Below are 72,089 nucleotides of genomic sequence, written 5' to 3' on the forward strand. Positions count from 1 at the left end.
GCCATCCAGAAAGCTTCACATCGAGGTGTTTCTTTATTTTCTCTTGCCAGCTGTAACAATGAATGTTAGGGTCAAATATAAAACTGCTATGGCGAGGTTTAGGGAGGGGGTCTGACATAACTTGGTTCAAGCTCCAGTGGTGTAGTGGGGTGTCAGTACACCTAATTGATCAATGTTTGCTTGTTAGAACATCTACTAGACAATACAACAGGGAGAAACAGTCTATCAAGTCACATTAAAATGAAAGCATGACACAGATTTGTTTGGTGGTTATTTACTGTGCTCCTCCAAACACAAAGCCACCTGTGAAAACTCTCAGACTCTGAGATGTGACAAAAAAAAGTCTGAACTTATACAATATATAGAATTATTCAATAATAAATGTTAAAATAAGTTTTCAAATGATTATACTAGGAAAGGTCCTGGTCCCGTGCCACACCTGTGTAGTGTGCATGCTTCTATTCTGGACCAGCAGGTGTTTCCACTGGACATATGAGGTAGCCATTAAGGGCATGGGAGAGCGCCACTTATACCAGTTTGCAGTTTTCCGACGAGACATTTCATCTGGCAAGCTCGCGCCTTCTCATCTTTAGGTTCACCAGGCCACAGACATGTTGGCAGCATCTTTCAGGATAAGTAGTAAATGAACTCATTGTAACTCAATGATTGTCTTGCCATCTCTTATCTCCAGCTACAGTTCTGCCATTTCTGTCATTTTTCCTATAATAATTGATTTTTTTTAAAGTGCTCCACTGATTTAACATTTTCTCACAATGAACAATTTGAAAAGAAAAGTGACAAAATCGTTGCGGCAGAACCAGAAATATTGTCTTTTTTTATTCCATTCTTCTTCCTTGTCAAAACCTGGCACCTACATTACCCACAATGTAACTCAACCGCCGACAGCTTGGTTGGAGATCCAGGTATGTTTCGGTGAGGACATGAGGAGGTCTGGGAAACTCACTTGTCTTACTTCACACACTCAGATTTATTTTATTTCAGACTTGTAGTCTCCAATGAGCGACGTAAATTCAAGTGACAATACTCGACGCGTTTTATTTATTCATCCCATGGAGCCACAAAATAACTTTATTTTCTACATATGCTTTGTAGCGTAATGTATAAAATCAGGAAATTGTTTAATGGAAGGTGACAGCTCTGGGGAAAAGCTGCCCCTTAAACTAAAAACTACAGCTGGATTCTAGTGGGACATGTGGCCGGAAGTTTCTGCAGTAGAGAACTAATGTGAAGTTTAACAGGAAAGTAACTATGGATGCAAATAGTTTTAAAAGTGAAATGTCCTTTCTACAACCCTGACACAATTACTAGATACATATATTACTCTTGTAAGCCTTTATAACGTGTGAAACCTCTGTGAAAGATAATTCAGTTATTAAAGTGTATTTTCAATTGATTTTCCAACAGATAGCTATTTTACCTTGAGGAACAATTGATGTCCCTGACTTTTCAGTTTACTCTTCAGTAATATGTCACATGCCTTTCACCTTGAAATGATTTATCTCCAAATGCTATACAATGTATCCATTTTGACAAAAGCAAAAATGGATAATTAAATGTATTGGTGTGATATTTTTAATAAATAGACTTAGTCCTTGAACATGTAAGAAATAGGTACAATATATAATAATATATTCATTAATATTACATTAAATTAACAGTCAACATCTGTAGCATTGCTCACAGAAAACAAAGGACAGAACATAACCTGTTTTGAATAAAGTGATGAGGGAAATGAAAAATAAGTTTTCCTTTCAAACTTAAAATGTATTCAGAGCTGGAAACATAAGTGATTTCCAGAGTCCACGTTCCTTTATATCTTAATCCTCATCCTTAATGCATTAAATGACATGACCTTTAATAACTGAGGACTCATATCTGCTGGACAGACTGCTGGGCCAAACAGAGCTTCAGTGCTAAGGGATAACAGTTTCATTTAGTCAGGTCAAAGTACTTACATCAAACAATCTTCCTTAAAGAATCAAATACAAAATCAACAACATGTTTTTTAAATGACAAGCAGAACATCTTTCCTGATATGTTTCAACGATTATTGGAAGGATTGTCATGGAATTGTGTGAAGCCGGGTGAACCGCTGACCTTTCATTTAGCGCCATCAACGGTTTGTCGATTTTCACACACCCATTGAAATATCTCAATATCTACATTGGCAGAATGTGTACTGACGTCATTTGGAGCAGACGTTTGTGTTCCACGTGATGAATTGTAATAACTTGATGACACTGAATGATCCATTAGCTTTTCATCTAGCCCCATTGTCAACATTTGTTTTTGTGTCAGACTTTGGTTTATGATCATGCAAAGGTGATGCAATTCTTATCAGGTCTCAGCTGTGTTTTGTTTTAGTGCTAAACGTTAAATGTTAGCATGCTTACAAGCTAGAAAATGCTTTACATTTGGGGAACAGCGCATAGTGACTTGTTTAGTTAAAGTTTATGACTTGATTTGCTTGTGACTTGCAAAACACTGACTTGGCTCCATCTCTGTTAATGAGTAAAGCTGAATAATCTGTAAGGAGTAACTAATAACTTGTTTCGAGTAACTTTCCCAACACTGGAATTTAGTGTATGAATACAAAAAAGCAATTGAAGGAAACGTCATATTTGAACACAATGTGTGACGGACACGTTGCAGCTGCAGAGCCTTGTGATTTTCTCCTTTACACTGAGGGACCTGAGGCTGAAATCGTTAAATCCAGCAGATCCACAAGCTGCCTTGCCTAATGCTGACTTCCCTTCATGCTAATTCCACAGTGATGATGAAGACTCTGCATCACCATATTTTTTTAAAGGCGGAAAATCCATGTCGTCCATTCTAACATGATGCATATGACTACTGTAGAGTAATGAGTGAATTCATTGATGGATTAAAGGATGAATATTCGTTTTATATGTCACATTACTAGAGGTCATCTGATGTAGGGGTCTTTGATATAGAGCTCTATCAATCTCCTACACATTAACTCACCTGCCAATATGCTGCTACATTGCAGATGGAGAGCTTCAAGGCATTTCGTGAGAAAATATCCAAATTGAAGAGAGAGTGTAATTATTCAAACCTCAGGATGCATATACTTCTCTACTGAGACACACTTGCACGTCCAATCAAATTAAAACCATTTAGAATATTTCACATTTATAATTTAAAGTATGTTGAACCGGTCCTACGTAAAAGCAGATTAATTGCGATGAATGACGCCGTGATGATTGTTTTCACAATTAATTCTATGACTCACTTCTTTCAATATATGAATAAACAAAACACTGTTTTAAACAATCATAGAAGCAGTACATATATAACATGTAACATTTAACATGTCCGTGATGTTCACAGAACTGTGAATAGTTTGTCTATCACTGGATCTAGACTATTTTATTCCTACTGAATACCTAAGGAAAAAGACGTGTTTGCCCATGGACTTTTTAAATTTTTTTGAGGGGCATTATCCCCACACAGTACTTCAGAACAATATCAAAGCAGGGGCTAATGAATAGGCCTACTGCTTGACCTTCCTTCGCAGAGTATGGAGCTTTTGAAAAGAGAACTAACAAACTGAATGCCATACATTACTGTGTTTCAATGTTTGCATACAAAAAGCTATACTTATTTCTCCGTGCCAGACTGACTGTGTGGCAGACCAAACACATTTCCCTTGCGTCTGCATTTAGAAGGTGGTACAAAAGATGTTTCAAAAACCATAACCAGGAAATCTAAGCATCAGATGAATAGATTTTTTTTCATATATAATATATCAATGTCAATCTTTTTGGAAAAGTGCAGAAATTAAAAGCTAAATTTCAGTATTTTAACAGGGGCAGAGATATAGTAACTTTCCTTCATAGTCATTTAATTGTGGCAAAAGCACAGATGTAACTAATGAATAAACTAATACCTTATATTACCAGTCCAGGTTGAATAGGGCTTACATGTCTTATATTATAAGTCTATCTATCTGGACTTAAATATTTCTTGTATTGACTGATACTCACCACAACCTTATGCAATGCATTATTTGTGTATTGTGTATTTAATAGTACAGTATATATACTCTATCATTCTTCTTTGTTTTAGTGCAAATACTGTTTTGATTGTACAAATTCTCTTTCAAGCTGTCCATATACTACCCTTGTTGATAAATCAACTTTTACTCTAAATATAGAGCTGTGCTGATTGTCACACCGGTTACATGAACAATGTAATGATTACTTGTCAATCAATTGCTAAATGACATACTCCCATCTCAAAGCAAAAGCTCAGATCTGTTCATTTCTGCTCTCATGGTACAATGCTGTCACTTATCAAAGGAAATAGGCCAGCCTCAGTCTGGGAACATCATGTATTGTGTAACAAATATTGATAGCACTAGTGTTTTGATGCCGAGGGAACCAAATTCATAGGGCTAATTGTCAAAATACCTCTTTCACCTCGAGCGCTGCAAGGCTTGAGGGCACTTGTTTGCCTCTTCTGCTCTGATGATTCAATAACTCAAAACAAGTTTGCAGCCTCAGGAGTGAAGACTTGTACTTTCTGTTATCACTGCAAGAGACAAGGAGATGTGTAAAGCTCTCAGTGATACTACCGTGATCTAATAGTGCGGCCAAACACAATGATCTCAACTTTGTGTCCGTGTTTGTCCTATGAAAGGCCAGGCAGCACATGTCATGTTAGGCTTCAGCCTCACACCTGTTTCATGGATGTGCCTCGTGACTAAAGGCACATATGGTTATGTTCTACCCACAATGCTTAGCAGAGCCACAGTTCACCTGTTTGCGTGACTGGCGAATAAGGGCTTTGAAAGCTCAACAGTAAATAAATGGTGGCAGGCAGTCAGAGGTCTGTTGATTCAAGTTGAGCATTAGCATTTCTACTCCATGCTAATGGCTGACCCTGTATTCCCCCAGTGTGGACTAGTGAGCCTGCCGGCTCCCAGATAACAGCCTGTGTTAATGACAGGGGGTCCAACCAATCCCCCTGCTGTGTCTTGAGCTAATCTGCTTTGATCACCTTTGCTAACATCTCTATTATTAACAGATTTCAGTCATCAACAAGGAATTACATTAATGCCCCTTCCTGTGACCCAGCTGCACGGAGCAGGGACGTGTGTGTGTGCGTATGTTTGTTAACATGTGTATTCCCTTGGGAGAAAGGGAGAATGAAAGAGGTCGCGAGGGTGAAGATGTGTAAATGCAATAATATTGACTAGCCTGACATTATGCATTGTCTTCATTTCAGAGGCTCGTACACGGAGCAGAAGCAAGTCACTCACCCGGATATCACCAGGTTCCCGCAAGGGTAGGAATATAAGACACCGCAACAACTCTCTCAGATCATTTAGTATTATTTGTGCATTCGGGGAAAGATGCAGAGCAGCAAATCTGTGGATGTGTGGCAGGCGGGCACAGACACGTCTCTAGTGGCTGTGGGAGAGCGTACCATGAATAAATTTAGAGCTGTCCCCAGGAGATTGCCTTCAATCACGAAGCATAAGGTGTCAATGCTGCGCCCTGTGTGCATGGAGCACCAAATTACCTTCCACCAGATTGCTGAGCTGGGTCTAATAGGAATTGGGGAACGGACTGTTGAGGACGGACTGCTAATTAATCTGGCCAAAGTCAGAGCCCACGTCCTGGGCCCGCTGACAACTGGTCAAGTTGAGGCCAGGGATACATGTTCTGTCAAAGCAGTTTGTGCTTCAAAGATTGGGTAGACAGAAAAAAAGTAACGCTTGGGAGAACATACTAATGAATAAAATGATGTACACTTTTGTGTTTGCATTTATAAAAACAATCCAGGAAAAGATAATTACGTGTATTTATTTGGTTGTGAATGTTATATATGTACTAATACTGAATTCTGAATGGTATAAATATGGTGCATTATCGGTCTGTCTTAAAACAAATATTTGACAATTTATTAGACATAATCAAATATGTATAACCATTGTTATTCTGTGCAAAATCTCTGAAGCTACAGTAATGTGGCTCAATAATCATTAAAGCATTTTATGTCGCTTAACAGCATCAAATGTTCCCAGAGAACCCTATGGTGTATGAACCATAACATTAAAGGCCATATCCAGTATTCAGCACAAGATGAAATATTATCATCTCAATTTACATACAAATTTCCATGCATCTAAAAGCAAAACACTCTTTACCAAGCCATTTTCATATTTTGAATAATAGGTGGTTTTCTGAGATCCAGTTGATTGACTAAACAAAGACATGACTAGTGCATTAAAGCAATTGTTTATTGCCACTGAATCATGGTGTATGTATAATTTTGCTGTAAATGGTTATTAACTGATGCAGAAACCATGGATTTGTATAATAGCTGGTAATCATTCTACCTCAGGATGTTTTTTCACCGTCGTACACAGGGTTAAAGAATTAGAGTGTAGTCAATTACATTTAGCAGGTCACAGAAATTGATTTACTGCCTAAGGAATGTTTTTTTTTTCCTGCTGGGCTCCGGCTCTGTGGTGGCATTCTGCTCACATAATCAAGGATGAGCGTTGCCTGTCTACCCAATCTACTACTTGGTCCCACAGGGAAAGATGACTTGCAACAGGAAAACCTGCATGAATACTAATTTACCTACTTGGCTTTAACAGCTTTTGCAAGCCAATCTCATAGGAATTTGTAGAATATGATGCCTTTCCATCTTTCCATATTAATTACCCCAACTGAAAATAGGGACCGCAAGAGATGGGGACGGAGGAAGATAGTGTGAGGGAGAGAAAGACAGAGACAGAGAGAGAGAGAATCATGGGAATAGCTCTAAGCAGGGACTCTCTGCTCTCCATCCTAAATGCGGTTAATTATAATGTGATTTGAAGCATCTCGAGCAGGAATCTGGCAATCTAGATTGGGCGCTCTCTGACCACAGCTCCAGTTGGGGTCTCTTCATTATGGCTCAGCATAGCCGGTCCTTCTCGTCCCCTCAGCCTAAGGATCACGGAAATGGACTTCAGTCGGGAGTAAAACTGGGGCACATTGGTTGTGTTTACTCCAGGCATGTTTGGAGCAGATTATCCTGACTCCTGAACTCTTACTCCTTTAGCTCCTTTCAATCATGCAGGGAGGAACCATGCCGTTAACCTGAGTTAATGCACCAATACCTGGGGATGTTTCCAGACCCAGTGCTCTAATTAGTAAATGGATACTACCTCCATGACTGCCTATATACATGCGCACACAGACACAATGATGTAATTGCAGTCCAACATGGCATTTGTTTTGCCACATGCGGAGCTTTTAACAATGTGACCAGCCAACTGACGAGTGCTGTTCTAGAAGTCGTCAGTTGGCTGAGTTACGTTCTCTTTGGAAGACCTGAGGGACGAACCACAGTGTAAGGATTAAATGCACGTAATGCCATGGCTGAAATATTTAGTCTCAATTTGTCGACAATTTGACTACACTCCCTTAGATGTTCTCAGCAAGAGAGTTGAGCCAATGATTGAATGTGGCCGAACTTTCTCCAGATGAATGCAGACAAACATTTAGATAACAGTCTTTGGCACAAAAGCAGAAACACTGAAAGTTTGCATTCAGCCCGACTCTCTCTTAGTTAAACTTTAACAGCCATGTCAAATCAGTTACAAAGTCTTCATTCTACCACTTTAGAAACTAAGAATCAGGATTATTTATCCAGGCCCAAATAAGAGAAACTAATCCATGCTAATATTTCCAGTAGGTTCGATCACTGTAGTGGTCTTTTCTCAGGTATCCCCAAAAAAACTCTCAAACAGCTTTATCTCATTCATCATACTGCTGTTACTCCTAAAAAAGACCATGAAAAGGGACAGCATCTCACCAGTTCACACATCTTTTCACTGGCTTTCAGTGTGTCATAGAATACAGTTTAAAGTCTTGCTTCACGTCTCTACATCTCTGTTGCCTTCCTATCCTTTATTTACGCATCTGCTCTTAAGATTCACAGGTAACATTTTCCTGATGTCCCCCAGTGTCACGATAGGTAAGGAAAGAAGGACTTATACAATTCAGCAAATCCCAACATGTGTATTAGCTTTTATGATTAGAGTTAAACACATGCTTAATGGCACTGGGAAGAGGCAACAACAGGTATAAGATCTGCACATCTTCTTTGTCAAAATTGCATGTGACTGGTTTGAACTTCGAAAACAACATGTTTGTTGTGGTTGTGTTATATATGACCGCTCAGAATGATGATGCTCATGATTATCCATTCCATTTCTGTGTGTATATGGGCAATTTATTTAATGATAGCATACATATGTTCCGCATGTATGTAATTGAACAGTGTCAACCAAAATATGCCGACATAAATACCATAACCATATATAATATAAGAATACTATCGTATTTTGAATTCTAGTGGATTCATTTTTGGGTGACAACTCAATTATTTTTGATAAATTACAATTGAAAGGACATATGATAAATATTGTGTCTATTGTGTATAATATTAGTACAGAACTGTAAAATTGGAACCACACAGAGATGGAGACTGTGGTATTGTAGAATATATGTATAGCAAAAATATAGTCCTGTAATGAAAGGATCAAAGCCAGGTGGACATGTAACAGCAATCCATAAAGACGGGGTATCCAGCTGTAGACGGGTGCAACTCAGTGCTTTATATACGTCCACTGAAACCCTCCATAAAGCATCACCATAATAAGGGTTTCAGGCGTCCATACTGAACAGATTTTCACTTGGCCCTTTGTGTCGGAGAATCTCACCTGGTCTTTGGAGTGGGGGCAGAGGGGAGAAAACCTTCCTGCCCCGACTATGGAGAGACAGCCTTCCTCTGTAACCCACTCTCATTCACAGACATCATTCATGTGCAAATCATCCTTGGACCTATTGTTCACCCACTGCGCTTTCAGATACTTGCTGAATCAAGTGATAAATGTAACGGCAGGGCTGGAGATATGTTCCATATAGTGAAAAGCTATAATAAGACTTCAAAATAATAAGCACTCACAACTAGCTAGAACAATAGACAACTTAATTTTGATGTGCAATACCGCCAACATTTCTTTCTTTGACATATCACGCTTTCTCATACATGCTTGCCGACAGGATAAAATAGGTGCTATTTCTTAGAGACTACATTGAATTGAATTGTGACACATTAAAATGGTTCTAAGTCCGTCATGATGGCTGGTTGGCCTCCATTTTGGATCATGTGAATTATGTCTGGCTATTTGTGAATATTAATATTACAGTAAATAACTAACTCAGTACAGAAGATGACTGACAACATCATTTAGTAACTTCAAGGGCAATTATTTGATTAAAATCTTGAAAAGTCTAAAAAGTGTAGTATTTATGCAGCATTGAAATAATTAATTAATACATGGGATTACGATGCATTAGTATACTATGACTTCTACATTATAAATCATACACATTACAAGGTTGAAGCTCTTTGTGAATGAAACAAAACATTGTTGATAACATTCACACCAATAAAATACATTAAAACATTAGATGTTTACTTGTAGATAAACATAATGTAATGTTGTTACAACTCCAGGTTGAAAGGATGTGGCCTATAACCGTGTCAATAAGCAACCAAATGGGTCGTAGCTGATTGCTGAATTTCATAATGTAGCCGTACAGCATGACACATGAAACAAAAGCCTTGGAGACACAGCTCGATTAAGCTTTGCAAACTGAATTATTTTTGTCAAGTCAAGGACAAATTCACGTATCCTCGCCAAAGTAAACATTTTACCAACAACTCTGCTGATCAGTTGAAAAGATTGTTTAACTCTATATAATGGTGCCTGATCTCTTTGAAAAAAGCCCGAGCTTGTGTAATCAAAAGCACAGCCTTTTGTCTCTCTAACACACATACCAAAGAAGCTGCCGAGGAGGCCACATCAGAATGAATGAATATTTAATTGAGGCCTATTGAGGCAGAAGATCAAAATGACCTTGCTCTTAATGATTATTCAGTGATAAAAATAAAAGTAGGGTAGAGGAGAATGGAAGGCGCACACTCGAGAGCCTCGGTTTGTCCAGCAGGCGGGAATATATTACACAAACATATGAGAGCAAAACCATAGCATTGTGGATGAATGTGTTTAACTTTCATCTATGTGTCCCCGCACTTACAGACAACATTAAATTCTTATTCGAACAGAAATCCAAAATGCGTAATAGCCATTTTAAAAGCGCAGAAACCATTGTTCCTAATTTATTATGATTATTTAAATGCATAAAATCTATCATGGCGGAATAAATCCACTATTTCTGTTACTAGTGAGTAAGTAAGTGTCTTGGGTGAACAATTTGGACGCATGCGGGAGACTCAAAAGCAAGACACCAATGAAAGAACAGTGACCCCTTCTTATTGGAAGTTGTCTGGACAAAAAGCAGGTCAATCTGGCTTGTGAGGGAGCAAGACCCTCCTCTCAACTTTCCAGATACTCATGGCAGCAATTGGTGAGGAGAAAAAGGCTGAATTGATGTGGGCCGAACATGAATGGCTTTAAGCTCAGTACTTGATAGTGTGCCAGACTGAAAGGAACAGGCTTCCATACTCAGAAAACAGTAATTGTACAAAAACATATTTGTGTTATTATGTGTATCCAGTAACCTCAGCTGGTCTTAAATCTTTGTTCCATGATGTGTGGGATCACTGCACTTTTTATGCACAACACAAAAATGACATTCCAGGCCATATTTCTGAATAACTGGTTATACTTGGATGACACATCATGTCTACATAACACTGTACAGTATGTGCTGCAGATACAATGAGCTTGGACTGCAAAGAAATGCGTAAGCGATCTAAGATATCACTATAAACATCAAATGTGGCTGCAACAAGCCATTATTTGGGTTATTGATTCATCTAACGATCATTTTCTGAGTGAACTGATTCATTGTTTTGATCTTATACAATGTCAGCGAGTTTCCCCCCGAGATGGTGATGAGATCTTCAAATATCTTGCTTTGTCCCAACAGCAGTGCAAACCCAAAAGACAACAAAACCCCAAAACCTGTCAATTGATTAATTTCTTTCAGCTGTATTGGGATTTATTTGACACTGGTGGACCTTATTGCCACCACAAGATGTTTGTATAATGAACTCGCATTCACAAGAGCGCTACAATGCTGTAAACAATATTCTCTCTGTGCAGTTCACTAGTCGATGTGATATTCAGAATACATTGGAAGCCAAATGCTATTAGTCATAATATTTTCTGTTGTTGGTTTGTAATGTATTTCCCTTTATTAAACGCTGCATAGGGTCAGATCTTGACCTGTGTTACATACATGTGGAGCTTTAGGGGCACATAAAGAACCAGTCATAGCGTTTAGCGGAAACATGAGATGTTTTCATACATTGCCAGGAGACGGGGTTGTCGTGCATGCTATTGTTATGCAACCCATTTAGCTAGAAATGCATTTTTTAAAATACTACTGAAGACTAAACGACAGAACATCAATGTTAAACACTGCGTTCAAAGCCCGACATTTTGATTCAGAAACGAGCTCACTGATCCCAACAAACCCTCTAAATTGTTAATGATTCAATTGTGAAGCCGACGATGAAGAAAAGGTTTTCTCTTCAAGCCCACGTAGTTGCTAATTTGCAGTCAATTTGACAGAGAATAAAAAAAGGAGCATCTCAAAGAAAGAGAATCTGAACTGAAACATTTTATTAAGTCTGACATTAAACATATGTTTAGGTTGCTTTAATAATCCAGCTTTTTATTATCATCTGAAAAGGAAACACGCCGACAGTCAAGCAGTCTCTCTGGCCTTTGGCTTTATATTGACCCAGTGGGAATAATTTCAATGTCACACTTACATTTTAAATTTGTAATGCCGTCACATCTGATAAAAGAGACAAAACGTTGAGCTTCCAATTGTATAGTCGCAACCTTTACTATCAAAAGAGCAAAAAGATTTGTCTGGAGCCGCAAAACATATTTGATAACACAGCTTATAAGTTTTATATATAGTTATACTATATTTGTTGCATTGAATGAAATTATAGAATGACAATAAAGGAAACTGTTGCTATTTCTACCTGTTTTAACAAAGGAAAACACCAAACTCTTTTGAAGAGAAGGACAAATGACACTGGCATGTTTAGTCCTACACACAGAACTATGCAGGTCTGTTTGAGTCCTCCTCATATGTGTTGAATCAAATAAAAATGAAATGAATATAATATAAAAATACACAAAGCAATCAAAAATACAATATACAAATGAAATGTATAACAAAAACATATAGCTGCAGCCTGATAGCTTAAAAAGGGTGAACATAAATAGGCCAGTTTGTATTTAATTATTAATTGCTTTGACTTTTAAACAATTCCCGTGTCAGTGTCACAATATCACCTCGAACTCCAAGATGAGAGGTGTTCCCTTTGAAAGATTGTCCACTGTGCAACAAAAAATACATAGAAATAAATATTTAGTTCCATGTTTTTGTTTTGTGAAAGCTATAGGGAGCCACTACAGAGGGGTTAAAGAGCCGCATGTGGCTCCTGAGCCGCAGGTTACAGACCCCCTGGTATAGAGACACACGAGGAAATGTTAAGAGTCTATACCCTCCTATTCATTTTATAATCCATTCCAATGTCATGCATGTTGACTTTTACGAAAGTGTCAGTTTCTGCTGCAGTCATACTTTAAAAGCATTAATAAAGGACATGTTTGAATAGGTAACGTAATGAATAGGATAAGATAGTGAGTTTGTGGAGTATGTTTCCTTGACATTTATCTTAAGCAAAAATGTTTTGACATTGTCAACAGTGTCAATATAAAAAAATCATATAGCCGCACAAAGGTGAGCAATTTTGAAATATTATTTCAAGATGTTTTACAGCTGAATTATACAAGCCATTAACTTTGTTCAATCATTTCTGAACATTTCAGTGTCACCAGTATCAGCGTAACATTACATCTTCAGGGTTGTGACTCTTATTGGTCCTGCGAATTGACTGAATCATTCAAATAGAGTTGCAACGCGTGGTCAAATAATAGCTTAGTCAATCAACAGGAAAATAATTAACAAGTATTTCTATAATCTATAAATCTTTCATGCAAAAATGTCAGAGAATGTTGTTTTCAGTCTCTCAAATATGGAGATGTCCCGCTTTTCTCTGTTTTATATCATATTAAAGTAAATATCTTTGGGTTTTAGACAAAACAAGACATTTAAAGACTTCCCCTTGGACTGAGGAACTGGGATATTTTCTGACATTCTTTTCAATCTCTCAACTCTTTTCAATAATCTGCAGAATAATCGATAATGAAAATAATTGTTAGTTGCCCTACATCCAAAAAGGTGCAGGTAGAGCACATTCTAAAAAGGTTAAAGGTTTAAGAGGTTTCTCTCAGATTCCCATGTTCTCTGAAGCTGAAAAAAACGTTTCCTATTATTAAGAAGAATTCGGTTCATTGGAAATATTTAAGAGCAAAATTAAAATGAGATGTTTTGCAATCACAAGTGGTATTGTAGCACATGGTATACATCTTTTTTCCATCCTCCCTCACTCTTGAAGCGATCTGTATCTGGAGACACTATCTATCCAGTCAAAATAAACATGGATCACCTTCACAACACCACATCTGTAAGAACTGAGCTCTGTCTAATGTCAACCTGAAACACAATAGATAAAGTAACATTGCAAACCCGATACTGTAATTGAGTCAGTCACTGTACGTATAACGCCCCTTAACTGCAAGATAAAAACCTCCCATGACACACCGGCTCTGAAAAGAACGAGCCGAATATCATCCTCATCGTCTCTCTGGCATGGAATCAGAAAAGTTATTTTTTAAAATATTAGTGTTAGTACACATTAGTACGATATAACTCCGCTTCTACCGTGAGCTATCTGTCGCACACAAGTATCTGTTGACATGCTCCTTAACATGGATATTATGTTAGGGAGCCTTTTAGCAAACTCCAAATTATTCTGCCACGGTCCCATTTCTGTGGTGGGTCAGGGCTGTCTGAAGCCATTATTGGTAATGAATGTGGAGTCCTACTTTAAAAGGTTCAGGCATGTAAAGTCACCTAAAGCTGTCTAATGGAATCCTGCTGACACTGAATGCCAGGGGGCTTTTACCACATCCCAGAATGGCAGTTTTGGAAATTTACACTACAGACATAATGAACTATAAATGTAAACTTGGGAATGTAGCTTCCCACACAGGAGTTATTTATAGATACAGAACATTCAATGTGCTGCAAAATGATAAATGGCAGAAGACTATTGTGTGGTTTCAGCAACAATCCTGCTACTCGTGACTCATTTGCACAATAATACAGACAAATTCGTCTTTGTGTTTTCTGTAGCATGATTGTTAAAGAAGCAGCTGTGAAAATATGTGCAGAGCGTTTGTTGGAGGTTCTAAATATTCGGAGGTTGTTAGCGCTTGCAACACTTTGTGCCCTGGGAGATGGGCCTCTTCAGCAGGTTCACAGGTCGCGCAGCAGCGTGCAGAGTGGCCATTGTGCTTTGTCATTTCACAGGTGACTCACATCACTACACTCGAGCATGCTGGAGGTAGAGCACTCGGAGATGCTTGCGGCATTCAAAATGCATGATTTTCAGCCTAGTGCAAACAAATCGCTTTAAAAGATCAGTTTAATCTATTTCGAGCTGTTATTATGAGCTGGGAGAGTTGTTCAGATAAAGAGACTGAAGCAGGGTTAACATCAGAGTGTTGGACAACTCTTAACATACTTTACCCAGCGTGAGAGCTGTCAACTTTATTATTTGTTTTTACGATACAGTGTGCATATGATTTACAATGCAGACCACTAAAAGAATGGTCAGGGGGTGAATTACTCTGAGCCAAACGGCCTGAAATTTTGCAGCGATATAATGTAGTGCATTTAAAAAATATCTGGGGGGAAATATCAGTCACTGAAGTCATCAATGTCACCGTTGTTTGTGTTGAAAGGTTGAGGACGTAAGGCTGCTTCAATCTCTGAGTTGCTGTCATCCGATTCCCCCCAGAAAGCTAAACAAAAAAGGAAAAGGAGAAAGAAACACAAGCTCACGTTATGAGAGCAGAATTTTTACTCGTCCATGCTTGAAACGAGGTTTAACCTTTACCATCGTCTACATCATTTCTTTATCCAGTCAGTTCTACACTCTCTCTATAAGCATTCCTGGATTTGAAAGCACTGCAGCTAAAGTTTACCTTGAATTTGATTGCATTCTACCTTTTATACAGCATGATGTCTTGTTCACTCACGGCAATAAAACACATCACGGGTGATCTGATCACGGCGATAAAAATCTAAATACAGACGTGAATGTAGCACCCAAAAGTACATACATTTGGATCCAACTGCTCGAGCCACATTCAGAGGTCCGTATTGTTTAACTGTTGAGCAGCTCAGGTCTAAAGGATGAAGGATGTCTATTTAATCTATATCAGTGAAGTGGAAGTTGCTACTGAAAAATAATTCATTATATTATATATAATAATTAATAAATTAGAGCGTCTTTAGCTACCTTACTGTAAAACTGAATACGTATAGATACAAGAGGGATTTAAATCAAATCCTTCGCATTTGATTGGACGGCTAAAAGTGGGCGGGCTTAGAATGTAGCAGATATGGAGCTCCAGAGGAGCAATACACACCTCTAAAGGTTGCAGATAGATTGATGGATGGATGTCATGATATTATTGGTTGTAATTGGTTGATACTAGCTTGCGTTAGCACAGGTCATTTTTAGTTTTAAAGGAGAAGAAAGAAATACAAATCTTTTTTAGCATATATTGTTAAATAAGTGCACACAGGTGGCTCTAAAAAGGGTTAAAAAGGCATTTGTCATTTGTCTCCACCTAAAGAAGAAAGGATATGTCATTTGACACAACTACTGCGAGACACTACTAGACACTATTTGGATATATTTTTTACATAAATGTCATCTGCAATAAACTTGTCAGGCCCCCATTAGAATCAACAAAGATCTTTCAGTAGTTGAAGGTTCGATCAGTGATGTAAGCTAGGACTGTTTAGGTTATTTATTAGATCATTTAGGTAGTGTTTGCTAACAACAAAAATCGAAGCTTTCAGTAATCTAGATTTGTCGTCAAGCTCTTCTTTTTTGTTTACAAATCCTAAAAATTCCACTTTTTCTGAGAAAATTGAATCAAACAGTTTTCTTCTGAGGCTCAACATGTTTGTAAATGTCGTGCCTGTGAACGTGTGAACCTTTAATTAACCTTTTTCTGACACATGCAATCGAAATGACTTTGTTTAAACTCACCTTTGGACTGTAGAGTAGAATGAGCCTTTGAGTTAGACTTCTCTTTCCTGGAAACACAAAGACAGGTATTAGCCTTGTAAAGTTACTAACTTAGGCTTAGAGCCGCTGCTATTTTACACCAAAAAATAGCTTTAAAAAAAAAAGAAGGGAAAAAGGCAGGCAGACCGTGCAGCTGAGGGAACTTCCTTGACTCCTGTTCTAATTGTGCCAAAGGATTTCCACAAGGCCCTCTTTATTCACAAATAGTCCAGAGACAGGGTTGCCAGGTTCCCATAGCTCTGGTGATATCGCTATGTAAATGTGTGACCTCCAAAAAGGCTTTGATCTACCTCAATGCATATGCAATAAGACCCCCCCCCCCGTTCCACTTTTAAAGGCCTCCTCTTTAATTTACATCATCACAGAGGCTATTCAAAGCCCCACAATATAGCCTCATCATCTCCCAGGTTAGCATACATATCCATATGGCTTATTTGTTTGGACCCTCTGTATCGGAGCCGTGTTGACACCTTTGTTGGAAAAAAAGACGCAGAGTTTTAAGCAGATGAGCTCTGGAAAAAATAACTGTCGTGTGGCGTGTTCCTCCATCTGCATCAATTCAAACCCATGACCTCATTGATTGTCATCCTCTAAATCACCCTCATCTCCTCATCTCTCCCTCTGCTAAATCTTGGCACATGTGACTGTACATCGAGTATGAGGACCAAATTACTCTGGCTGCGTTCCAATTGCCATCTTCTAAACTATATATTGCTGCTTTGCACCACTCAAGGCAGAATGCAATGCAACTCCCATTCCTAACTGTGAACAGATTGCTACCATACAGCCCCTATAACCATTAGAAAATAACCTTTATATTCATATGCTGATAGGACTTCCTACAGGACATTTGGAGGATTCTTGCATCTGCTCAGACAGCATATTGAACCTCAGGCACTTAAAATGCTAGCAAATCAAAGCAGAGGCTGAGTAAGAAAAGCAGTGCCAAAAAAAAAAAGAGAGAAGAAAGCAAAGACACAATGACAGATAATCCGCTCGCAGACTGAAGGTGCACTGCATTTGACGGTGTTGTGTTTTGTTGAAAAAGAGGATTTAGTGTATTTTAGTAAAAGTATAATCAAATCGTGCAACATAGACATGTTTTGCAGACGGTAAATATGTTTCTGCGTCGCCTATTTTGAGTCCAAAATGATGGTCTGTTTTTGGTATGTTATGTTTAGGAACAGCAAATGTCCTACGGATCATACTAGACTGACAAACGGCTGTGTACACATTCATTTTGATGAAAGAAAATAATAACAGTCATGATCTAGTTTTTGTACCACTAGAGGTAAAACGGGACGTTAGAATCGTGAACTGTTTCAATATACACTCAACGTGCAAGTTTTAGGAAGGTGACCATACAATTCTAAATCTTTTGTCAAAACTATATCACGGAAGTCGTGATATGTTGACAGATTTTGGAACATGCTAAGGGTGGATAGTAAGGTGGGGAATATATATGTATTTACATCCACCTGCTATCAACATTCCACTTTTTACACTGAATAAGAGATAAAGTACAGATGCTGAAGCACAACTAAAGCACAAGGACTACTGCATCCATTTACAACTGTTAGGCAACAGATCTCCAGCACACCCTGCAGCAGCAAAAATATAGCAATAATCTGTACGATTACTTCCTCTCCTTTGCCACAATAATAGCTGTTACGGAGAGTAAATTGGGCTTTTCTTTTCTTGAACTCCCTTCCGGGGATGGGAATGGTCTATCAGCTGTTCCACTTCAGTGAGGGACAGGACTGATTTCAAGACAGGGCTATTACCATAGAGAGCCCAGACTGGATCTGACCCCACCAATCTAATATTCCGTTTCCATAAACATTTATGCCAGTTCATCTTCTGCTGAGTTTCCCTTAATTGAGGCAAATGATCTGAATATGTAAGACTGGGCTGGCCAGTGTTTCACAAGCTCTGGTAGATAGAGGTGAATGTAATGTGTAAAATGATGCAAATTACAGCTATTGTAATGTCCTCTTTTTTCCCTCAATGCCTCGCTCATTCTCTTTCTCTGGCCTTTACAATTCATATTGTTGTTTGTCTTGTGTTTTAACAGTTTTTGTGTCTGCTATGTATAGCCGAGTCCACAACGACCTTTAAAATTGTATGAGTATTAAACACGTTACACAATTGGGAGTTTGCCGTCAGTGTTTTTCCTTAATCAAACCTCTGTCTTGTTTTGTCAATTTACAGCACGCTGGTTTTCTACGAGCCGAGTTAAAGATCCTGAATGTACATATTTAGAAATGTTCAAAAGAGGTTGTAAAAAGACAAGTTAATGCAGTAATATACATTAATTACATTCATTAAAAACTCAGGCAAATTGTATGCACAAAAGGATGGAATCGGTACCATTGGTCAGGAATAGTGAAACAGTGATGTTTCTTTAAGAATAACACAACGATTACGACTCCAAGGCGCTCTAATGTAAGTTTAAGGTCCTTTTGAGACTATTCTCTACATGTTTAGAGCTGGAGTAGCACACTCAATTGTTCTCCTTTGTGACATTTTGCAAGCAGAGAGCAGCATCCTAATTCTGCTTTACCAAATATTTTGTGATATCTTTAGGTATCTCTGTTATGGAACAAATAAACAAAGACTACTACAACACATTTCTGACAAATACAAGTGAGTTTACTGCTGAACAACAAGCTGTATTAAACAGTTGAAGCAGCAGAGACATTTAGACATAGAAAAGACAAATGGCCATTTTATAAGCATATGAAGTACAGCCAGTGTTGTAGTTATATACTGACAAATACAAAACATCGACATTGACATCTTCATGTAGGACATAATGTTCTTTCAAAATGCAGTCTAAAGTAATTGCCAAGCAAGACTAGGATGCGTTTCTTGGCATCCCTGAAGACAGATTTGACTTGTAATCCTAAACAGTCACATTAGGGAATGTGAGGACTGACAGAGGAAATAATGCTTACCAAGCATTTAATACTGCCTCGCACACAGAAAGCGAGAAAACTGCTTTTATTTACCCTGGCTCTTTTTTTTTAAGCTCCTGCCACCCACACACAAATGCTAATAGCACAATAGCACTTTTGCGCAGCGGTGCTTGTCTAAAGGTAAAGGGAGACCCATCACCTCATCATTCCCATCAACTCCTACTCCCATCCCAGCTATGACCCCACAGAAACATTGTTTAGGCTCCGTTTAGATGTACTCTCACAGGCCTGAATGATTGCAGGATATAGCGCTCAGTGGGGGCAAACAGTGAGAGGCAAAGTGTGAGTGCACTGAGAGTGGGCACTCTCTAACATGTGAGTGCTCTCTGCTGGCGATGAGTAAGTACTGCAACTCACAGGAAGCGCTACTAGGGCCAATGATTTTAACCCAGCGCTCTCCTCCTGACTGGTGGCAGTCTAGTGGAGACGGCCAGTGAAAGGGCTGGATGAAGGACAGATCATTCATCTCATGTTTAGCCCACTCTTAGTAGATTTGTTGACTAATCGGGCATTTTTGGCCTTAGTCAATCTCTTTAGTTGATTAGTCATATTTTTAAAGCTAATTTTCATGCTGAATGACTCATTTCAGAGCACATCTCTGGTAAACACAAGATTTAATGTGGTGCTTTTGCATGATTCTTTGTAGAGAAACTCAGCTTTACAATTAAATCAACTGATTGATTTATTACGACAAAATCGTATGAGTGTTCAGTCGACTAAGAATTACTTTGGACGACGACCTTCTCATGTTAAATGTAGTTTATGCACCATATCTAGGGAGACTAACATTTACTGGCTTGTCTATCTATCCACATAAATTGGAGAACATAATTAGAGCAAGTTACAACATAAAGCGATTCCACAAAATGCCATTAGAAATGACCACAGATTTCAAAACTGAACATTATGTCCATTATTTTACTCTTTTTTTTGTGCCTCTATCAGGCTTAAGAGTACATACATAATTAAAAACAATAAATTATACCAACAATATTAAAATAAACAAATCAAGCAGAGGAAGGGTTTGAAAGCCAACTTATTATCTTATAGGGGCCATCGGGCGTTCGTTACTGGTTTGAGGTAGCTTATGTAGGACAGTGACCTCCTCTGGCTGGAGTCCCTAAATGCCGTCTTCCTCTATAGCCACTGTTGTTTTGCCCTGTAATCTTATTATTTGGTCTAAACTGAAGGATTTTAACAAATATATTGTCAAATATTAAATAAAAAAGAAAACATGCACAGACTCAATGCTGCCACAAGCAGCTTCTGCTCTTATGATAATGTCTGTTTAAATTGTTAATACGCGTTTCCCCTTCATTTAGAAGAGTATTACATCTTCCACTACCTCTTTGTCCGTTACTGTCTCTCTGTCTCCCTCTATCTCCTGCTCTCTCTTTCTACGTCTCCTCCCCCCCAAGTCCTTTCTCTCTCTCAGCTCATGTTCCTCTCACCCCTCCATCCCTCCTCCCAGTGAGCTTTCAGAGATCCACACACATCACCTCCCCATATGAGAGAGAGAGAGAGAGAGAGAGAGAGAGAGAGAGAGAGAGAGAGAGAGAGAGACGTCGAGAGAGAGACAGAGAGAGATGAGAGGAGAGAGAGAGAGAAGTGAGAGAGAGGAGAGAGAGAGAGGAGAAGGAGAAGAGAGAGAGAGAAAAGACAGAGAGCAAGGAGCAAGGATGCGCAATGAGAGGAGAGAATGGAGAGAGAGAAAAGGACAGAGAGCAAGAGCAAGAGAGCAGAGAGAGCGAGAAGGAGGGAGAGGAAGAGAGAGGAAGAGAAAGAGAGAAGAGAGAAGAGAAAGAGGAGAGAGCAAGAAGAGTGTGAGAGAGAGAGAGCGAGAGCGGGAGAGAGAGAGAAAGAGAGAGAGAAAGAGAGAGAGAGAGAAAGAGAGAGAGAGAGCAAGAGAGAGCGGGAGAGAAAAGAGAGCGAAAGAAAGACAGAGAGCAGGAGAGAGAGAGAGAGAGAGAGAGAGAGAGAGAGAGAGAGAGAGAGAGCTTCTGGTTTTGACATTCTGAGTGATTTGAGGTCGAATGCTTGAACACATCCTGTTGTCCAAGGCAAAGCTGTAAACCACTAATTGTTGAGTCAAGGTTTTTGTCAAGCAGGCACTAGGCACAACAATCATCACACTGGCTGATGGCTGGAGGATTTTGTTGTGTGTGTGTGTGTGTGTGTGTGTGTGTGTAAGCATTTTTTAGGATCTAAAACGGAGGGGGAGGATAGAAAGGTATTAAAAACCCCAAAATAAAAACAAGAAAGGAGTGGCATCTGAAATGCCTACAGTAGAAAGGAGCACAATGATTCTTTGCATGAGAGGAAGCAGTGGCATGCACTCGCATACAAAAGGGGAACAAGTGGTCTTTACATGGAGTGCAGCTGCTTATTAAGACTCACTCCTTCGTGCATTATTCCTTTCATCCCCACTCAACCACAAAGTGATTTTACTTTGCCATTCACAAAGACAGCAAAAGATTTCTAATGGACAAATCAGTCGCTTCCCCACGAGTTATAATACAATAAACAGCACATTCTATAAAAGTATCTAACTGAAAAACACTGTGTGGGAGAGAGCAAGGAAGAGAGGGAGAGAGAAAAGAATATGAAAGACCTCAATTCTCTCCAACGCCATAATAGTGAAATGAGCACATATAAATGTGTTAAGAGTATCTCTTTGCATCTTGTATAGACTGCATGTATTTAATCTGTAAAGCTTATTAAGGCCCTAGTCATTGCTATGCAAAGCAGCACCCAGTGCTTTTCTCTCGCTTTTCAGCCGAGTGCAGTGTTTGGCCAATAGGACTGGCCCCCCGCCTCTCATTCTGCATTCATAACATGCAACATTTGCACAATGTATCTCTCAAAGGCCCTGAATAGAAGGCCTTAATACTCATGTAAACAACTGCAAACCAATTACTTAATGAATCGGGCCCACACATAATGAGGAGCCTCACAAAGGGCTATAAATGCATTTTTTGCACCAAAGCCTCTGCTTTAAACTACAATCCCTCTGCTGTAGTCCAGGCTTAACTGGCAAATCATAATTATTGTCTAAGACAACAGAGAGGAAGCCATTTTTGTATTTTGAGTCCAGCTCCATCCTCCTTTTGATGTCACTCATCAGCTCGCTGACAAAATAAAGCAAATAATTAACAAGTGGGATGGAGACGAGGAGGGAGAGGAAAATACAGGAAGACAGAGAGGTAGAAGGGGCAAATAGATGCAGAAAGGGCAAGAGAGCGAGAGACACAGAGAGAAAAGAGAGAAGCAGGGCAAGAGCATGCTGCAGTGTTATGCTTCCGCTTAAGTGCAGGGCTTGCAGACCACTTGTGGAAGCAATAAAGCGCAAGAAGTGACTGTTGTAAGTGGAATGCTTAAATCTAAGCGTGCAGGAGAAGCGTTGTATGACCAACGAAAGGATTATGGTCATGGTAGCTCATGTCCTTCGTAACCCAGGTGAGATTACAGTGTCAGGCATGCATTACTACCCATTTGTCCAATTTTGCTTATGTACACGACTTCCGTCTCATCACTGCTCACGTCATTCTGTGTTTCTGTCTAATGTTTTGTTCTGCAAATTTTGTTTAATCACAAATATTGCGGGCTTCCCATGCTCATGACAGGAGGGCAGCCACCATCTGAGAGGGTCTGGGCCCCGAAATTGGCTCATGTTTATTAAAGAGTGTGGTCACTGGGGCTGGCAGTGGCAGACATCAGCAGCTATGAGGACCACAATAGAGCCATCCCATTAGGCCCTTCCCTGGGCTAATAGGCAGACGGGGGCAGCCTGCTTGCCAGGCCAGGGAGATACAGACTTCAGCCCTTGTGTCAGCGTGGTGCCCAGTAATCACATGAAATCAGAGAAGATTATTCCTCATAACGTTTACCCAGCCATTACTAAAGCCCAAATGGGTTTGCAGTGAAGAGGTGCTCTGAGGATCCGACATGCAATTGCAGATTTGATGAAGTCGTGTTGATATTCAAATGTAACCGCGATGGTGTTAGCTGCCTTCCACCAAGCCATTTATCATTAGATCTTCTCTTCGAACCCACTTAGGGCTCTGATTTGAGCAGCCTAAATGCCTTTCAAGGGTGAAAAATGAAAGGACATTTGTCCTTGTCAACACTTAAGTCTCCTTCTTCCCAAACAGTTGTCCCTGATTCTCTTCTTGACATGATCTGTATGCTTTCTGACAACACGCCTGAAGACGGCGAGATTATGACTCCCAATTCATTTTTTTTGTGGTTGCGGTTTTTTTTTGTTTTTGATTTCTCAAACCTGGCTGAACCCAGCAAACAGTGAGTGAGAGGGGCTTTAGAGGCCTTTTGTCTTTGTAGGCGAGTTAATGGGTGGCGCCCCCTTGATCTTATGGAAATGAACAGGGAATTATGAGAGCGGCCATGCAAATGTACATCAACCACTTTGGTGTCTGGTGGCCCATTTCCTGTGGCCCGTTGAATAATAACAATGTTCTTACCGAGGGTAAGGGTCTTGATGTGAGGAGCGTTTGGCCCTCCCCAGGTCCTCTTCATGGCCATGATTTATTCCTTAAAAGAGCAAACAGGGCCAGATAAAACCATTTGATTTGGACATCTCATCACAAGCTAATCTACAATGCATATTAATATAGAAACTTATGGTGATGCTTATGAGGGGCTAAGGATGGGCTAACTCAACTTTGGTGTTGATCTCTTGATATGTGCACACTGTTATATGAGAATATTGATGTTATATGTTGATGTCTTTGATTGCTAAATGAGACTAAATTAGGTTGAGGAAACCTAGACTTCACATGGACGTTCTGTTGTGAGAACATATGGTCAGTGTTGACCAATGATTAGGCTCCTGTTGCTCGCTACTTGCCTGGTAGAGTGGGCTGCATCTCTTACCTGAGAGGCCATCGTCCTCCTCCTCCTCCTCTTCAGAACTCTGCAGCCTTTCCTGCATGGCTGATTGTTTAAGTAACTGATATGCTTTTGTTTCTGTTCAGAGACACACACACACATACACACACACACACACACACACACACAAAGTCACTGTCAAATATTTGCTTAAAACCCAGGTTTCCAACTTTCAGAGGTTTCAGTGTTTGATGAGACAACACGCTTCAGTAGCTGAGTCTTTTGGTCTCACTGCTGAGCAGAGTGGGTGAAAACACCGTGCTCAATCAGCTAAGCTGTTGATTCTAGCCTACGGTGTGTAGCAACAGTTTCCATGAGACAGCAATCAGCGTCTCACATTATCTCAACACCCCCTACCAGGAAGGGCAATGATTGATTTTCTGTTTTAAAAACACTCGTAATTACTTTCCGGCACTAAAGTAGGTATCATATTTGAGAGGAGCTGGCAAAAAAAAAATCTAACAGAGCAGAAGTACATAATAAATGATGGGCTGTTGTCTCAATGATGTGGTTGACAAAAACACACTTATCAAATCAAAGAGAGCAAAAATTGTGATCTTGTATGACTAGTGCTGACATTATTTCTCGGCTATATAATAAAAGTAGCACTTTTAATGATGTTCTAAAAACCATATGATATTTTGTTATTATTCCACCCACAGCACTTATACAGGCATTGCCTTTACATGTAGTCTCACAAAACAACCATTAGCTATACAGACACGCATGTCTAGGCAATTACTATCAGTTCCAAGGTCATGGTTTTTGATTGTGACATTGATGTCATTCACCACAGCAAACCCCTTTCCTTTCAAAATCTTTAGTCATGTTTTCTTTTTTCTTTTTACTGGTGATGGCTCCTTTGATTAAGTGTAGCGATTGGAAACTGGACTCATTTTTCTGGCTGTGCACCTTAGGGATGCAGACACATGAAACACCCCGTGGGATATCTGATAGCCAAAGGTAATATAGGATTGCTTTACATTTCAGAGGTGCAGCTTGGGGATGGGCACAACTGCTTCCAGGATGCCTTCACATCTAGTATTTTTTTCAAGTCTAGCCTTTTCAGGACATTTTTTAGAAGATAATGAGAACCGATGACAGATCTCTTGCGCTTCCCACCCTGGCGGCCTGACAATTAAAGCAGCTGCATTATGCCGGGCCAGCGAATTATCAATTTTGCCAGAATGCCTCAGACCAGGCTGAAAACATGGCTAGTGTTTTCTCGGAGATAATTAGAGATAACTAGCACAGCTCTTCAGGTGGGACTTTGACCCTGAATTCACCTTGATCATCCTGCCTCAACCATTGGGTAAAAGAGCCCATTATTCACTGCAGTGGGAGGAAAACAAACCACAACATAAGGACAGTGTGAATGCTGGGGCACCGGCGATGCCTTTTTACCTCTAATAGGAACACTTTCCACAGGGCTTTCGTCCTGGCTCTCCTCTTCAGTACTTTGTAGTTCTGTAAGAAAGAGAAGCGCATAGTGAGAAGCAGTGGCAGGGAGGAAGGGAGTCTCGGGGTAGAAATGGGAATGGGGGGTCTTTCTTTAGCTCTGAATAGAAGCCTGGAGGAAAACTGAGCTGTGAGGGATTAATAAAAAAAGCTCTATGGTGAAATTGATTTCTTTCATAAAAGTTTTAGTTCTCTGCAGAGGTGGTTTGCACAAAAATAGCAGCAGTCTACATCTGTTCCTGTTAATGGTCTTGTTTTATATTGCAGGGCAAAGACAGATGTATCTCAGTGTGGAAGGTTTTGGACATTTGTGGGGATCTACTGGCTGTAACTGTGACAAAACACTTACAGAAGGGAGACTTCTTGATTGTTATAAAAGCCATTCCTCCATAACAAGTAAATATAGTTCAGCATTCAAATATCATAGTTTAATATGGTAATACTAATACGTTTCAGTAACCTTGGATCGGTTGCTTCTGTACCGGCCTGGCGGGCTTCTCCTCACCGTCGGCCAGGGGAGAAGGACGACCACACGAAGAAGACAAGTCACTCTCGTCCTCCGCTGAGGGGCACTCCTCACTGGACCGGGACACAAGTGTCCTCAGCAGCACTTTGGCCTGTGAGCAGCACAAATTAAAACCACACTCTTAATTGTTCCCATTTTGTGAAGGAAGTGTCAAATTGAACTCTCGCCGATTAGCCAAGTCATTTACTTTGGCCATGGCTGCTCGCACAGAGGTGCAGCTGTAGCGCATGTTCAAACGCCAAGAGAGAAAATAACTTCAAATTCTCTCACTCGTTTAACTAAAAAAAGATTATTTCGCACACTTTCGCTCCCGCTCTTCTTCTCAATCACACTCCCCCCCCCCCCCCCCCCCCCCTCTCTCTCCCTCTCTTCTCATCCATGAGATTAGAGAAGCGCCTAAAGAATGCAATCACCCTGGCGTTAATGTGCAACACGTTCCAGATATCTCCCCTCTTGGCTAAGAGAATTGAGACAAACTGCTCTCTTCCTCCCTCTCCAGCTCATTTTTTTTTTTTTATCTGTGGGGAGATGAGGATACACAATTAAGAGGAGCTGTTCCGAGAGATGAGGAGCATGGAGATGCCACACACCGATTTCCTTTCTCTCCTTTTTCCCTCCCCCATATCAAATCCTGCCATCATCATCTCTCTTTTGTGATCAAAGACTGCCTCTCAGCCTCAGATGGCCATTTGCAACTTTTAATGAGCACTAATAGGAAGGGGATGATCAGGAGGATTTTGACAGTGACAAACTTTAAGTGCATTGTAAGTTGTTATCAGTAGGTCGCAGTGAAGATTGACAATGTACATGCTTTCATTTTTTTTTTCGAGGGGAAGAGAGGCAAACACATGCCAATCTGAGCTTGCCACTTGGTATTTGATGTTTCTGCACAATAAAAACTGTCTTGATCCTTGTCCCCGATATCCGTCTTTGTTCATTTTTTAGATTTAGTCAAATGTACCGTGGGTTGAGGGCTCTCGCAGACCCACTGCATTTTAAATATCAATGAATGCAACTGTTAGCACTTGAATATTCAAAGGGCCTCTTTGAGTGTGTGCATGCGAGCTGCATGCTCCCATTTGTCGGAGTAGCCAGGCTGTGTGGCATTACGTGAATGGAAATTTCTGTTTGCTCTTGTGTGAGGAGAATAAGCTGTTGTATGTGAGGACAGAAAGAGAGCAGAGAGAGAGAGAGAAATAAAGGGAGAGAAGGAGAAATCGAGGGAGGGAGAGAGAAATAGATAGAGTAGATGGAGTGAGAGAGATAAAGGGGGAGAAAGATTTTCACTCGGGCTTTTCCTGATGCACTTGGACACAATGATGTAGATGGCAGTGCCTCTCTTCCTTTTGTCAGTTCATATTTTTCAAGAGGCTCTATAGTCTCCCTCTTTCCCTCTCTTATTGCGTCGGGGATACTGGAGCAAGATCTCCGAGTCACAAGGACCCCGACAAGATGAGTCTGCAAAAATATTACATAAAAAACCTGCAAGAATACATGACAATTCCTGCAGATAGAATGGTTCATTTTCAGATCTCTTGACATTATCTTTGGGTTCTAAGTGTGAATATTAATTGTAATTTATTTCTTTGTTTAGTTGAGCATGATCTGCACAAGGTCAATGAGTGGGACATTTTAAATAATCTTGTCAGTTGTGGAGAAGGTTCCAAATGGCTCCTTCATTCAAATCGGACACAGCTGATGGCTATACTTTTGGCTAATGCCAAATTAAAAGCAAGTGTTTCTCAGATGAATACGCCACATGAGATGAAAGAAGCCAAGCAGAGGCTGTAATTTGCGATTAGTGCATGGGTCAGGGTTCCCCTTCTGTCTAGGTCAACGTGTGGAGCAATCTGATGAGTCGGCAGCCAGGGCTTGGTTTCAAACGCCAGACACAAAGAGGGCACTCAGTACCAACTGCAGCGCTCTTCTAAAAAAATACAAACTTGCAAAGAAACAAAAACACAAGCCTTTTGGGAAAGAAGAGAAAAAAGGATGCATTTTACTCCTGTAGTCATACGTGCGTGTGTTAGTCCTGCTTGCTTTTTGGAGTGTGTGCAAGTGCATTGAAGTGTATGACCTTCTATTTGTGTGTAGTAGTGGCAGTGTATGCGCCTCCAACGCTACCTGGTGGCTGTAGGTGGCATGGCGCTCCAGCAGCAGCGGCGTGAACAGCTGGACCAAGCGCTCAGTGCTGAGGACACGGTGCTCCTTCAGTAGAAGGGCGTGCTTGAACCAGCGATCCCACAGCCGAGCGGCATCAGGAGGGAGGCTGGTGCTGTGGTGAGGGTGGGGGTGGTGGGAGAGAAAAGAGAGGCTTTCTTATTGAATACACATTGGGGCATCTGTAAATAAGATACAATTAAACCTCCTCACAGTGAAAGATTATTCAAATATCAAGACAAATTCAGTTCGCTTACAAGTTTGGACCGTTATGTGAAGAAATCAGGATACATTTTTCACACTATTTTTTTTCATCAAGCATTCACAAAAGGCTGCTTGCTAATCCATTTGAACACTTTAGCAGAGATACAGTTAACACTGAATAGACAGCAACATAGCACCTGGTTGAAAGCTCGATGAAAAGGTCAAAGAGCCAATAGGCATCTCCAGAGGAAAGAGAGGGACACTGCTAGATGTGTTTCTTTGGATTGAGTGCATAGCAGGGGAGGTCTCAGTGAAATCAATAGAGTAGTGAAGCAGAACATGGATTTGGCTCAGAGTATAACTACTCATTATCCAAAGGACTGGAAGTCACAGATAGGGCATTTTAATTTACTCATGACATTCACCCGTGCGGTGTTACCGCACGAGGTGCCACCGAAGATGACCTTTATATTTGTGGACAAGGGAGACTGTATCGAATGGGAGCGTGTGATATCTCAGCGGCTGTTGTTAAGTGTGTACCCTCTCCCCCATTGTCAGGTCCAAAGAAATAATAATAAATGCACAGGCAGCTTTCCACTCTTTGTCTGAAAAGTAGAATTCACTTCTACTGTAAGTCTGTTCTCCGTCTCTATGAACTGAATTACTATTACAGCACCTCGTATTAGGGGAGTAGAAATGCAAACACAAAGCAGGGTTTCTGCAGGTTCCAACAAACTAAATGTAAGTTAAGACCTTCTTTTAAAGCCATTATGAATCCAATGTTAGACCTAAGACCTTTACATCCATTCTGGCAAAAGAAAATATGAAGCAAAATCCATGAATTACTTGCAAAGTAAATAAATGAGTGATGTCAGAACAGCTCACCTTTGTCTTCAGGGCATTTATATGACTGATATTTGTTTGTTTTTTTGATGAGAGGAGACGCCACGTTGGCCCACATACCACATGGCGACACACTAGCTGAGTGTGCTAATACTCTGACCGGGCTGCACAGTTGGCATCAGCGGCTTTTGGTTCCATGTTGTTTTCTTTTTGTACTTTTGTTACAGAGGGATCAATACAAATGTTTCCCAAAGAGACTGAAGTTAATGCAACTTTATAAAAACAATGTCAGAGTAAGTAATCCTATCAAACTAAACACATTTCAGATTATTGGATTTAAGATTTTTTAAGGACCCGCAGAATCCCTGCTTTTGCACACTATATTAGTTTATTCATTTTTTGTGTGTTTTTTCCTGGCATCTAAGAAGTTGCAGTTTGTTACAAATGTAACTTAACGCAAAGTTGTGAGAAGTGGAAATACAACACTACCCGAGCAGTACAACTTTACAAAAATGATCAAACTTCACTAATCTTTTTACAACTCCACAATTACGAGTTTCATTAAGCTGCTGAAGAAGAAGAAAAAAGGAACAAATAAACACAACTACAGAGTAAATAAAACAAAAACACTGGCATCAGTCTTTGGTGTTGGATTCCCAGAGAAACCAGGAGGCCTTACCTTATTTCATTTGGCTCAGTGCTGGACTGGTGAGCACTCACTATATCCTGTGGTAGCAGGCAGCCCTTTGCTGTGCTCCATGACAACCTCTGAAGCTCATGAAGGATGACTGCTCCACATGCTTTAAGGTCCTCGTCATTCACGCTCGCGCCGCCGTTACAAAGGCTGTCCAATATATAGAGAGCAGTAAGCTATTGCCATGGAGCTCTGGGCTCGGGTCAGGAGCACACAGAGTACATCCAACAGCTGCTCACACTTCACACACAGTAAGCAAGTATGATCATACACATCAATGCACATGCAAACTCACATAATATCACATGAAGACTAGACACTGTGGGTCATAACACAAGATGGCCACTCTCTTTTACTATTGAAGATGCTGTTGACATCATTTACAACACTCGTGTTTGCACTGATGGGGATAAACTGGGTTTAAAAAGAGTGAGAAAGCTTTCATTTGCCAGACATTTATCCGTACTTTGCAACAAGAACTCCAATTATGGTAAATTAATCACGCTATGAAATATAAAAGGCTTATGAAAAATAAGCCCGGTCTAATGAAACACGTTCGCCATCCTCCATCTCCCTGACTCCCACTAACAATTCAACAGGGTGGTTACTATAACAATCCCATGTGTTTGAAAACCCCTCAGAAATAAAGACGTGTGCATGTTAGTGATGACACTTCATCTAAAGTGAGAGCCCTCGGCAGAAGGATAATATGTTTTCCTCATCTGCACAAACTGCTCCATGGCCGTTAAATAAATAAACACAGCATTTAATTTAGACGGGGAGCTATAAGATTGTAAAGTCTGTGGAAAGACAGGAAGGGTATACCGGATAATTCTGTTGAGTTGTCTTCCATCAATCGAAGCATCGACGTACACACGTGTCTGTTCACCAAGGAGTCGTCCTTCGATGTTGTGTAGCAGATTGAAGAGTCCTTCCTGGGAGAGACTAAATACATGTGACCCATTAATGTAGTAAAAGGAAATAAAGATGGAGGAGGCCATGTGATCGATAGGCTTGCTATTTGCTAAAAAGAAAAAGAAAAAGAAAGATGCAATTTGATAAAGAAATCTGAGATGCGTCTTTCAGGGCAATTTCCTTGAGGTACTCAAGGACTGCTGGAGGAATCAGATCATTAGAATGGTACATAACAGGACTTCAACTATTCAAAGGTTGTCTGTGCGCACATGTAAGGACAGGCTGTATATGAAACCTGGCATTCACAGCTCGAGCTTGTAGAATTAGCTGCTTCCTGTTGAAGTAAAACTTTAGAATCAACTTTAAACGGTTAAATGGCAAAATAATACATAAGTAATGATTATCAAAAGGAACTAAAGAAAATATTAACAACTCTGTAACAATACTACTACCACCATCTCACATTTAAAAAAAAGAAATGCAAGGAAAAAGGTTCCCAAAGAAGGGGGGGGGCCTCGAGATGATTTCTTTTGGTGAGAGATTTACACTTTAATCTGGGCCTGTGTGCGTCTGCAAAATGAGAAATGGATGCGTAATGCATGTGGATATTGGGAATCCATCTCTTTCTTGAGCATTAAGCTCTGGGTGGCCCTCATTGAATTGTGCCATGAAACCCCAAGCCGAGAGATCCTGAGCCCCCCTAACATAAAAGGGGCCAAAAAGAATTTATGACAATCTGTAATGGGCACCTGGGTTAGGGGTCAGCAAACAATTGCTCCCTCTTTTTTGCAGGTTGTTTCCTGGTAACATCCTGATTAAGCTGGCAGCTTGAATTATATCCATGACATTCTGTAGTGTGCAATCCGTCTGTGCTAAGTCCTCTTCAGTGTGACTGAAGTAGCATAGGCAAAAGCTATCTTTTTTTTTTCTCTCCCTTATCGTCAGCGTGGGCCTTGAAATAGTCATCTTTCTCTTTCCACTTTATTTGTCAACGCTCTTCAAAAAGAGACCTTTAGAGAGGGAGAAAGTGAATTAGTTGTGTTTTTCTGCAAACCTCTCTCTCTCTCATTGTATTGTGCCAGCTTTCATGTCAAGGTCTCCGACCTCGCTTTAGATGCTGCTGTTGTCCGCATGTCGACATCATCAGGAGCGCGTATTGTTAGCTAGGAGGAAGAGGTCAGCCTCTCTGCAGCGATATTGCTCTACAGTGTACAGTATTGGCTCCGGTGTGATTTACCACACGGAATGGTCTCATTGTTGAATGATTGGTGTCAGAGGAATCTCACCGTGCTGGCAGACAGCAAATACAACAGACAAAGGAATGGGAAAATATACCACGTATAATAACAACACATTGAGCGTTGGGTTGCCACACTAAATTTGGTGAGCACAGAGTCTACAAAGTACACTGGGGCTCCATATAACCAGAGAAGACAACTGAGAAATGTATGCACAAACAAAGCGTAATGCTCTAATGATATTGCAAAACTTTTAAATCATTTTTAAGCCTATACATTTTACATTCTACCTCTAGACTTGTATTGGATTTTGAAGAACTCATCTTAAATTGTATGCCGTGCCGTGTCACCAATGAGGCAGTACCATCGTGCAGTTCATGGACAACGTATTTGAGAGCAGGACACAGGGAGGCCATTATGAGGAGTCTGGGAGAAAAAACCTGGAGGATATTTCAGTCGTGTACCCTCACTCACCCCAGCCATGCTGGAGGAGAAATATAATGGGATAATCTAATGAATTGCACAGTCTTGTTTTTCCTGACTGTGAGCTGAATGGAGGGAGCCATATAAACTCTAACCTTAAGAAATAGAGAGAGAGAGACAGGTAAGAGGGAGACAGAGAGACAGAGAGAGAGAGAGAGAGAGAGAGAGATACACACAGAGAGAGAGAGAGAGAGAGAGAGAGAGAGAGAGAGAGAGAGAGAGAGAGAGAGAGACAGGTAAGAGGGAGACAGAGAGACAGAGAGAGAGAGAGATACACAGAGAGAGATGAGAGAGAGAGAGAGAGAGAGAGAGAGAGAGAGGATAAGAGAGAGAGAGAGAGAGAGAGAGAGAGAGAGAGAGAGAGAGAGAGAGAGAGAGAGAGAGATAGAGAGAGTATACAGACAAGGAAGAGAGTAGAATAGCGAGAGAGATATAGAGAGAAGGCTTACTTAGAGATAGACACAGAGATAGAGATGAGAGTATAGATTTAAAGATTCGAGGGTACAGTAACAGAGAGCAGTAGATAGAAGACACACACAGAAGTAAGATGAGAGACGGTAGAGGGAGAACAGAGACAGACAGACAGACAAGTAAGAGAGAGAGGTAGAGGGAGATACAGAGACACAGAGAGAGAGAGAAAGAGAGAGAGAGAGAGAGAGAGAGAGAGAGAGAGAGAGAGAGAGAGAGAGAGATACACACAGAGAGGTAAGAGAGAGACGGAGAGGGAGATACAGAGACAGAGACAGACAGACAGACAGACAGACAAGTAAGAGAGAGAGGTAGAGGGAGATACAGAGACACAGAGAGAGAGAGAAAGAGAGAGAGAGAGAGAGAGAGAGAGAGAGAGAGAGAGAGAGAGAGAGACAGACAGACAGACAGACAGACAGACAGAGAGAGAGACTGGCTGCTCTCTGAGCTTTACACCAAAGCCTCTGGTTTTCTCCTCAAACACAGAAGCCCTCCGTGTTAACAATGAAAGCTGCGGCCCCCACCATCATCTCCCCGGCGCAGGCTAACTGCAGTTCCTCTTGAGGTCACACTATAAACAGTATTAGTAGACCACACAGAGACACAGTCATGCACAAACAAACATGCTATACTTTCACAGAGAAAATGACATCCTTCAACCTTTGATACATTTTTGGACAATTTTATAAAATACACCAGATAATGCTCAGAAATAATGTTTTGAACAACATCATTGTGAGCATATGGGACATAATATATGTAACAACACCAACAGACAGATACAGAGACTGTCCCTGAAAATACGGTAAAGAAAGAAATTACACACCAAATAAAGTTTTCTAATTCTTCAAGATCATAAGAGGTCCTGTCCATAAATGACTGTATATTGTAGGGGGAATGCAGAGGCTCTGGGAGCAAACATTCACATGGGATTTTCTGTGGCTCTAACCCCATCCAAAATGATCCTTCAACTCAGAGGCCATCATCACGCTAAGGATTTGTGGCTGTAAGTGCTGTCCACATGCCCACCCTCCAGAACACTCTATGGTGCCACAAATTTCCTCCTCCACTGGGGACTTCCTGAGGTCTCTCAAGCAGAAAATTGCTCTGTTACAGCATTATCTTGGATTATGGCAATATTGTTGGTGACAGGTCCTGAGCTCTCCCTATAAGATGCATCACTGCCACCACCGCAGCTGCCGCTGAGCTACAGAGGGCACGGTGGCACGGACCGTGACTCCCACAATCCTCTCTGTCAGCCTCTGATGTGATGGTGGCAAGGACTGTAACGCTGTCTTCACCTGCTCCTATCATTAACAGCCCTCTGTGGTTCAGCATGGCTGTGCAGAACATTCTTCTTTCTCAGCTTGCTTAGCCTCAAATCTTGGCAACAAAAAAAAAATACTGACTGCGGCGTGCACGTTTTAAGAAGTGTTGGTGTTTTTCTCCACTGACGCACTTTGAAAATTCCAGACAACAAAGTACACAAGTCATACTATACCTTTCCAAGGTCACCGCTGGAGCTGAGGATTTACAGTTTAACTGTGGTGTGTTCTCGCACCCATGTGAGTATAGGGATGATTCAGGACTGTGCTGATCGGGATAATCACTCCCTTCAGAAGTGGCATTTTGCTCAGGTGACAAACCCTCTGGCGGATCCTCTTCCAGCTCAGATTGTGTCAGGGATATGGACAGGTCACTAGCACTGCTCTCTGACAGCTGCACATCAGAGCTCACGCTCTCACATCTACCTGAATGTAAACACATTTCAGTAAAGACAATAAAAAACATATTCACAGGTAATAAGCATTAGGAATAGCACTGCAAACCTGGTATATCTTGAGCTTCTTCTCCAAAAGTGGCTTGAGGCATGAAATGGCCGAGAGCTCTCTCTCCATCTTCCTTTATGGGTGTCTGATGAGCCACCTCTCGAGAGTCAGTGTGCTCTGCTTTGGAATTCTTAGCCTTCATGAGTCTACTGCTGCCGGGCAACACATTCTTCTCAGGCCCCGTCAAGGTCACCAGAGGTGAAGGTTCTGGTTCATCATCACTTCCAAAAGGCACATTGCCAGATGAGCCTGTTAAGGCACGGATAGATGGGAGCATCGCCATCGTTCTTTCATGTTTGTCACTCAAATTACAGCCGTCGGGGGAATCGTTTGAGCCTGAAATGTCATCTGATAAATGTGCTCGGTTGCTGGCGGCATCCTCTCCGCCAACTCTGAAGTCCTTCAAAAGGCCACTTGGTAGACGTTCGCGGGAGTGCATGCTGCGATTGGGTGAACGATGCAATGCTTGGTGTGAGAGTACACTTGTGGTGCCAGCTTCAGCGTCAGACCCTCTGGAGGTCTGGCGGCCCATAAAAATTACCGCTGGTGCTTGTGTAAAATCCCTAACTGGTTGAGAGGGGGAGCTGTCTTGGTGCCGTCTCTGCACAGCTTCAACCTGCAGATATGAGGAAAGAAATCTAGCAAATGTATTGACAAATTTCCATTACCCCAAAAAAATGATTTTTTCAAATACTTTAAATTTCCTGCTTTGATCTTGAAAGAAATTCAACTCAAGTATGTTAACTATCCACTTAACAAATTAAAATAAGTGTAGCTCATTTGGGCCAAGGTTAGAATTCTTCTTTAGAAACAGCTTTCAGAAAAATGTCTCAGGATCAATGTTTTAACTTTTCATCTTATTAGAAATCCTTTAGACAAGTTTTGATTCATGTCTGCAATGTCACCAAGGGGGAGCGAAGCAAAAAAAAAGCCTCCCTCCAAACATAATAACAAAAAGCATGGCTTCTGTTTCTTTTCTGATAAGCGTCTTAAATACCAAACAGTTAGCTGCTTAATAACATTCACTGTAAACCATGCAGCCTGCCCAGCAGATCCACAAAGTAGGTAAAAAAAGAGGAAAAGTTAATTTCTTGGCTGAGTGATTCCATCGGTAGCTGCAGGGCAAAGTAGAAAGTGTTTCACTAAAGTAGCAATTGATTCTTCTATCAATCTGCGGCACGCGTGTGCTCTTCCAAGGAATGTATTAAATATGAAAATCATATCCCGTTATCATCTGTCTCCAGCTTTCAGCCCGGTAAGCTTCCCTTAATGAATGCTGCAGCCTGAGGGACATGCACACTGCCAGCCAATGGCTTGTATGCATAATGGAGTGACGGTACCATTTTGCTCATTACAATATCGACAAGCTGACGGGGGTTTTGCACACAGTTACAAGTGACTGCTCTAGACAGCATGCTCCAAGTTATTATGAGATGTCTTAGACATTTCATCTAAAAGAGCTTTAACTGCTTTAAGTGAAGGGAGAAAGCAGCTATGGACTTGAACTACATCGCTTGTACAGATGCACCAGCTAGGATTAGACACCTGTGCTATTACAGATACACAGTTTAAATGTAGACTCCTCTACAGATTTACCAGGCATAATGTCTACTTTCCTTTGTTATTCTAAACCTGAAAACACAGCTTGATAGAACTGAGATTTGCATAAACCTTGTAAACATTTCAAAAAGGAAGGATCCAACATAAAAAAAAAACAAGTGCCATTTTTGAACCATAAAAAATGTGTAAAAACACACACAAACACACAACAGCGGCCACACAAGACATAGTACAAGATGTGACGTGTGTAAAGTACATGATGTACAAATATGAATGCTATTCTTACAGTATACACTTTATGTTGCACATAGTAGCTTTACCTTCGCTGTGCCAGGCTCTTTCTCTATATTCTTCTTTGCTTCCATGAATGTGGAAATCTTTTTGAGAAAGTCAGCCTGTAAGAGATGTAAAGACAGAATGATACACAAATATTAAAGTAAGATAAGAGCAGAAAAATGACAGAAAGGTGATAGTTATAATATTTAACTGACGTGTGACAGGAAATATGACACCGTATGCAAACACTATGAATTGCCTGTTTTACGATGTGATAGTGTTGTTGAATATTATCTGTATGTGGTGTAAAAGCAGAAGGTCTGAAGTGACAGCGTCAAGCATCAGTCAATCACAGTCGCCACAGTCAATCACAATGGGTTTTCCCAAGTGAGTGTCCTCTGTGTAGCTGCTGACAGCCTTTAACATTTATCTGACCGGCCAGACTAACTGCCTTAATCCCAACTCCAATTAAAAAAACCCAATGGCCATTTTAAGGGCACTTTGGATTAACTCAAACATGCCAGACCTTTTCATCAAAACAATGACAGTTTAAGAAGCAAGCTTTCAAAATGTTTAATTTATCCACTATGTTTTGCACAAACAATACTAATACAGATTACACTAAAAATCGTCATAAATGTATGCACGTCAGGATGTGTATGTTTATCTTCACTTTACTCACAGTCAATTTGAGAATGTACGTTTTTCATTGCACAAAAAACTCTGATGAGTTAAACCAGAAAAACAAGTGTGACTTTATACAACGGAAACAAACAGCGACAGGACAACCAAAATAACAACAAACATGTAGGACTCATAAAGCATCAAGAGGAAATAAACCAACTGCTTGAGGGGAGAGAATGACTAAACCTCTGGAGCACTTCAGAGTCTCTATATTGGGCAATTAACTCAGCGAGTCATAATTAGCCAATTTTGTTAATTTGATATTAAACTGTCAAGCACTGTCGTTGAGTTTTAAGTGATAATCTGACTGGCTCATTGTTTTCTCCCTCGTTCATTTGCTTGTCGTGATAAATTGCACAGTTTGAGTGTTTACTATTGTCACATCAAGCAATTGCAAGCAAATATTTCTACTTCTATTACAGCACAGCATTAAGGCAAATGTTTAATCAAATTGTAGGTCTGTGAGTTTATTGTTCCCTTTATATTTGGTAGTATTTTTATAAACACACAGTATTCAAATGAATAATTGATTATTAAATTAAACAAAATAATACTGTATTTAAGAAAAAAGTACAATTGTCTAAATCTGGATAAAACTCATGGACAGGATCTTTGTTAAGATTGCTTTTAATAAAAACTCCATTATGAGAAAAAATACTCCGCTAAACAATTTTAGTGTATGTGCCCGTGTGTGCGTGTGTATGTTTGTGTGTGTGTATGTGTGTGTGTGTGTGTGTGTGTGTGTGTGTGTGCAATACCTTTTGTTGTTGCAGCGAGCCATGGTCAGGACTATATTCCTTCATGCTAATTTCTATGCACTCCACATCTCTCAAAAGCTCAAGGTTTCTCATTTTCGCTCGTGCTTCCCTGTCACAGATTTCCTTGAGATAACTGTGCAGTTTGGAATACTTTATCTGTGAGCTGAAGGCAATGGAGAACTGTTATTCCAAAGAAATATTATCAAGGAGCATTGTCAAAAAAATAAGAGCTTGACTTTTCACAAGAAAAGGTTAAGCACAATATGTTTTAAATTTAAATCTTATTCTCAACTCTCGTATCAGCTGGGTTTTGAACTGTTAAAAATTCTGAGAATCAAATTACAGTGAAAACAGGCTGTTCATCTTGCATCCAAATGTACACTGTGCTTGTAACACACTTTACAGAAGAAAAAAAGAGATGAGCACAAATGCCAGGGCCTTTGTCTTTTTTCCCCAAATGAAAAAACTTACATGACTATGCATATAAACAGTATATACAGAATGTATACTGATTTGCATTTGCATTGCTAATTGTATATGAAATAACGACTTGTAGCTATATAGTGAGGCCTTTCTAATTAAATATATTGTACATCAAAGTTACAGCTTAAGTCAAGGTATAAGAACAAGGTAAGGAAATCTCTTTTTTTATATACAGTAATGTGTATAACTTACATTCTTTTATCAGATCTGGAGTAAACAAACAGTTCCCTCTCCAGCTCCAGCCTCTGTTTCTCCCTGCACACACAAGTCAGGGGAACTGTCAGCCACACAGACACTGCAGCAGCTCCGTGGTTTACTCGGCTGATTGATGGCTAATTATCAGCAATATTAACGGTACTTACATAGTTACTCACTCACAAACTGTAATGCGTATGCTAATGTGATATCCAAAGAGCTGCATACTATCAGCCACATGCGTGTGCTAATATTGATATACGACTTAGCTAACTAACTTGCATACAAAAAAACACGAACATTAGCTTCATGGGAACTTTGGCTAATACGCGGACGCTAACGTTACAGTTATGTCAGGTTAGCTTTCCATTCATATACATGCAAGAACAACCGCAACAGTACTGCTGTTAGCTAACTGTAGCGTCAAAACTAAACAGGCTAAAGAAACAAACAAGGTATATTGCATCTCTGTCTGCCCTGACGTCGCTTGTTAGCTAAGTAGCTAGCCTGTTATCTCCCTGTGGGAGGCTGCAGGAGGATTCTACCGGGCAGCAGAGAGCACAACTCCAGTCCGCGGTCTCCACCAAGCCGTGTTCTGTTAACAACAAATAAGGAAAACCTCACCTTTTATGCATGCTTAGCTGAATCGATGTTATCTTCTCATAATACTGCTCCTCGCTGCGAGACATGTTTTCCATTTTCTCCCGAATTGGCGCTGCTGCAGAGCCGGGAAGAGGAGGAGGAGGATGGCCGTTGTTTACATTGGTTACCATGAGCACCGTTTCCCAGAAATCTTTGCTGATAAACACAGAGCACGTGGTGCGAGTATGGGCGCGAGCACGTCTGATATTGCTGGTAGATGGTAAGGTTATGCTGTTTACGACAAAAAAGAGGTCCTGCTGTCACAAAAGTGCTATTAAGTGTCGGGTAAGAAAACCTATAGTACAGTAACTCTTTAATATTTACTGAAATATACACCTGTACTCCCATTTTAGAAAGTGTAAAACCAGATATAAGTTTTAACGGTCTTGCCTGTGCGTAGGCTAAATGTCGTATTTCATTTACCAGGGTAGATTAAAATGATGTATAAATGATGCCTTCAGGGTTCAATAGGACCTCATAGCTCAGAGGACTCCACCATGCTGACAAAAACGTGTCTGTAACCTTAATGGGCTAAATACCAGCCATTAAAATTATGCATTTGTCTTCATTTGATAAGCTTCCTCATCTCTATCAGATCCACATTGATGTCTCATTTACCCAGATGGATCCTGTATCATCCCTTGATCTTGTCTTGCATTATCAAAGTTCACCACTGACAGTTCTTATAATGTCATCTTTTGACAGCAGCAGCATGTCATTTTGTCAAAGCCACAACACTACACACCCTTGCTGGGATTCTGAAATTGACAGCCTCATCCAAATGCACGCCCTAATCAAGCAATTTCCCCAATTCCAGTCCCATCAAATTGCTCTTTAGCTGTTGAACTGGGGAGTTTTGTTGTCCTTTTCTAATGCTAATCTACCCTATTCAGCATCTCTCTATGAGGCTATTTGTTGTGAAATAAATCCCCTTGTTTGCCTCCTGCATGTATAATTGATATTGTTGCCGGGCTTTTTGTTTGTGCTTTGGAGAGCTGAAAGAAGAAAATGGGACTTGCAACATTGCCGTTCTAGCTGAGCTCAGCTGAGGTTGATCAACCTTTGTTGGATGTCATACCATGCATTAATTTTTTCCAGCAGATTATGGTTCACAATATAAACAACTTTCACAACCACAGTTTATGTAACAGTTTATGCTCTCATTTACTCTGTGTATCAGGTGGAAAACTCATCAAGATGCTGGCACCGTGAGTGATATGGCATCAAAAGTAAAGGCACTCTAATTAAGGTAATACATATCGGTGAGTGTCATTTAAGTAATTTTGCTTAGATAAGTGCACAGCATTTTTTAGGGCTTATAAATGATCCTCTCTCCTCTTCCACAGTGTATTCTTATCTTCACGTTTCTTGAACAGCATTCATTTTAACTCTACATTGAGTTATCTACAGAAGTTCCTTCATGAAATGTTTACAGCCCCAATGGTGCAAAACAAAAACGGTTTTGATGATAGAGTAGGTATAGCCTTTACAAGTGTTTATCAGTAAAAACTAAAAAGTGCCATGCATACATTTTTCAAATCTTACTACATGAATAGCTAAGCTGAAAATATTATTTTCCCTATTTGTAGTTTTATACAGTGTTTCTGCCTGCCGCTCCTCTGAAGACATACAATGTGTATGGCCATTGATATGCCCTAACAGAGGTCACAATTTGCATGAGAATTAACAGCTAGTAAATTAAATTGATATTCAGTGCACATCTCCGTTGAATCCTTCAGACCTTTGTTCCCTTGCCTGGCAGAGCCCATGTTCAGCCCCTAGCTAGTCAGAAACATCTGTGCAGTTAATAATTTGATAAACAGCTTACACAAATGCTAAATTATCTTCTCCGCCCCCTCCCTTTTTCTTCCTCCCCTTGTGTGAGACTTGGAACAGTTGGCTCACCTCTCTGTGGTGTTAGGTTTATCTGCCTTTTGTGGCTGCTCTTCCACAGCTCTGGTTTTCATGGCTCTCCCTTCACTCCTTTCACTATCACTTAGATACTGGAGCAGTGTTTGGGGTTAATGCAAATCCTCAATTCTCATCTATGAAGAAAAAAGGCGCAGGAGTTGCCTATTGTGGCAAGTTTAAAATAAAACTTAGTCTGAACATTTGTTCTTCATTCATAGTTCTGTCTGGATAGCATTTACACAAATGTTGAGGAAGAACTGTGACATTTAACAACACATTTTAACATTTACAATGCCATTGTGCTTCCATTGAGTTAAAGCCTATTGTTTGCCCAGAACTCGGGTGACTCCCTGTGAAATTGCAAATTAAGGTCTGACATATTTCTTTTCCGGAGAGCATTCTACATCAGAGTGCAAAAGCTTTCAAGTTCTATGTGTTAATTCAATGGTCACTTGTTTCTGTAATTGGCTGATACCACTAGCGAAAGAGATTTGACCGGGCTTTTATAACCGTTTCAAAAGGTAGGCACTTGTAGTTGGCACAGGTATAGTTTGATTTTCCCAAAGTTATATCAAAAAGATTAAATGTGTCCAGATGATGATATCAGTAGTATCTGTTCAGAACCAGGTCGGATTCAAATTTAAAAAAGGATACAAAATATCCCAGTCTCATCGTTTATGTGTGACACGTGTGCCTGCCTGCATATGGTTTATTTGTGTGTCTATTTTTTGCGAGTGCATTTTTGTCTATGAGAGGACAGCAATTAGCTGAGTGCCATCAAGTCGATGAAAAGCTGCAACAAATCCACTTAATAGTTTTTATGGGAAAAAAAAGCTGACAATAGAATGGGGTGGAGGGGAAATAGTTTCCAACACTTGCTTTTTATTTATTTGCGACTAAAGAAGAAATTGAACGCCAAGAGGCTGTGTTAAGACACATTTAGTACTTTTTCTTTCTTCAAATTCCGAGTTGTTTCTTTAAACTTTATTTGTTTCTTTTGATGCTGTTGCTTCTATCGCTGAGGATGAGTGAGAAGATCAGATTCAGCATGATGCCGCACTTGTTGGTTATTTGAATAAACATCAGGGCAGTCTCGAGTGCTGTCTGAGGGCACAATGCTTCAGTGTGGTTTAGAACAAAGACTCCCAGGTCTAATGACACTGGCCTGTTGTTAGTGCACGCATGCCTTGTGATGTCGTAGTTTGCAGAGTGGATTCATCCTCTTATTTTCTTTCATTTTTTATTCTTTCCTTTGGACATCTGTCGCTAGTCTCATCATTTTCACATGCTGACGGTCCACAAGCAGATCCTGTCAGTGGGCGAGAGAGACAGAAAGGAGAGGATCATCTCTCAGTTTGACAAGAGCCTGTGAGCTCGCAGTTTGACCGACAGCTGATAGCCGGGGCGGTGTGGTACACAGCAGCAAATAAGGGCAGTGTGTGTGGTTGTCAGATGGTGAGATTCATCTGGGCTTGGCTGTTTGGGTCAGGCGTCTGACAGCCAGGGCTTAATGTTTGCTCCTGTAGTTGGCCTGGTTTGTTACACTGACCCTGGCCTTGTTAAGGCGGTGCCCTTCCACCTCCGTGTTTACCAGCTCAGGCTTGCGCTGAATTGAACCTATTACTGATGCTGAACTAGAGGGTAGCTTTTGTTGTTTTTGGTCTTGTCTCACTGTGCATCAGTTCCCTGTGTGTTCAACTATACCCAGGAGTGTCACACCTATATAATAGGGGTATTGGATTCTTTACCAATATCTGATTTGCTGTTATTTTCCAAGTCATTTTGTCCGATGCCGATACGGAGATTCTTTTCCACCTAATTGCAGAGAAGAGAGTTTTTCCTGTAATGGAATTAACATTGTTATGCCCAAGAAAACTACTTCAACTTAGGTTACGTGTAAAACATGTCATATTTATATTTATGTAACATGTTCAAACAAAACTGAAAAATGTACACTACTTTAACTGGCTTGGATGATGCTGTCACTGAGGCAATCCTGAAAATAGAATAAATAAAACCTCCACACCGCACACACATTTGTTTTTTTTTGCACCCGCTTCGTCAACAATTCGCCAATAAATTGATAATATGCGAATATGCGGCGTGTCAAATTTGTATTTGAAAAAATAATAATTTCTGGTAATTACAGTATTTGATTTTAAAGCCTCTATCTGCTAATACCGTAGACGTGCCGATATCATTGCGCATCCCTAATACAATTATAATAGAATAGACAGTTTTACCTGTACCTTGCAGCATAATTACAAAAGCAGTGCATATACAGTAAAACTGCAATAATGGTGGATGTAATCAACAATTTTGATACAGCATCCTACATATAGTACCAAAGTCTGTAACTTCCTGTCTGAGCAATCTAAATAGACAAGCAGCCAGGAATAGACAGCTCATTATATGAGCACCTCTTCCTACACCCAGAGAGCCAATCCCGTCCTGGATGGCCCATTTGACCCCCTTCTCCAGGAGAGGCCCACAGGTCACATCCACATTGAGGCATTAGGGAATGTTTTATTTGTTTGAGAGACATCCTCTCCTGTCTCTTCCGTGGGTCACACTCGGTTGACACTGCTACTGGATATCATTGCGCTTATGTGGGTTTAGTCTTCGAGGTCAAATTATCCTTCGATTTGAACTGAAATTGGGAATGGCAGAGGCAAGGATCAGCTCGGGGCCCAGTCCCTCTCCTCTGTATTAAGCCATCACTGTGTTGTAAGGCGAGTTCATAATGAACCCTGTCACCGCTACCACTGCACCAATATCCCCACAACACAGCGTGCATATTGATTGCAGATTGTGAGTGCGAGAACATGTGTGCATGCGTGTGTATGTATGTAATGTATGTGTGCATGCTCGCGCAAGCTCACCTTTTTTTTTTTTTCTAGCAAGGAGCAAGGGAATCGTGTTACTCTCTGACTGATTAGAAAGCTCATGCATAGGAAATCACGACAGAGACACTGCTCCCCATCTGCCCGCAGTGCAGGTGAAAACAATTTACACATCGGCAGGCTAATGGATACATTCATAGGGAGCACAGACAGAGGGAAAGAGGGATCAAGGGGGAGAGGGAGAGAAAAACGGAGAGAGAAAAAGAGAGGGCTTGTAATGGGCCCAGACCGATGCAGGCCAGTGGCCCTGCTCATGCGGCCAAGCCAGATAGCTGCGTATCAGATAACACATAATCACTGGGGTCAGGGACTAATGAATGCGGTCGTGGCCCACCAGAGCAGGCTTTTGCCCGCGCTAAAGACACTTGTAAACAATTCGGCTGGGTGAAACACGGCAATAATATGTTGATTCAGCAGGTAATGAGGTTCTCCCTGAATCAATACCCCCAGCTAACCCCTATGCCAGGTGGGTCAGTGAAGTGCAGAGAGCCAGGTTGGTAAGCGCACACCTCTGCCGATGACCTTTCCATGGCAGTAAGGACACAAGGCAGTCTGAAGAGGACTATTCTCGTATTGCACAAGGCGCTGAGTGTCAGAACTTTCATTCGCAGCAAGCAAATGAACAGGCAGGCGCTGCATGCTAATGAGTGGCAGGCTATTTTCCACCTTTTTTATCTGCACATTATGCTCTTGACTTTGGAGAAGGTGGGAATTAGGTTGGACCTCAGTGTCAGGCTGCCTGATGGCTCCGCTCAGGAAAAACTGGTAATTGAAGCCGATGGCTGCCGCGGAGGAGGTCTGAATTTGGAAATAAACAGTTTCAAGCACTGCACGTCATTTCTAGAGAGATGACAGGGGGAATGGAAATGAGCTGTCTGGATCTAATGTGCTTTCGCAGCAGGGAAAAAAGGGGCCCATCTTTCAGACAACAATTCCACTCATTAGGACTTCAGTGCCACCGTAATGACGCGAGACCAAGTTGCTAAATTCAGATAGGATAATTAGGAAATGTTGGCACCCAGACAACCCAAGTAAACAAGAACACATTGCTCTGAATTTAACATATACTGTGGCTCGACATTGTGAGAAACATCTAATAGCTTTACGGGAGTTAAACAAGGAAAAGCAATAAATAGCCTCCTGCTGAGTAATTCTTGTTGCAGTGGAGACTCCGTTATTATGGCTTGTTTATTAGCATAATGGGGAAATAGACCAATTAATTCCCTTCTCATTGGTAAAGTGAGTTGTTCATGTTTGATTCTATGCTTAATACAGGGGGATGCTACGGATTAAAAGCCTGTGTTTCATACCATGCAGTTTGTATTCAGATCTGGATGCATACAAACAATAATACACATCATACTGGACATTCCCATTGCTGCCTATCTATCTATTTTCATTCACAATTTGTGAAAGTATTTGGTCCGTTTGAGAGCTGAGCATTGTCCATAGTATGTATTGTCATAATAACAGATACTAAACTGTGTAGAAGTTGCTGGAGTGACAATGAACAGTGTACTCTAACAGTAAACAACAGACTGAGGGAGACCTTGGTAACTTGAAAGCTCTTTTTTCTTTCCAGTGCACTCCTCTGCCATTTTGGCAGATGTGGCCTCTTCACCTTCCTCTCACTTGGCCCCAATCCACTGAACCCCCTGTGGCTACCACCAACTTCTCAGGCTCTGCAATGCTCTAGTGTAGGGATGCCATTTGTGTGTCCACTACATTGCTCTCCCATAGGAGCCACTGCCTCTCCCTATTTTCAATTTCCAGAGGATTACCAACAACAATGCATTTTCTCAACAGTTGTGCAAAGTTCCTCCACTCCCCTCCTACACCAGCTCTTCCCCTGGTTGGCCAAACTAAGCCCTGAACCCCCCAAAATGTAACTTGTGGACTTTTCAAGCAGGATTCCTTGAGTTGAATGATTGCTCATTAAAATGTTTAAACATGGCTGCTGGTTTGATCTCTCTCGCTGCATCAGGGTAAATCATTTATTTATATACTTCCAAATGACAGCAGCAGTTAATCTCTGATGCTTTTTAATGTGGCATGTAAAAAAAATGCAACCTTCCATGGACGCGGCATGCAACCTTGATGTAGCGAGCGAGACCACAGGGGTTTCTTAGACTCCGATAGCCTTCATGCTCATGAATAAAACAGGGGGTTTAGGGGGCTTCCTGTGCCGCTAATTCACAGTGCAGAGCTTCCAATCTGTTTTTATGGTACTTGGGCGGAACAATTTCTCTTCCCCAGCTTCAGGGCTGCATGCAGCACAGAGAGCGGATTCTCGGCAGCTCATACAAGGATAGTAATTTGCCATAATCAGTCATTGTGCACTGGTGACTAAGCTAAGACACATGATATTTTTGTTTCTTCAATTTTATGCAAATAAACAAAGCAGCACAGCTTCTAAAATTGTTCTTCATTACTAACATGAAAATGTCTGTTGGCATGTTACTGCCAACGCAGCTTTCATGTAGCTGTCAGGTATTAGTGACTTATGTATTAGATACCAGTTGTGTGTTTTGGTATTTGTCGGGATCTTTTATGACAAACGATTATGATAATTATAATTAACCGTGTATCCTTTTGAACAGAACCTTTTTATTAATAAAATACCAAGCAACACATTGCCATCACTCACTGCAATTAGAAATGAGGAACGCTGTGCTCTTCCTCGTGAGTCCTGTTTGCAGACTCATTACCAGGCCCTGCTGGTTTCTGCAGCACTGAGAGGAAGTTAAACAAAGCGCCACTCACACGCAGCCCCTCCGCGGCGACAACAGGCTCCAGAACCATCGCCAAACGCTGAGAAGGAAGGGCCTGCGAAAACAAACCACTACGACACCCTTCACTCTTTCTTCTACTCGACCGCACCCTGTCACCGCCCAAGCCAATCACCAGTACCTCGAGCTGCGTTAAGAACTGAGAAAACAAACCACCGGGAAATTAAGCCCCAAACCTCTCCATCTTAATTCTACCATGCACCTCATCATGACACAGATTACCTATAAGTGTAACCGCCCCACCCCCCTTTCTTCATGTGAAATCATTTAATTTCTGATTATCCTTCATTACAAAAAATGAATTATAATTTTTAAGACTGAACTGAACACACAGATGCACACAGAAGTGGTTACAAACATAAAGGCAGATGTACATATTGGTATACTGCATGTGCACACACACACACACACACACACACACACACACACACACACACACACACACACACACACACACACAGGCAGAGGGGACCTAATTAAATGCAGACAGTGACTGTGTGGACTAGCGTACAGTGGAGCTGGGCCCCAAGCTGCCACAAAACAGTTCATCTCGGCCAATTAGATGTTGCATCAAAGCCGGGGCAGCCATAAAGCGGTGGGTTCACAGGCGACATTGTTGTGTGCGTGGTCAGCAATCAGCAATGTCCCCTGCTGGGATCTGCCGCCATCGAAGCCGTACAGAGAATCACCTGACAACAGCCAGTGCAGCAGAGGCTTGCCTGCCCGCTGTGTGATCTTTTCCTGATGTGTATGTGACTGAACCACAGGCCTCTGGGATGCAAGTAATGCAACGTAAAAAAATAAAAATCTGAACCCCCGGCGAGTTTCCTCTTTATTAGTCCTCTTTCAATCGGAATATGTGTGTGTTTGATCCTCACAGTAGCTAAGTGTGATGCAACCAAACTACAGATAAAAAGTAACTACTTTTAAACCAGTAATTAATAATACAAAACTGTTGAACCCCAGCAGGTTTGCTAATTTTTCTTTATCCTCTGTTTGCCCATAGGTCACGAGCAAGGCTACCAATGATTACCTTCCCGCTATGAAGCTTCACGTTCACGTTTTCCGATTGAGCACTCCTAATTTGCATGGTTAATTTTCCCACTGAATTCAGTGAGAAAATTAGCTTTTGTTTTTAACACTGTTGAATTTTTGGTGCAGCCGTATAAGTACTGACACGGGGGGTGCCTGATATATTTTGAATGAAATGCATTAGCAAAGATCTCACTTATTCTCCGGTACTTATATCTCAGTAGTGGGCCATATCTAATGTAGATACAGGTGATCCTGCAAGAGCCGCAGGAGAATGACGGCAGAATGAGTAGTTAAGAGTAAGTCCAATGTTTAACCTGTTGATGGCCACAGGAACATTAAGTCTCCTGGTCCTCTCTGAGACTGAGCAGCAGTAGTCGGTCCGTTTCTCTCCACATGTCTAAAGATGTGAGTGAGGCGGGTGTCAGTCCAGGATGGGTTTCCCAGGATTAGGACGGTGTCGGGACTGGAGTGCTGCCACTCTCCCTCTCAGCAGCCGAGCCACAGCTCCCTCATTATACCTGAGGAGTCAAAACATTACCCATGGTGCACTCGGGCCTCTGGGACAGTCCCACCTCTTGCACCATACAGGGTGGGGTGGACTCATTTCCATAACAGTAACAGGGAATAAGCAGATATGTCTCATATGGTCATTATTAGTACACATTTAGATAGAAATGTGCGTGCTGTTGAGAAATGATTTCAAAGAGCAGGAAACGTTCCATTTGAAATTGGTGGAATTTATTAAAAGCACTTGAGAGCGCTCTTTCTCTTCTGACTCTCCCTCTCTAACATTCCTGTGAATGTGTCTATTGTAGGTCACAAAGTGTATTTCAGTGTATACATGGCAAATAGACCTTAGCCTTCACAACACGTAAAGGCATCCATTAACCAATCACATCAATAGGCTTTTGTTAATTTATGTATATTTATTTATATATTTCTTCCTTTCTTTCAGTGGAACATAATTACAGATTATGTAATGTTTAGGCCCGGCATGTTGATTACTGTCCAGTGTTTGAAAGGCTGCAGTTGTTAGTGAATTAGAGAATGATTAGTGCATGGCAAATCTACTTCATTCTAAATATGTTAATTAACAGTTTATGCAGTGGGTGCAGTAGTTAAAAGCACTAGTAACCTCACACAAGCTTCAAATATAACCACACTCTAAATTGCTTGCCGTGGGTTTCTTTGAAAGGCTATATTTAATTAAATGCCATACAGTAGCCATTCCGGGGCTAATGGAACTTATATTATATGTAAGAGATCTGGTGAGGAGAACTTAACCATCCATTAAGACTGCGGTTTGAGTTCTGCGGCACCGTTTTATAGCCACATGTAAATGATGGGGATTAAATCAGCATTCTAATACAATTTAGCCGACATGTGTGAATTGAGAGGAGTGGGTCAGATTTCATTGATGGATTGATTGGTTTTCTTCACTACATTGCAATGTAACAATCGGTACTTTCTAAAAAATAAATGACGTGTTTGGCAATGATCTATAATAGTGGTTTAAAGTGATTTGTTTTATTTTATTTTAGGGTACGACTCTTTTATTTCTTTTTGGATTCAATGTGAGATGAGGACAGATGATTCTTTTTTTTTAAACCTACAGTATGTAAACACAAGCCCAATCCAGGAAGACTGAGTGGCTCCCCAGGACTACTAACAGAGCACAGAGCCACCTAGTGTTCGCACTCGACACACAATACACTCCTCTGGTAGCCTCGGGTCATACACTGTTGTCACTGAACACACTGTGAAATGTGTTGCAGTACATATGGGCTTACATGTATCATCATTTTCAAGAACATTCATTATAGGTCTCACAGCATATTTTAAACCACATGCAGAAAAGTATGCTGCTAATTTAAATGTGTATTTTGGTACAGTGTTGTTTACAAGTATTTCAACTTTTGAATAGTTTTGAGCATGACGACAAACATTCCCAGTCCTATGCACACCTCCTTTCATTGTGGTAGGCTGCTCCACTAATGTAGCGTTGGGTTCTCATATCTTGGTTAAGGGTGCCCCCATCTGGCCAACAGCTCACTAGTGTGTGCAGTGTGCACAGATTGTGTGAGGCAGGTTCGGTTGCTCCTTTGGTTCCTCCTACACCACTGCTCGGTCTTTGCACTGATTCCTATTATTTTTGTGCACCAGAATTTTATGGATTTTATTACAATCTCTCTCTCCATTTCTCTCTGTCTCTCTCACACACACACACACACACACACACACACACACACACACACACACACACACACACACACACCCACACCCTCAGGGTCCATGCGGCAACAGTTGTTTGGAGGGAGTCTTACTATATTGGGTAAAATAAGGGTTGCGATGTGCGGTAGTGTAATTTGCAGCTTTCCCTTAAGAGCCCATTTTCTTGTGCATGGTCACTGGGCGCTGGCTGCTGTTCATCAGTATGGAAGTCTATGAGGTTGAGGAAAAATTGTAATGATGGACACTGAGCGGCGGGAATCAGCTGCTCAATAAGCCCCCCTAATTGCTTAGCAACAGTGTTCCAGGGTCTCTCATTTGAGATCAAGAGTTTAGTGGACTGAAGACTCCGCTTTGGAGAAATAGAGCTTGTGCCATTCGATAAGACGGCGGAGAAATGGGCTCTATCTTCTACTTCCTTTGTGCCCTCCCTCCCATTCCTCCATCCTGCATCCCCCCCCCCTCTCTCTTCTCTCTCTCCTTCTCTTTCTCTCTCTGTCTCTCTCCCACTGCCCCCCCAACCCTTTCCTACCGGGATGATTATGTTACTTTCAACTGCATGATGTATTCAGTTCACTAGATTATTTTCTGTCATCTCAGTTAATTGAATTCTGTCCATCACATATAGATGTTTTCACATTTGCATAAAGGTTAGAGTGGTGAAGAGTGTCAAACTTCAATTTAGACAATGTCACTCAAATAAATATACTGGCCTCTTTCTCTGTGTCTCCCGCTCTCCTGGCTCTCTGGAGGTGGGTATTTACGGATTCTGTCTGAATTTAAATAGATCTGTATTCCTGGGATGCGCCGGCTCTCATATACATGTAAATATGAATATGAAAATGACCGGATGGCTCTCTGATACGGGGTGCGAGACCATGCGCAGTTGGGTGTATGAATCTATTCAATAATCTGGGCATTCGCACGTGTTTGATTATATGTGTGCGTGTCTGTGCACATGGTCACTCTCGCTGCAGGTCTGTGACACAGACAGTATGTGGGCATCACTATCCTCCACAGAGGCTCTCAGTAAGCACTTCCTCCTACTCCCCTACTCATTGTCAAGTGCCTCTAACGTCCAGCCTACAACTGTCATGTGAAAATGTAGGACCACGGTGGGAGGAGTAAGAAGAGGACCTACCAGCGTACGTGCGGATGTATCTGTGCACGTAAAAGCATTTGATTAGATATACACATTTGTTTTACACTCACACACCCCTCCATTGAGATTTTAAAGCAATTTCTCCGTGGCTGGGAATCTGTTAAATGGCTACAACTGACAGAGGGAAACGGAGCATAATAACATGTCACACAAGGAAACATAGCAAAGGGGGGGGGGGGGGGGGAGAAGGAGACTTCTCTGACAGACAAGAAGACCCGGGCCAATTCACATTTAATAAGTGTCCCGGAATATCCAATTATGTTTGCTTCTGAAAATTGATTCATCTGTCTTTAGCGGCAATTTTCATATTAGCCTCTTTCAAATAAACATCTATTACGTTTATGTATCACATTGGCGTGTGGCGACAGCATGCAGCCAGAGCTAAAATAAGTCTATGTCGGTTAGTCAATAAATGGGAGCGTGAAGACGACGGACAGATTAGAGTGCTTATCTCTTTTCATCAACTCTGAATGCCGGCTGAATTGAAGGTCAATATCTGAGGATTCTCCAAACCGAGCAGGTGTCTGGAGAGTATGGATTGGCTAGTGCTTGCAGCGCTTCTGTCCGTCTTTGTAGGCAGGCCAGGGCCAATTTCAAATGTGTCACAGCCGCATTTGAGCCAACAGTTACCTGGACAAAACCACTATACATTATACTGCATTCCTCTTTAACACTCCTTCCCCCACCGCGCTCGTCTTCATTCTCCTTTCTTCCCTCACCGTCTCCGACTCCTCTCCGTTGGACTAGATATGTCACACTGTGGGCTTTGTCACGCCTAGTGACACATGGTGTGAGTTATCTGTGAAGACTTAGGAAATGTCTCCTGAGAGACAAGCAAAGGTGGGTTATTATTTATGATAACACGAAAGACAATTGTGTTCTGGTATTGACTGGGAGATTTGCAATCTTTTTCAGGAACCGATGCAGTCGGGGGCTCAGCAATGGAGAAAACTTCCTTTTAGGGTTGTAAATTAGAAAACACAAATATGGGGGGAAAGTAGGGAAGGTGAACGCCTGCCTCTTTTGAATAGGCCATCTGTTTACAGCCATTTTCAAGGTTATCATTATTGATTACATCTCTATTTCTCCTCCCAGAGAAACAGTCCAAAAACACTGCAGATAAAGAACTATTTAAAGTTTACTCAGGTTTACTCTATCTTGCTTCTTTTCTCTCCCCTGGTTTGCAATGAATGCAGAGGTTTTCTTGTTGGAAATGGACAGTGAAAGCCTGATAGGCCGTGAACGGGGCAGATGGTGCTCCACTCTCGCCTGCGGCTCCCCATGTTTGTGTTTGAGCTTAGCACTCTGTTCAAACTCTAAAATCACACAAAAACAGTAGATAAAACAACATCAGCACTCGTGTGGTGCCACACATGAGCGTATGCAGAATGTGTGCACGTGTGTGTGTGTGTGTGTAGTTGAGGTTAGTTACGAGGCTGTGGAGGTGGCGCTTAGTATATTGAAGGGTCTTGTCCAGTGTGTCAGAGGGCCCTTTCGGCTACTCTCTTCTCAGACAAAGCTTTGGTGAAGGGGCTCACTCCAACAGGACATGGCTGCTGGGGGGGAGAGAGCAGCAGCAGCACTCCAGACCTACTCGCCTGCAGGAGGTGGCTATCTCGGCCACCTCGTCCACTCCTCAGGCTGGCCGATACCCTCCACCGCCACCGCCAACACCCACGGGGAAGGCCATATCTGACCTTATCGCAGCACACACCGGTAGAGCCACGGAAAACAACCTTTCATGGAGAGTGTAGGAAAATCACAAAATTGGCAGCACTTAAATGTGTACACAGTCTAGCCAGTGTTGAAACCGGATATAACTGAGTGAGAAAATGATATTTGACAATCACTGTGGGTTTTCTTCTTCTTCTTTTCTTTTTTTTTACAAAATAGGTGCTATTGAACATGATGAACCAAATTGTAGATAGGACATGCATTTATGTTTGTACTTTGAATTAAGCTGCAGAAGAATTTCATATTCTTTGGCAGCACTGAATAAAGAGAAGGCGCCTGCTGACTATTACAGGGAAATTAATGGCTGTATTTGTGTATGCATCTGTAATGTTATGGTAGGGCATTTTTATTCACGCAGCCAAAGTTGTGAGCTCACCCTTGGCTTTTATTTACATGGTAGTCTTTCGTCTGCTCAACGGGAGAGCCTTGCAAGCTGTAGATAGGTCCTTTCAGATACTTACAAAGGCCGCTTCAGCAGCTTTTTGTTGCCGTAACTACCTCTTTCTTCCTCACATTTCAAATATCTTTGGTTCAAACCTGGTGGCCTTGATGAACAAGGTTCTATGGAATCAATCAACTGCTTCTCTTAGAAGATCTTAACATGGTTTAATGTTGGCCTTGCCACATTATCCTTTTGAGATATAAACCTCATCTAACTTACGCCTGAGATCCAAGTTTCTTTTCTGAGGGGTCTTTTTGTGTGGAGCGGATTTCAGAGCAGCCTCAGTGTGGGGGGAAAACACAACCGGAGAGAGACAAGCAAGGCTGAGGCATATTGTTCTCACTAATAATGAATGACAGCATACCTCAAGTATTTTTTGCGATTCATTCATTCATCGCTGTCAAAGAAACATCTTTAAATCAGTTTAATCAAATCTTTAATTTATATTCAACTTTTTACGCAAACATGAGTTCTATAGAAGTGCACGGTTATTATAGAAAAATCATTGGTTTATGTTTGACCCCAGTTCACCAATTGAATCTTGTACTTCCCTTCTAATGTCACACCAACGCATGAACACCAGTTATTCATTTTTGGTAAAACAAATATCTACAGTAAAAATGACAAATATGTTTTGGGAATATTGTGTTTTCACCGTATTTGATTAAAAAACAAATAACACCTGTATTTATTTTCTTTCTTTTTTTTGTCATGTGCAGCAGGAAGCATTGTTAGTGAAACAGACAGCTATTCATGGTGGACATATGTGCAAAGCACCATCAGCGTCTAAAACCTCTCCCAGCTTCAGTAAAACAGCAACATCTGCCTTCAGTTTTTATAGCCCACAACATATGTCCCTTCTTTAGTGACAAAGCTGGCTAAGGCTCTCATGCTGTTCCTGTCCCCTAGTCCAAACATACATCTTTAGATACCTGTCAGCCTTTATTATTCCGTCCTCTGTCGCTGCAGATAAGGGAAGTTAAAGTTTAATGAAATGCAGCCCGGCTACAGAGGCCTGGCTTTTATAATTTGTCACAGGCTGGGTGCTGGGAGCCCACTGCTATGTAAACATAGAGGCAGTGGTCACGGCCATTACTTCTAAATGACGGAACATGTACGAAGTGGCAGAAATGTCACTCTGCACCAGCCATTTTCCTGTTGCCTTGCGCTGCGCTGTGCTCTGCTGTGCTGTGCTTCCCCCATAAACCAAGATGGAGACATCAATATTTGAAAAGCACAAATTCTAATAAAGCCAGCAGCAATGTTTTCACAGCAAATTACCCACAGAAACTGTATCCAAATGCAGTCATTTCCCGTCTGTATTTTCACATAAAATTGATAGCCAGCATGTTTCTCCGGCTGTGTTCATGGTTGTCTCGGATATGAGAACAAATGCGGTAGTTGTAGGTGTGATGAGTGTTGAAGCTTCCGAAGCCCTGCAGCAGTGCTCTCAGTGACTACACTGGAGCCTGGGGAAGAAGAGACAACCTATCCCCTGTCTTGCGTATTAAGGCCACAGCAGTACTTACACTGTGTCCACCTACATAACCCTAATGGTAAATAAAGATAGGCCCGGGAAGCCTGCAGCTACGGTGGTCAAGGAGCTGTGATGCACTTTATATCACTGGACTGAAGAGTCTTATAGCTAACTGCCTTAAAGTGTTAAATGTAAACAGAGTGGGAATTGTTCATAATTAAAAACAACCTGCTATTCAAATGGTCATCATCCCTTATATAAAACAGTGTTATTAGCAGTGCGGTTCGTTGAGCCATAGACAACGAGCAGCACAGTGTGACATAAGAGAGAAGGACCGTCCCTCTTCACACGTTTGTTCTGCACTAGACAGAACTCTAGGAAACGGCTTACTCTGCCACTTCCATTTTGAGCTCCATTTTAGCCCGGACTGCAATCTAGCTGAGAGCAGGGGTCCACACAGCCGAACAGACACACATACACCATGCGCACTTCAGCTGCAGTTGATGTCTTAATACAGGCAGGATCTAATTTAGCTGATCCTCTGACATTTATCCTTTATGTAAACTCCAGCCCTCCCCTCTCGGCCCCAGCAGCACCCGTGCCAACAAAACGAAGCAGGCATATTTCAGAGCACCAGCTTCACACCTCAAAGTGCCCTCGGGGACACTCGGTGTCTCCTCTCCGGTTTCTAGTGAAATACTCCACATTTAATGTTATTTCTCAGGCCCTTTGTGATCAGGTACAGGAAGTTAACTAGTACGCTCTTGATGAAAAGAGTGGGGCTTTGATTTATTCTTTGCTGCAGCCATTTTTCGAGGTGGTGCAGAAATGAATGGGCAGCAGTACACAATAACATATGCGCTAAAAGCTGTTGAACAGACATGCGCAAACATACTCAGAGGTGGGCTGTGTGTGTGTGTGTGTGTGTGTGTGTGTGTGTGTGTGTGTGTGTGTGTGTGTGTGTGTGTGTGTGTGTGTGTGTGTGTGTGTGTGTGTGTGTGTGTGTGTGTGTGTGTGTGTGTGTGTGGACTAGTAGGGGCTACAATCAGTAGCTCTGTGACAAGGGAGGGAGGTGGCGGCTGGCGGGAGGGACAGAGGGACAGGAGTGATAACAGATTGAGCGACTCTGATAAACTCTCCTCTAATGGTTCTGCCTGTCCCTCTCCCCCTCTTTCACTGGCGGCGGATTAGAAACCTGGATAAGGAGAAGCAAACACTGGCAGCTTCTCTGAGTAAGCAACAGAAAGAGGGAAGCAGAGGAAGATAGAGAGAATGAGGGAGAGAGATGGGAGGAGGAGAAACATGAGGAGAATGAAGGACAGAGGGAGAGAGGCAGAGTGGGAAGGGAGCCGGAGAGGATATTCAAGGAGTGGCACTTACCCACAGCCATCCATCGTTTCTCCTTACACCCCCCCACCACCCCACCCCGATCCCCTTGTAGCCTCCTGCTTTATTTTTGCTTTCTTGGCCCTTGACAATGCAGTAACTGCTTATGGAGCACTGGAACTGCTCTTTGAGCCTGAAGTCGATGATGGGTTCAAGTGGCGGGTTGCAGGAGGTGTCAAACACGGCCTAATTCTGTGTGGTTAACGGCTAGGCGTGACACGTGTAGGACAGTGTAAACATGGATTAGGTTGATGTCTCAATCACAGCATGGCAGGCTGACAGACAGGCTGCTGACAGTGGCAGCAACATGGGGAAGCGGCTTCAAGTTCATACTGTGGTTCATAGCACATATACTGTCCTGTGACGCTGTCCCTCTTCACTGCTCTCAGCATTAGGTTTTATTTAACTCGAACTGTAAGAAACAACTTCTGAAAAAGCTTGAATTTTGCAAGTTGCAAAGTTAATATGGTAATCAGTGGTAACCTCTCGTCCCCAGAATTCGCATATGTCCGGCTGCTGTTTCATTTCCCCATTTTCCATGTGTTGAGAATGTGTTTGTGGTGGATGAACCTGAGCCGGGCGGGAAGGTGTAGACAGCACTGATTTCACATAAACAGGATTCACAAGATTGCACATAAATGCCTCCATTGTAGCAAACCTTTCAATTACTCCGCACTTTCATCTGCATTTCCTCACCGACCTTTGAAGGAAAGACGCATTGAATACTCAAATATACATAATACGTCTTTGAAAGAAGGAAGCAATGATTACATTATTTTTAATGGATGGGGCAATTCGGTTGTGTGCCTCCCAAAGAAATTCTTTATACCATAAGCACAGTGCTAAACGTAGCTTTAATTAACAAACAGTGACTCTTAGATTTACAACAGTGACCACAACGAGAACCCGAAATGTATTAAGTGAGATGCTGTGTTTTATTGGTAGAACCCCACGCCCGGCAACAATTCAACTGAGGCAAGGCTCAAAACAGAGAGGGATAATGTAACCATGCAAAATAAAGAGCAAATAATTATATCCAGCTTTAAAGCCTCTATTAGTGCAATTCTGTTCCAAAAAATTGAAAATTGCACACTTGGTAATTTGTCCATTTGATTATGACTGCTGAGTATGTGTGATTAAAATAGTGTAATTATATCTACTGTACAGCATTCATGCTCTGAACAAGACATTGAATGGGACAACAGTAGTGACGGTTTGAGTGACTGGACACAATACCATATACTGCAGGAAATTAATAGAACGCTCCATTTGCTAAATTGATCCATGAAAAGGATTTACCCAGAGTAGCTGGAAGTTCAAACTGCACGTAGCTTTCACAGTGCAACAGGGGTTAAACTATTAAAAAGACAACTATTGACTTCTACCACAATGTTTCTTTTCAGATTGTGCGAATACGAAACATTAGAGCACCACTCCAGATAGCCGTAAAAAAAAAACCACTATCTTTAGTAAAACTCTTCCTACAATGTAAAAGAAGATATAACAGAAATTGCTATACACTGGTTGCAATTATGTTGAGTAGCGTCCTAGTCGACAGGGTCGTCTGCACACAAGACAGCGTCACACTTCTGAGGACCAGTGAACTTGACACTAGAACATGAAGCTAAGAGAAGCCTCACGTTCTAGTGTCAAGTGCTGCAAACAATATACACTCACTGCAAGCACTGCTCGACTAGACGACATGCTCCAATGATTGTGCCTTTGCCACAACTATTTGTGATTGACAAAGGCTTGTGTAACTGACTTTACCACACAATCTGGTTTCTCCGTATATTTCGGCGTGAGAGCAAACAAACAACCAGTAAATAACTCGCTCACTTGGTCCCCGCGGGCTGTCAATCAAATGGACAAGTGTACACTACGCTGTATTAGAGAGCTCAAAGCTGAACTAATCCAGTAAATACAACAAATGCCCCGACCTGAGAAAAATCCTGTCTGAAGATTCAGTCTCAAACCACAGGAGGAAAGCTGGGAACACAGAAATCTAATGACTCAAAAGCAGGCATGAAGTGTGAAATCCTACTCTTTGTGAGGAACAGCTGAGCCGGCATGTGGTACAAAGCTAGTAACATTTGCGATGATACATAATCATATTTATTGATTCACTAAGTGGAGTCATTAGCTGGTTAACAAGTTGCTACCATAAATATTAGGCATTATTGTGGAAAGCCATGTTTAAAAGAATGTCACTTGTAATTCCCAATAGCCCAATGAATGCAACTATTCGTGTGTATTGAAATCTTTCAATAGCTGCCTTGCCATCATCACACTCATCATACCAATGCATTACACTGAACAAAAGAGCTAAAGACCAATTATTGAAAGATCTGCACAAACTAGCGAGCTAGCTAAATATTGTCAACTGTAGCCAAATTTCCAATCTTCCTCTATTAATTAAGCCATTTAATCATCCACCACACTAATTGCATAATTAAATCACTGCCTCCTGGGTGCTACTGATGTGCAGTGGGTAATCTGGCGCAAAAATACCACTCATCAACAATGTGGGCTGGTTGATAATGGTAATGGATGGCTAGGACCACAGCAACTCACCAAGGACAACTTGCTTCATAAAAACACAAAAGCCTGCGGTCAGGTTTTATACCATTGTGAGGAGAACAGGACAATAAAGCAAATGTTGGGGAATAGATTTGATTTATTGTCAGAGTAGTATTACCAATTCAGTCCTGCATTTGTGCTACTATATTCATGTTAAAGAAACTATTGAGTTTGAGATACAATTAAAACTGAATCAAGGAAAATAGGCTGCCATATTTTCTGTTTTAGAATATGCAACTACAGCGTGTTTCTTTTTTTATAGCACTTGAAATAATGTATTGACCATGTTTAAAGTACCCTATAGCCTGCGTGAACATATCTGAAGTATAAATAGCATTTTATCATTGCTTCCACGATGGCACCATGTGTTTGATTAATTTGTTTGTCCAATGAATTACACGTCAACCTGAGTTTAAAAGAGAACTTTGCATAAACACAGATTCAAAACAACAAAAAAAACAAACATTCAAATTCATTAAAAAATATTCCACTGCACAAAAGATGCAGCCGCTCATCCAAATACCACAACATGCCGGAGCCCTCCAATTTAGCACAATTGTGGTCAGTCGACATGAGTGTGACCAGCACAAACACCTTGTGTGTTGGCATTGTTGGGTCTGCTAGTCTCAGCACAAGACTCAGCGGCTCCAGCCAAGTGTTTAAATTCCTGAAGAGCCTCCAGAAGAAATTAGTATGTAATGGCCACACTCTGCAAGAAGAAAGACCCATTATGGCTTTCCACTGACTGTACTTGGCTTTCATTTGTGAGCTAAATGGATGCGCGTGAAGGTGAGAGTTCACTAGCCATTCAAGTATTTGGCTTTAACTGGCTCCAGCACTCTTGCTTTAATTCAAGCAGAAGGACAAGTATGAATAATCGCTCTGGATAAGACTCATCACAACCAGCGGCATGAGCCCCACCACCAACCCCCTTCGCCCCCAAAATGGCTGCTGAAGCTTAATGACAAAATACCATTTACATCATGCCTTTTAATTTGCAATTTGCCAGCTTTTGTTGCTGCTATCTGATTTTGGTTTGTTAGCCGCACACTGTATTATTTTGATGCAAATTTTCTCCCGGCTCATCTCAACTGGTTCTAATTTCACATTTGTTTATCAGAGCTCGAGAAAATAGCTATGGAGAAATGGGTAACTCTAATCAATGTAAAATAGAACACAAAATATCCAATGATTACAAATCCACGGAGGCTGGCAGACGGTGCAGAGAATTGAAGCTGTAGGAAGCAATAGCCCATGTGGTATTATGGAGACAAAGAGACCACACCCAGCTGACACTGTGGGGATGAATTGTTAAAAATTGAGGTTTTGAAGAGAAATGTCTGTCATTGGGCCCGGAACGAAGGAGCGACTGGTTTATTTAAATACACTGGAGTGTACAGCCAAAACTGCTAATACGAGGCCCCAAGGGTGTTCATCTCATGTAATATATGCGCAGGCTAATTTATTACACCAGGACTAATTTCCATTGCTTGTGCTTAGAGTTGCCTTGCTAATTATGGAATGTTTTTCCTTTTAACCATTTTTTTTTTCTCCCTGATTCATAATTGCACATCCACATTCAGGGGCAGCATCTTTGCAAATGAGATGAGGCCTTGCCATTTGGCATTCACGGCCCCCCACACCCAGGTGAGCCCACAGCCCACACAGGGCACAAGCAATGCTCAATTTCCTTCCAAAAAAACAGCCACCCACCCAATCAACGATGCTTGGATCTTTGATGGGCTCTGCCCCCAGAACTGCTATGACCATCGCAGAAATATCAGATAGTCTGGTGTGTAATTAGACTTGGGACTTTAATTAGGAAAAGTTAACTGTTAGATGAAAGCTGTCACATCTGTGATACGTACTGCTGGTTCAGTGGATGGATCCCAGGGGGGTCTGCATCAAAAGGCCCTTCCCTGCTGAGCATGCCCACTCTAGCATGTTCTCATGCGCCAAATCAGGCCCTCTGAGTGGCAGCGGATGTGAGGGGATGGAAAAACAGAGGCACATACACAAGTTAACTGCAAAGGAGAGACGAAGAGGAGGAGGAAGAAGGAAAAGGGAATGGAGGAAAGAGAGAAGAGGGAGAGAGAAGAAAGAGAAAGAATTGCCGAGCCGCTCGGCTGCTTTTTTGTGTGTCTCGTTAAATGGAGAACACGGCACAGACACAAAGGGATCTGAGGGAAAACAATACTCGCTTAACAAGACATCACTGGCTCATCATTAGCAATTTGTTGAGGGCATAATTTTCCCCGGCCCCTTGCATAATAGGTGCCCTGGGATATTGCCGACGCTTTTGTGTGCCCTCATTTGGCTATTTATTTACTTGGCTGGTGTCACAAAAGAGATCTGGCCACCTCGAGCGAGAGCCAAGATAACGCCGTTATGGCTCCACATCACAGCCCTATTAAGATGGAGCTCCTTTAATTGACTCCCCTAGCTCATTGCCTGACCTGGAGTCTCACTGATCCCACCCAACCAATAAGAGGTGTCGTCGTGGTGTTTTTGTTGTGTTGGCTGCGTTGTGTCAAATGGTCTTGTTATTGGGTTCTTATTTGTGTTTCTGCATTGTGCTCTGAGTTAAGGTGTTAAAGAATAGTCAGGAGTGATTCTGTGTTTTGATTGAGCTGCTCTCTTTACTTTCTGCCTCGTGCTCTCTCCCGCTCTCTCCCTCGCTCTCCCTCGCTCCTCGCTCTCCCTCGCTCCTCGCTCTCCCTCTCTCTTTCAGTACTGGAAAAAATACAACAGCTGCAAACTGCTGTAGCAGTGTTAAATATGGTGAAACTGTTTGACGGATATCACTGCCATTAATCACAAAAGCGAGGAGAGAGCAAGAGAAAGCCTTATAATTTCATTGTGTACGTTTCCTGTTTACCCATCCTCACAGATGGTACTGCCAGCGCTCCACAGTGGAGCTCTCACACTGTTGTTCCATCGCCCCCGCTTTCTGTGGCCCTTTTGTGACAGTATAGACACAGAGCTGTCATTTACATTCAATAGACACATACACTGGGGATGGATTGATGGTTCAATGGATGGATGACCCATGTCATGGCAACAACGCAGCTATTTGGAAAAACAAAAAAAGCAGTTTTTCTGGAAATGGAAAGAAATTGATGATGCTAGCTGGGTGCAGCGTTGACAGATTGCGATGAGTATAATGATGTGCATACACTAGGACCCCCTGACTTCCTGTGGCTCACCCTTTTTCCATCCATCGTTCTTTTTGAATGACAGCATTCACATTAGTGTAACTGTAATACGATTGTGTGTGCTGTTGAGGAAATGAAAATCAAGTATTTGACCTTTGTATCTTACAAGTGGCTTAGTGTTACCCGGCGGTGGCTTGCAGACTGATGGTGCAGTAGCATCCTTTCATGCCACCACTCTCTCTTTATTTTTTCATAATTGTTAAGCCTTCATATCAAGACTAAACAGCTTTAATGTATTCTGTCCATAGCATAGCTGGAATTTGCATGGATTTATCAGGCTTAAAACCAGGCTGCCTGTTCTTAGCTCTTCATTGCGTGAAGTGTGTTAAATGTACGCACATGCACACAGCAGCCCCCATGTCTGCTGCTTTGACATAAGACTTTGCTTTGGCAAGGCCAAACGAGAAGATAGTGAAATCGATTTCCACATTGTATTTCACACTCTTTCATCAGGCCCGGCCCTCGTGGCTGGAATGCTTGTGATTTCAAAAGCACTTAACATACGCCAGCCCCTTTGTTCAAGAAGCAAACTACTTCTGAGGGGACATCAATGCAAATAAAACCAACTAGCAGAGTGAAGGGAAACTCAAGCTGAAGAACAACCAAATTACCCGTAGTTAATACGTTTCATTACAAGATCTCTATAGCGCTGAGGGGGGATCTTGAAGGGGATTGAGACGAGGAGTACGATAAGTAGCGGAATAGAGAGCGCAGATCTATAGCGAGCATCCTCTCGCTGGGGAGATAGAACTTCAGGAGCGAATCTAGATCTCTATCTGATCGCTTGCTTGTCCTAGCTGTCTTGTCTCTCCTCTCTCTCTCTCTCTCTCTCTCTGATGCTCTCTGATTTCCCTCTCCCTCTCTCTGCGCTCTCTCTCTCTCTCTCCTGTCTCTCTCTCTGCTCTACTCTCTCTGCACTCTCTTCATCTATCTCTCTGTCTCTGTCTCTCTATCCCCTCTCTCTCTCTCTCTCTCTCTCTCTCTCTCTTCTCTCTCTATCTCTCTCTCTCTTCTCTGTCTCTCTCTGTCTTCTCCCACAGCATACCAAGATCTACAGCGCTAATGATTTTCTGGGTATTTAAAGAGGCACCCACTGCTGTCACTCTGGATATTGCAACAAAAACAATTATTTGTGGCGATCACCCACTGTGACCACCCAAATGATACTTAAAAAATAATGATGTTCTTAACCATAATCATTAACAGCACAGTGCAGTGAAAGAACAATACTCTCCTCCAGGAAAGCCAAACAGATTTCAAATTAGAGCATAAAGCAGAGAGGCAATCAGTTTGGAAAAAAACACACAGGATGGAAACAAAGCAGACGGTGCGGTGATATTCTGTTCCCACGCGTGAGGATTTGTGTACGCTAGCAGTGCTTTAAAATGACTGAACATTTGGTCGTGTTTATTGATGTAAACTCTGCATCTTTTGTTACTTTGTTAATCACAGCGAACACATGAAAGGCATCCATTGAAAGTATAATTCTGTATACCCAGTAACTTGCTGCAGCAAATGTCGACTACCTACTATCTACATGATGTGCATTTAGTTGATGTCAAACACATCAAATCACAAAGATGATTATTGCCCCCCCCCCGTCCTGAAATAATTGGCACCATACGGTAAGAACCGAAAGGTGTGTACAGGATGGCTTGTAAATGAATGTTTTTTATTTGCCTAATTCAAAACTGTAAGTTTAGGGCTCACAGCTTGACAGGAAGTCCATTTCAACAAACTGCCAATGAATAACCAACGGCTAATTTCCATTACATAGGAGAACGATTCAAATGTTGGCCTATAAGCAGACAGTAAAGGAAGTCCGATGTTCCATAACTCAACCTTTGTAATGGCATACTTTCCTGAATAGGACAACTAGCGACACAGTGGGATTGTTCAGTTCTCGCCAAGCCAAAACGATTCTTTGTCAGCCAGGCATAAATAACATAGTGTTGATTGTTCTGTCAAAGTTAATCTGACAGCTCGGGGAAGCAGTCATTTATCTAATGACAGAGTTTCTATGACGACAATCGATCCTCCTGCAGCCTGGGGAGTGTGTGTGTGTGTGTGTGTGTGTGTGTGTGTGTGTGTGTGTGTGTGTGTGTGTGTGTGTGTGTGTGTGTGTGTGTGTGTGTGTGTGTGTGTGTGTGTGTGTGTGTGTGTGTGTGTGTGTGTGTGTGTGTGTGTGTGTGTGTGTGTGTGTGTGTGTGTGTGTGTGTGTAAAACATTTGCCATTGGCTGTTACTTGAACACAGTAAAACACATTCAGGAACAGGGGACAGAGATGCTTTGTGGTGATTGTCCATAAGTGTATTACTTACTTAATAAATACTTTTGCTTCTACAAAGTTTCAGTGCACTTTCTTTAGTTTTTTTCTACTTGCAGATTGTACAATATTTTAAATGTTTGCAGGTATCCAAACTAATAACTTTGGCTCAATAACAATACCACCATTGTTTGTTTTTCACCACAGCACCACAGAAGGTCATGTGTCCACCAGTGACCTGATATTCTGTGATATCATTTATTGTCCAACATTAAGGGAAATAAACACTATATACTTAAATTAAAGTGTAGGAAATGTAAAATGTATTTTCGGCATAACATTGTCAAATATGTTTGTTCTTTATTTTAATAAAGCAGCGATCAATATATATGTTTCTAATATTATAAGGGGGAGTCTACACCATTCACTCATCGTAAAAGTGTTTAGTGATGAACAGAAAGAATACATTTTATGTTAGTCATTTTCACATTTAGAATAATTAGATTAAAACAATTATGTTTAATCTATTAATGTAATACATACGTGGCATAATGCCATGATAGTATGTTGTAGACCGACAAGTTTAAAGTCCTTTTTTTGTGAAATCGTGTTTTTAATCGTGTAAGTCTGTTCCCTGTTTAAGTCTTTCTCTTTTCCAGTCATGGCTGAGGTCACTGTAAAAATGTCACTCCTGTGAATAAGTAACAAAAAAAGAAAGCAATTCACTGGTGACATTTGAGCAGTTTACAGTAGAGAGGTTGGGTGTGCTGCTAGAGGAATATTTAAGCAGATCACATTATATTATATTTGAGTACTTATCTGTAAATGGAGTCAGAAAGATCTCTACTCTTGGACTCTCCAAAACACTTAGCTAAATTCTCACTGTTGCACCAAACAGGTCACTGCTGTGGCTGTCGTGTGACCTTGATGCGTCATAACAATGGCTACGTGGTTTTAGGTAGTGAGGAACTGGCAGCCAACAGATTGGAGTATTCTTGGAAAGGTATCCTTGGATGCTTCTCTTATCAAAGAATCACATTTTATATAGGTTTGTCTTTTTCTGAGAGTCTTACTGCTCGTCCCCAGAGCAGATTAATGACAGCTAGAGGAAGCACACATGCCTTTGTGATGATATACATCCCTCATAATGAAATGCATTAATATTACGAGAATGCTGAACGTTGTCAAATGTATTTTGGATTATAATGAGTTGAAGGACATTGTGGAGCACTGAATGACCCAGTAGCACTGGGTAATAGCTAGCAGCAGAGAAATTAAAATATTTTCTTGGCAGAAGCCCGGTTGCATCTGCTTAGCTCCGTCAGTACTTTTAACATCCTATTACACTGAGGAACATTCAGCAGTCGGATCCATTTAAATTCAAAAACTGCGTTGCTATTGCAACTTGTTTCCTTTCTCTATGAAATGAGGAAATTAAGAAAGACTTACTATCTGAGTCTGCTTTAGCTAATGTCCAAGTGTCCTGATACCTTGACAGAATGTGTCAAATTGGGTACGTGCCAGAGGAAGAGTAGAGTTTGGAGAAGAAAAAAAAGACTGAGACAGAACCTTGACAAATATCATCCATAACATTAAAATGGCCCTATTGTCATTACGGACAGAGAGATTAAATTCATCTAATCAGACGTAAGTATGACTGGTGCCTCAATAGGCTGATGCCAAGCGGCAAGCCAAGAAGATTAGCAGGGCACTGATATCATTATTTCCGCCTATCAGGGATTTAGCAGGGAGGCAATTGTAATTTCTAGGCTTATTAGTTCACACTCGGAAGAGAGAAAGCCCACTGATAGAGCCCACTGTGACAGCCGGGCATTCCAGCAGCAAGTGCTGTCACTGTGACACTGACCAAATGCCAGTGTGCCTCTGTCCCTGTAATCCTGCCTAATGGAGGTTAACACACAATACAAAGAGGTCCTCATCAACGATCACAACAATCCTCACATTTGCATTTTTAAGTAATAAGAGCGGTCATAGAGGAAATAAAAAAATTAGAGTGGTAACTTGTGGAAATGAAGAGGAGCAAAGGAAAAGGAGGGCGGGAGGATTTTTTTGAGCGCACACACAAACAGGAAAAGCACACACACACACACACTCCCATACTCATCAAGTGTATTTTAAAGTTGTGTGGAGAAGTGGAGCAGCAATCTTGAGGGTGGCAGGCAGGCAGGCAGATCCTCTTGGCAATTCGAGACATCTGCCTCTCCTGCCTGGGCAGCCTGTGCCAACGCCGGCCCCTGGAGAGAGCCCTGTTTCCAGCACACTAAAGCCCAGAAGTGTTTGTCTAGCCTAATAAATATTGCACAGCGCTTACTCTTAATCTCATTAATGTTTGTGCATGTCTGTTGGTGGCTGTAGATATAAACAAGGGATGAGCATTAAGCCCTTTAAAAAGAAAAGACGGCCGCCATCGACGCCACCGGCCTCCTCCCTAGATATACAACTTTGTTCGGCTTCCTTTAAGCCAGCGAGACACAGAGCGACTGAAAGACTTAAAGCACACAGGCATTACTATCTGCTCCCTAACACCTGAGTTCATCCCCAGTTTGATTTGTCTCTGTAAATCCAGGCATGGGATGGGGATGCTGTCATATTTGGGCCAGATGAAGATATCTTCTTCCTCTGTTTGGCAACATGTCTCCGTAATTATTCCTAATTTGTAGACCAAATAGCCGCTTATCACTCCCACTGTCTGTGACAGCTTAATAATCGCTAACCTCAGTGTGGGTGTGTGTAAGAGAGTGCCGGGGAGCGTGACCAGGACCTTAATATGATTTGTGTGTTTTGGTGTCATGGTTTAACAGTTTTATAAGCCAGCCCTGGTGATAAGTATCATGTTATTAGGGAGTTACATATTTGACTTTATTTTTCTCAAAGGAAGCCACATTGTGACCAATTGTATTACAATAATGGCATTAATCAGGGTCTCCTGGGAGGAGGGGAAAGGTGATTTGCATTGCAGCAGCTGACAGCTCTCTGTTAATCTTTGTATAGTAGACTCCCAGTGTACGCTCTAGAAAAGGTTATTGGTGGAAGAATAGAAGCAACCTAAAGGATTTCTGAGCACCTTCCTCACACTATAAAATGTCATTGTAGTCACACATGATGACAAATAGTCAAAGGGGGCTGGTGATTGCTTTAAAAATCATCAACATTTGGTTTTTTCCCTCTCTTGATACATTCCTTCTTTCGCCACCATTTCTAGTGTGATTGTGTGTGTCTGTGTGTGTGTGTGTAACATAAGGAGGGGGTATGGGAATGGAAGTAGAGGTGGGCGAGAGGGCCCTGATGGCCCTGCAATGAAATCTGCCTGAGCTTGCCTCTACCAGCTGCAATTATCATTAAGCCTCCAATGGAACTGGTCCACTCCAGAGACACCTAAAAGCCGCCGTAGACCCACACATAATATTGTATTAAATGGGACCAAAAAAATCAATACACAATGCAAATGAAAAGCAGGGGAGTAGGATCCACTCAGTATGCATATTTCCTGTCAAGTACACTTTCTGACCCGCTGAACGCCGTTCGTAGCGGAACTCAGTACTTTTGAAAATTACTGATGATCTCTTGTTATGAGCCCCTATCTGCCTGCCTGGCACTATTTGTGATACGCTTGTCTGGCCGCCTGTGCTGAAAACCTGCTCGCTTCCTCGCTGAATTAAAAGAGTTTGTCCATGAACTGAGGAGAATGTGCAGCTTATGTCCTTTTTGTACACAGTAAATGGAAATGTTGATAAATACCTCCTCCCATGAAGCACTTGTGTTGTGGCGGCTGTGTGCGGTGCACAACGGCACAAGAGAGCTAATTATGAGAAGGATGAGCCGGGGTGAGGAGCAGGGTGGGCAGCTACTTATTTTGCTGCCTTTCTTTCCATTGTATGGAGATATAATTTCTGGGATGTAAACAATTGTGCTGCAGTTATGTGTGTATGCCTGCGCGTATATGTGTGTGTTGGAGGGTGCATACAGTACATGGAAGAAATCCTCCAGCAGGAAGGAAGGAAGACTCTGAATGCATGTGCTCCGTTAGTGCAAACAGATAAGTGCTTATCATATACCTGTAGCCAGGAGGTCATATCCAATATAGCCAAGCAATTCCTCCAAGCTCACTTCCCCTGGTTGAATTTGCAATCGTAACTGGTGGGGTGGCCCCTTCTATTGTGAGCAGGGCACACACTGTGTTGTCAAGGTATTCTCACAGAGGCCCACATTCACTCTGCTCCACAGAGGATATTTATTCTCTCTCTCTCTCTCTCTCTCTCTCTCTCTCTCTCTCTCTCTCTCTCTCTCTCTCTCTCTCTTATTCACTCTCACACACACACACACACGCACGCACACACACACACACACACATGCAGGCACATGCAGGCACAGACAACACGCACATATTATTTTAGACACAATTTTTGATTTTCAGATATTACAATATGATATCATGCAGCTTGTCTCCACCGAAGTGGACTTTGTGGCTACTTGGCTCAATTTGTAATAATCTAAAGTATGTATGACAATTGATTAAAGGAACATTAACTTGGAATGTTTTACCAAAATGATTAAAATCACAGTTATAAAAGTGATCACATTATTTAAGCTAAGACTCTGCATACAAAATAAGTGAATGTTCTATTATTATTATTATTTTATTTAGTTGTATTAGTTTTTATATCTGATCTATATAATTAGTATTATAGAACTATTAGTGATGAATTTTTTAAAATATTTATTTCACCTTAATTGTTTGCAGATGTCAACAATAACAATGTTTACAGTGTTACAATGTTACAATATATTTCTATAAAGTATTCTTAATTAAATAATACAAATATGAAAATAAAATATTCGTTATTTTACACATACAAAAGTTAAATGTGTTTTAGACGACCGTGTGCTTTTGTCCTCCGTGTGTTCTCTTTCTGCACACTAAACATTACACAGAGATGAGCTGTTATGTAATTAGCCCCCAGCTAACACGCTTGTAAAATGGGACTTTACACAAGAACATTGTTAGTCCCACTCACTGACGCACTCTTTCCTTTTCCCTTTACCTCCTTCTTTCTTTCTCACACTTTCCTTTTCTTTTTTCAACTGCACCTCAGCTCTGGAGAACATTTGTGAATTTGTTTTAGGTCAATGGTTATGATGTGAACTCATTATAGGAAAGGTCAGACCCATACATAAATGTATACTGGGCTACCGTGAGCGTGGCCTGTCTCAGAGAAGGATCTCAGGATACTTAAAGGACCTCGCCCTGGGAAGAGAGAAGGGCAGACCTCACAGGAGGTTCACAGGAGCTGACTGTCTGTCTCAACCAGTCAGCCAATCCCAGGTCTCACTTTGCTGATTATGCACACTTCCCAGACCGCACTGGAGATACTCCACAGGGAAAGGGACGAAGAAGCAGGGTTTTATACATTGTTGTGTCTAAATAATGATGTTGGAGCCATGAACAGGGGTGCCCATAATTCCCCTTGGAGTTTTGGTTCATGGCCTGCCGCCTCTCTGGTTAAGACTCATCTCTCTAATGACCCATGTCAAAGACTATCCCGCACTGCCGTAATGACATATCATACCTCATCACTTAGACCCCACACTGACAATTATAATCATATATATAGCTTTGGCTGCCAGATCAGGCCACTAGTATGACAAATTGATATGGTGATGAGAGACTCGGTGGTAGGAGAAGGAGCCGGGGAGTGGAACGGAGAATATTTTTAAGCACAGAGCTCAGCGATGAGGGATGACTGAAGACACCTAGTGAGGAATTGCAGTATCAGTGTTCCTTACACAGGGTTTCATTCTTCACGCAAGTTATTGTTCATTCACCCCCTTGCCCCTTAAAGAGTCATATCCTGCCCTGTTTGGCTAAAGAACACTTTCTGTCTGTATGGGCCCTGTCACTCCCCTCTTGTTTCTTACAATGGGGGGTTTTAAGCTGCCACACTAGATGTGTAAAACCCTTCCCTTTCTGATGGGGCTAGGGCAGGGACCACCAGCATACTTGGCCCCTCTGCCCCATGATGCACCCAAAACAAAAGTGCATTGAGAGTCTCCCCGGTTTTTGTTCCTCGACCTCGAGGTACCAACACCCACAAGGCACTGGACTCACTTCCTGTTCTGCACTTTGCCGTACATTTATTACCCTGTTCTGCCAATAACATGTCCTTCAAGCTCCAAGATGGATGTTTGCTGAATGAGTTAACCTTGTGTATATTTGACAGTGGCTATTGGTGGTCCACCTCTTTGAGGCTGTCTTGACACAAAGGGCTTTTTGTTCCTGTTTTCTCTGTGTCTCTTCCTTGTGTTTTTCTTGTTGTCCTTTGTTTCCTGTTACCCCATCTCTTTTCCTACAAAAAGACTAAGTACCCTTAAGGGCAGGCTTTTCAATTCAGCATATTTTTATTCCTTTCGCTACACAATTTTTATATTTCCACAATATCTCCCGCTAGTCCCAGCCCTCAGTTTCTATCCGCAGCCCAGCCTCCATGCCCCAGCCCTGCCTATCCTGCAGCAGATTTAGCTTTTGTTGGCTAGTGTTAATAGGATTAAAATGTGTTACTAGCTCAATCACAGAGAGCTTCAAACCATCCCTAAATGTAAGTGTCTCATGGGGGTCGCGGGCATTGTGGTGGTGCCTTTCTCCCCTCTGGCAGCCTCCTGATCGGAGGAGAGACCCCAGGCCTGATGGGGGTGGCAAAGGTTTGGCCTCCAGGAAAATCCGCAGGATTATGTCAGCGCTCATTACAATGTACACAAAGACCACAGGATCAGTAGGAGCACAAACGGAGCAGTTAAGTCAAATAGGGTGGGCCAGGGGATTCTCCGCTTCCACCCTGACATTGATTAGCCTTTGTGCTCCGGGACTCCCCACATTCAGCCTACAGCCGCTGGGTTACTGATAGGCAATGTCTAAAGTTGGCGCTACACTAGCTTTTGTACAAGCTAGAATCTTAATTTTGATGTTTTGACTTTCAGTTTCAGTTTGGAATGACTAAATAAAGTTGACTGGTTTCCATGAAATACAGTATTAGCCTTATGCTTCAGTCACAGATTTGTTCTAAACGGACAAAAACAGTCAGCCAGCTATGATAAAAATCAAACCTTGGCGAGGTGGATATTGTGGGTAAAGTGCACTGTGCCCAACACCCATACATAATTAGACAGTGGATGAGAATAGTAGGGGATCTATTGTGATAATGTGAGGTCACATCGCTCTTGAACATCCATGATAATGACCATATCCAATGAAGTTGTATCCATTAGGCATGCTGAAGTGTCCAGTACCGCATTCACACAGCCCTGAGACTC

At 41.5% G+C, this 72,089-nt stretch overlaps 1 protein-coding gene and 1 long non-coding RNA gene across 3 annotated transcripts; one reads left to right on the forward strand and one right to left on the reverse strand.

Moving 5' to 3' along the window:
• Nucleotides 1–12,441: 12,441 nt before the first annotated feature.
• On the reverse strand, nucleotides 12,442–39,803 carry kiz (kizuna centrosomal protein). Of its 2 annotated transcripts, XM_029460638.1 has the most exons (15): nucleotides 39,617–39,800; nucleotides 38,990–39,052; nucleotides 38,315–38,477; nucleotides 36,917–36,991; nucleotides 35,037–35,652; nucleotides 34,709–34,958; nucleotides 30,929–31,048; nucleotides 30,089–30,253; nucleotides 28,327–28,477; nucleotides 26,137–26,293; nucleotides 25,623–25,685; nucleotides 24,204–24,296; nucleotides 23,792–23,861; nucleotides 16,297–16,343; nucleotides 12,442–15,034 (listed from the first exon to the last, which is right to left on the reverse strand). In XM_029460638.1, exons 1-15 carry the CDS (start codon nucleotides 39,763–39,765, stop codon nucleotides 14,931–14,933), a joined length of 2,286 nt encoding a protein of 761 aa, XP_029316498.1. In that variant the 5' UTR covers nucleotides 39,766–39,800; the 3' UTR covers nucleotides 12,442–14,930. The 2 variants fall into 2 exon arrangements, with proteins under 2 accessions (XP_029316498.1, XP_029316499.1); XM_029460639.1 differs by lacking the exons at nucleotides 30,089–30,253; nucleotides 30,929–31,048 and having other exon boundaries at nucleotides 39,617–39,803.
• A 49-nt stretch (nucleotides 39,804–39,852) lies between these two features.
• On the forward strand, nucleotides 39,853–46,396 carry LOC115027359 (uncharacterized). The gene is made up of 3 exons (XR_003834377.1): nucleotides 39,853–39,919; nucleotides 40,815–40,883; nucleotides 46,031–46,396. It is a non-coding gene; the product is annotated as an uncharacterized LOC115027359 (long non-coding RNA).
• Nucleotides 46,397–72,089: the final 25,693 nt, after the last annotated feature.

This window comes from Cottoperca gobio, chromosome 22 (assembly GCF_900634415.1).
Source record: "Cottoperca gobio chromosome 22, fCotGob3.1, whole genome shotgun sequence".
In the NCBI taxonomy this organism is placed as follows: Eukaryota; Metazoa; Chordata; class Actinopteri; order Perciformes; family Bovichtidae; genus Cottoperca; species Cottoperca gobio.

Bases quoted from the DNA above. Each gene is read 5' to 3' on its own strand.
- kiz (XM_029460638.1), bottom strand. From the start codon at position 39,765: ATGGTAACCAATGTAAACAACGGCCATCCTCCTCCTCCTCTTCCCGGC. The intron at 25,686-26,136 runs GTTACTGAAACG...TCTTTCTTACAG, and splicing joins ACAGAAGCAACCGATCCAAG to AACTACAAAGTACTGAAGAG. The intron at 24,297-25,622 runs GTAAAAAGGCAT...GTCTCTGAACAG, and splicing joins GGAAAGTGTTCCTATTAGAG to AAACAAAAGCATATCAGTTA.